General features: G+C 42.4%; 2 protein-coding genes across 2 annotated transcripts; one reads left to right on the top strand and one right to left on the bottom strand.

Annotated features, from left to right (window-relative positions):
- Positions 1–19,258: 19,258 nt before the first annotated feature.
- NUFIP2 (nuclear FMR1 interacting protein 2) lies at positions 19,259–46,511 on the top strand. Its single transcript, XM_007520447.2, has 4 exons — positions 19,259–19,730; positions 24,821–26,536; positions 37,150–37,182; positions 38,366–46,511. Exons 1-4 carry the CDS (start codon positions 19,460–19,462, stop codon positions 38,416–38,418), a joined length of 2,073 nt encoding a protein of 690 aa, XP_007520509.2. The 5' UTR covers positions 19,259–19,459; the 3' UTR covers positions 38,419–46,511.
- A 2,083-nt stretch (positions 46,512–48,594) lies between these two features.
- Positions 48,595–62,389, bottom strand: CRYBA1 (crystallin beta A1). The gene is made up of 6 exons (XM_007520448.2): positions 62,254–62,389; positions 58,670–58,734; positions 57,282–57,400; positions 55,742–55,883; positions 49,669–49,811; positions 48,595–48,879 (listed from the first exon to the last, which is right to left on the bottom strand). The coding sequence occupies exons 1-6, from the start codon at positions 62,282–62,284 to the stop codon at positions 48,732–48,734; spliced, it is 648 nt and encodes a 215-aa protein (XP_007520510.2). The 5' UTR covers positions 62,285–62,389; the 3' UTR covers positions 48,595–48,731.
- Between the last annotated feature and the right edge of the window lie 9,218 nt (positions 62,390–71,607).

Genomic DNA, 71,607 nt, shown 5'->3' with positions numbered 1-71,607 from the left:
AAACCTAGATATAGACCAGGTTCTGTGAGATAGAGCATATGCTCACACATATCCATAAATTAGGGCAAAATATATGCCTGAAGGCAGAAGTACACAAGAATCTGCAGTGAGTACCCCCCAACACTTCATCTGCACTATTCCAGCCTCTAGGTCCATAATTGTTCAACAATTTGTTTGGCTTTGTATGTTAACTCTCTTTTCAGCCACCAGGTTCTAGATGCCAGCATGATGCCAACCAGGCTTCCCTGGACTGAAGACCCCACCAATGTGTCCTGGAGCTGCGCTTCCCCAGAGACCCACCCTACTGGGGATAGAGAGAGGCAGTCTGGATCGACCAGTCAACGCTCATGTTCAGCGGGGAAGCAATTACAGAAGCCAGATCTTCCACATTCTGCAACCCACAATGACCCTGGGTCCATACTCCCAGAGGGACAGAGAATGAGAAAGCTATCAGGGGAGGGAATGGGATATGGAGACCTGGTGGTGGGAATTGTGTGGAGTTGTACCCCTCCTATCCTACGCTTTTGTCAATGTCTCCTTTCTTAAATTAAAAAAAAAAAGAGAGAGAGACGGAGAGGGAGTTAGGCGGTAGCGCAGTGGGTTAAGTGCAGGTGGCGCAAAGCACAAGGACTGGCTAAGAATCCCGGTTTGAGCCCTGGGCTCCCCACCTTCAGGGGCATCGCTTCATAGGCGGTGAAGCAGGTCTGCAGGTGTCTATCTTTCTCTCCTCCTCTCTGTCTTCCCCTCCTCTCTCCATTTCTCTCTGTCCTATCCAACAATGACAACAATAATAACTACAACAATAAAACAACTAGGGCAACAAAAGGGAATAAATATTTTTAAAAAATAGAGGGAGAGACACTTGCAATACTGCTTCAATGCTGAAGAAGCTTTCCTCTCTGCAGATGGGGATAGGAATTGCACCCTACTCCCTACTCCTTGCTCTTGGGAACATATGCGCTCTACCAGGTGCACCATCACCTGGCCCCAATTAAGTAAACATTGAAGGGGGATGAAGGAGGTGTTTAGTGGTAGAGCCTATACCTTGTATTCATGGTTAGATCCCTAGAAATGCATAACAACAACAAAAACAAAACAGAACATCCTAAGTGCTTGAATGGAGCTCTGAACTCTTTCCTAGCCCTCTCTCAATAAATAGGAAATATTGAAAAAAATTAAAAGGAATGTGTGGTTTGGAGAGGAAATTGAACATATGTATGGAACTTTGAATTCTTGTCATTTCTAGTGTCATACCTGGGCAAAATATATAGGCGTTCCATTTTTTTTAAAGAATTTATTTATTTATTCGTGAGAAAGATGGCCAGAGAAAGAAAGAACCAGACATCACTTTGGTACATGTGCTGCCAGGGATTGAACTCAGGACCTCATGCTTGAGAGTCCGATGCTTTATTCACTGCGCCACCTCTAGGACCACCCTATTATATATATTTCCAGGACCACCCTATTATATATTTTGCGTTGTCTTTTTATTATTATTATTATTGTATAGAGACAGCCAGAAATCGAGAGGGAAGGGGGGTGATAGTGAGGGAGAGAGACAGAGAGACACCTGCAGCCATGCTTCACCATTTGCAAAGCTTTCCCCCTGCAGGTGGGAACTTGGGGCTCAAACGTGGGTCCTTGCACATTGTAACATGTGCACTCAACCAGGTGCACCACCACCACCCAGCTCCCTATCTTTATTTACTGGATAGAGACAGAAATTAAGAGGAAAAGAGAGATAGGGAGAAAGACAGAATACTGCTTCACCCCTTGCAAAGCTTTCCCCCTACAGGTGGGAACTGGAGACTCAAACCCCAGTCCTTGAACATTGTAGCATGGGCTCAACCAGGTAAACCACCACCTGGGCCCCCTACTATACTATATATATAATCTAGTTTTAGAAATTGTGTGTGTGTGTGTGTGTGTGTGTGTGTATTTACAGGATAAAATATTCCTAATCATGCCTCCTTAGAGTTGGTTAGAGTTTGGAACCAGAGAAAACAAGTCTACTAAAATCCATGATACTACAGCTTTTTCTGAATTATAAAGATAAATGGTTTTCTATGTCACTAGTCTTAGACAAATGACTGTTTCTTTTGAGTAATGGACATCATTTGAAGAAAAAAAGAGTTTGTTCAGTGCTAAACAAATGCATCTTACTGGTAGCACACAAGTTAAGGAGCACTCAGGGATAATAAATAATATGTGGTGGTCTGGGAGGTGGCGCAGTGGATAAAGCACTGGATTCTCAAGCATGAGGTCCCGAGTTCAATCCCTGACAGCACATGTACCAGAGTGATGTCTGGTTCTTTCTCTCTCTCCTCTTATCTTTCTCATTAATAAATAAAATATTTTTTAAAAAAATACACATATATGGAGCATCTATCATATGCTAGGCATGATGCTAGGCTTTGGGGGGTTAACAGAAAAAGACAAAACTTGGCATGTACTGACCAATAAGAGAATAAGGGAAGAACAAACAAATAAACAAAACTAACCTACAAATAAAGTGATTGCAAGTTGTAGTAAGCACTGTGAAAGGAACAAATACAGGGAATAAATGGGGCTGGGAGGGGGATGGCACTTTTGAGTCTAGATAGGGTATTTAGAAAAAATTTCCAGGGGCCCGGTGGTGGCGCACCTGGTTGAGCGCACGTATTACAATGGGTAAGGACCCGGGTTTGAGCCTCCGGTCCCCACCTGCAGGGGGAAGCTTCATGAGTGGTGAAGCAGGGATGCAGGTGTCTCTCTGTCTCTCTCCTTCTCTGTTACCCCCTTTCTTCTTGATTTCTGGCTGTCTCTATCCAATTAAAGATAATTTAAAAAAAAAATGTCCTTGGTGGCAGGCTATAGCGCACTGGGTTAAGCGCACATGGTGCTAAGCACAAGAACCAGCTGGAAGTAGTCTCGGGGGGATAGTACAGTGGATAAAGCATTGGATTGTCAAGCATGAGGTCTTGAGTCCAATCCCCAGCAGCACATGTACCAGGGTGATATTTGTTTCTTTTTCTCGCTCCTCCTATCTTTCTCATTAATAAATAAATAAAATATTAAAAAAATAAAAGAACCAGCTCGAAGCTCTCCGGCTCCCCACCTTCAGGGGGTTGCCCCGTAAATGATGAAGCAGGTCTGCAGGTGTCTTCTCCCCCTCTCCGTCTTCCCTTCCTCCCTTGATTTCCTTCCATCTCATCCAACAACAAGTGTAACAAAAATGGGGAAATGGCCTCCAGGAGCAGTGGATTAGTAGTGCAGGCACCAAGCCCCCAGCGATAAATCTGTAGACAAAAAATATTTTTCTTTAGAAAAAAATTTTTCATTGAAAAGGTGACATTTACTCAATCTGATTCCTGAATGATGAGGAACCAGTCACGGCAAGATTAGGGGGGATATGGCTAAACACTGGTGAGCCACCAAATTGTTTTACAGTATTTGATTCCCCAAAATTAAGGCAGGCTGAATAGCTCAAATTTAGTAGCAACGCATTGCGAATGGTCTGCCCCCTTGAGGAGTATTTTATCACTGACTTAGTTTAAAGTTTTCTCACAGCCCATGGTGATAATGAAAAGTAGGCTGACACTTCCTTGTATTGCATAAAAAAAATTTTTACAGGGGTCAGGAGATAGCATAATGGTTATGCAAAAAGACTTTCCTGTATGAGGACTTAGAGGTCTTAGGTTCAGTCCCCAAATAGATGAGCTGTGCTCTGGTAAAAATAAATAAATAAATAAAATAAGAGTGTGGTTAGATAGCATAATGGCTATACAAAGAAACTCTCCTGCCGAGGCTCCAAAGTCCCATGTTCAATCCCATGCACCACCATAAGCCAGAGCTAAACAGTGCTCTGGTTAAAAATAAATAAATAAATAATAAAATAAAGTACAGTATTAACTATAAGAAGAGAGCTGTGGCATATCTGGTTGAGTGCACACAGTATAGTACAAAAGGACTCAGGTTCAAGCCTCTGCCCCCACCTGCCGGTGGGAAGCTTCAGGAGTGGTAAGGCAGTGCTGCAGGGGTCTCTCTCCTGCTGTATCTCTACCTTCTCTCTCAATTTCTCTTAGTCTCTATCAAAATAAATAAGTAAGTAAATAAAAAAATAAAAATAGTATATTATTACAAAATAAATGAAATTCTTTACAGACACGATGTCCCTTACATGGATTGAATACGGCCTTCAAAAAGACATGAACATATGCTAATCCCTGATGCCTGTGAATACTACCTTATATGGTAAGATAGTAAATACTACATGAAGTGAAAAGATGTGATTAAGAATTTGGTGTGGGGAATAGGGCGGTAGCACAGCAGGTGAAGCACAGGTGGCACAAAGGGCAAGGACCAGCGTAAGGATCCGGGTTCCAACCCCAGGCTCCCCACCTGCAGGGGAGTCCCTTTACAGACGGTGAAGCAGGTCTGCAGGCGTCTCTCTGTCTCTCTTCCTCTCTATCTCCCCCTTCTCTCTCAATTTCTCTCTGTCTCTATCCAATAACAAACTAAAAAAAAAGAATTTGGTGTGTATGCTTTTAGTTAGCTGAATGCAGATATTAAAATAAGAAAATGAGTCATTCAGCTCTTTAAAAAAAAGAAAAAGATTTATTTGTTTATGAGAAAGAAAGAGAATCAGAGCATCACTTTGACATGTGCATTACTAGGAGTTAGACTCAGGACCTCATACTTAAGGTTCAATACCTCCTGGGTTGCCAAGTCATTCAGTGCCTGCACTATGAATTCACTGCTCCTGGAGGCTATTTTCACCATTTTTGTTGCCTTTGTTTTTGTTATTATTGTTGTTGTTGGGTAGGACGGAGAGAAATCAAGAGAGGAGAGGAAGACAGAGGGGGAGAGAAAGATAGACAGCTACAGACCTGCTTCACCGCCTGTGAAGGGACTCCCCTGCAGGTGGGGAGCGGGGGCTCCTTACCCTGGAAAGGGATCCTTACACCAGTCCTTGGCGCTTTACACCAAGAGCATTTAATATGCTCCACTACCTCCTATCCCCTTAGTCACCCAGTTCCTAAGGTAAATACAATTATCATTGTAGAACTTGATGTGTTAGGAGGAATAGTTCTCACATTCAAGTATGTTTATACCTAAGTAACTTCACTTGAGGTAAGTTACTTGTGTGGCCCATGTAGGGACTTTAGATTGCTATTACTGGTGAAATAAAAGGTTCCTGGCATTGCAGGTGGACCTCTCAAGGCAGGCTCAAAATCCTGGGCCTGGTCACAAGTCTAGCTTTAGATATCAACCAATACTAATTCCTCAAATTAACACACACACTTTTTTTTTTTTTTTTTTTTACAAATGAGAAAGATAGGAGGAGAGAAAGAATGATACATCACTCTGGTACATGTGCTGCCAAGGATTGAACTCAGGACCTCATGTTTGAGAGTCCATTGCTTTATCCACTGAGCCATATCCTGGACCACCTCCTCAAATTACTGCAGCAAAATTCACAAATCTAATAAATGGCAAAATTCAAGTGTTTAAAATATTTACTAATTTAAAAAATGATGAGTTACTTACATGTTCTGAATAGTGTACTCCACCTCCTTATAGGCAAATCATATGTAAAGTGAGATTTTATTTAGAATATTACTAGGTACGAAGTTGGGTGGTAGCGCAGCACATTAAGGGCATGTGGCACAAAGCGCAAGGACCAGCTTAAGGATCCCGGTTCGATGCCCCGGTTCGAGGCCCCGACTCCCCACCTGCAGGGGAGTCACTTCACAGGCGGTGAAGCAGGTCTGCAGGTGTCTATCTTTCTCTCCCCCCCTCTCTCTTTCCCTCCTCTTTCCATTTCTCTCTGTCCTATCCAACAACGACATCATCAACAACAACAATAACTACAACAACAAAACAAAGGCAACAAAAGTAAATAAATATAAAAAAATAAAAAAGAATGTTACTAGGTAGTAATATCAGAGCAAGAAGAATGCTTTTTTAGTTTATTTATTTATTTATTTATTTTTTCCTCCAGGGTTATTGCTGGGCTCGGTGCCTGCACCATGAATCCACCGCTCCTGGAGGCCATTTTCCCCCTTTTGTTGCCCCTGTTGTAGACTCGTTGTGGTTATTATTATTACCATTATTGATGTTGTTCGTTGTTCTCTATCTAATAAAAAAGATAATAAATTAAAAGAAAATTTTAAAAAAGGAATGGCAATATAAAATGCCAACATCAGCCAGATAGCTTCAACCAAGTAATTTACTTCAAGTTAAAAATAATAAAAATTTGGCAGGGGAAATATCATAATGATTATACAAAAAAGACTTTCATGACTGAGGCTGTAAAGACCCAGGTTCAATTATTTTTTTATTATCTTTATTTATTTATTGGATAGAGACAGTCAGAAATTGAGCAGAAGGGAGAGACAGAGAGGGAAAGAAATAGAAAGACCCTGCTTTACCAGGGTAAAGAAATCAAGAGGGGAAGGGGAGATACAGAGGGAGGAAGATAGAGAGACACCTGTACCCCTGCTTCAACACTCTTAAAGCTTTCCCCCTGCAGGTGGGGACTGGGGGCTCAAACTCGGGTTCTTGTGTATTGTAACATGCGCTCAATCAAGTGCGCCACCATCAGGCCCCTATATTGCCATTCCTATTGTACAAAGAAATACTGCTCAGTTGTGGATTGTGACGGTGCTGGGGACTGAATTTAGGACCTCTGAGTCAGTCTTTTTTGCACAACCATTATGCTATCCCTCTGGCCCGAGATATATTTTTTGCCTCCAGGGTTATTGCTGGGGTTCAGTGCCTGCACCATGAATCCACTGCTCCTGGAGGCCATTTTTCCCCCTTTTGTTGACCTTGTTGTGGTTATTATTATTGTTGTTGATGTCGTTCGTTGTTGGTTGGATAGGACAGAGAGAAATGGAGAGAGGAGGGGAAGACAGAGAGGGGGAGAGAAAGACAGACACCTGCAGACTTGCTTCACCACCTGCGATGTGACTCCCCTGCAGGTGGGGAGTCGGGCTTGAACCGGATCCTTACGCCGGTCCTTGAGCTTTGCGCCACATGCGCTTAACTCACTGTGCTACCGTCTGACCCCCTGTACTTATGTATTAGTGAGAATGCGAGGGGAGAGAGAGAAAGCAGGGGCTCAAACCCAGGTCATCGTGCATGTCCTTGCACTTTGTACTATGTGTGCTTAACCGGGTGTGCCACTCCTCAGCCCCTTCCAATAAATAATAACGGTTAAAATAATAAATTCTCCTGTAGAATGTAGGCAGGTAATAGAAAACCTTTAAAGAAATTATTTAACTAGAGAGAGAGTATCACAGCACCACTTCAGTATATGAAGTATTGCGGATTCAAGTGAGAACTTCATGATGCAAGTGCTGTGCTCTACCACTGCATCATCTCCTGAGCCACTAATTTTCTAAAGAGAGATATAGAGGTGAGGAGAGAGAGACACCACAGCACAGAAACTTCCTTCAATGCATCCAGGGCCAAACTCAAACTTAGGCTTATATACATGGCAACACAGCACACTATTCAAGTGGGCTATTTTTCTGAACCGCAGCTGACTTTTTTTTTTTTTGCCTCCAAGGTTATCACTGGGGCTCCGGACTTGTACTATGAATCCACTGCTCCTGGAGGCCATTTTTTCCATTTTTGTTGCCCTTGTTACCCCTGTTGTTACTCTTTTTTTTTAAAAAAATTTTATTTATTCCCTTTTGTTGCCCTTGTTGTTTTATTGTTGTTGTTATTGGACTTAGAGAAATGGTGAGAGGAGGGGAAGACAGAGAGGGGAAGAGAAAGATAGACACCTGCAGACCTGCTTCACCGCCTGTGAAGTGACTCCCCTGCCGGTGGGGAGCCGGGGGTTCCAACCGAGATCCTTACATTGGTCCTTGCGCTTTGCACCACATGCGCTTAACCCGCTGTTCTACCGCCCGACTCCCCCTGTTGTTATTCTTATTGCTGTTGTTGTTGCTGGATAGGGCAAAGAGAAATAGAAAGAGGAGGGGAAGACAGAGAGGAGAAAGACAGCTGCAGACCTGCTTCACAACTTGTGAAGCGACCCAGCTGCAGGTAGGGAGGGGGGGGAGGCTGGAACCGGGATCCTTACACTGGTCCTTGGGCTTTGCGCCATATGCACTTAACCCGCTGTGCTACCACCCCGCCCCCACAACTGACATTTTTACACATACTGTAGGCAGCCTCTAAAATGAGCTTTGATGATTTCTTCAGTGAAGATATAATAGCCATACTTTTGTACTTGCCTTGAATGTATGTTGTACTCATTTCTAACCAATAGAAGTGATAGGGCAGCTCTTCCAAGATTTTGTTATAAAAAGACTGGCTTGAGAGTCAGGCTGTAGCAGCGGGTTAAGCGCTCGTGGCGCAAAGCGCAAGGACCGCCGTAAGGATCCCGGTTCTAAGCGCCCGGTTCCCCACCTGCAGGGGAGTCGCTTCACAGGCTGTGAAGCAGGTCTGCAGGTGTATGTCTTTCTCTCCCCCTCTCTGTCTTCCCCTCCTCTCTCCATTTCTCTTAGTCCTATCCAACAATGACGACATCAATAACAACAATAATAACTAAAACAATAAAATAAGAGCAACAAAAGGGATTAAATATTAAAAAAAAAAAAAAGACTGGCTTCATCTTGAATGCTTCCTTATGTTCTATTGCTCACTCTGAAGGAAGGCAATTGCTATGTTGTCAGCTATCTGTGGGGAGGTCTCTGGCCAACAGCCCAGGTCCTTAGTCCAGTACTTCTCCAGGAACTGAATCTTTCCAACATCCACATGAGTGAGCTTTGAAGCAGACTCCAGCAATCTCCTGAGAGACCTTGAGCCAGAGGTGCCTAGCTCAGCAGTGTCTGGATTCCTGACTTTCAGAAACTGTGAGATCATAAATGTTTATGGTTTTAAGGTACTAAGTTTGGGGATGAATTATGTTATGCAGCAATAAATAACACAATACTGTCATGTGACTTTTGGAATGTCAAAAATAGTGATTTCACCATTTTCAGCCCATCTTGAATGGAGCTTGAAGAAATCATGGTAAGTGAAATAAGTCAGAAACATAAAGATAAATATGGGATGATCTCTCTCTCTCAGGCAGAAGTTGAAAAACAAGATCAGCGGAGTCCCGAGGTAGCGCAGCAGGTTAAGCGCAAGTGGTGCAAAGCACAAGGACCGGCCTAAGGATCCTGGTTTGAGCCCGGCTCCCCACCTGCAGGGGAGTCGCTTCACAGGATGTGAAGCAGGTCTGCAGGTGTTTCTCTTTCTCTCCCCCTCTCTGTCTTCTCCTCCTCTCTCCATTTCTCTCTGTCCTTAAAAAAAAAAGGGGGGGGGGAGTCGGGCGTTAGCGCAGCGAGTTAAGTGCACGTGGCGCTTTGCAAGGACCGGCATAAGGATCCCATTTTGAGCCCCCCGCTCCCCACCTACAGGGGAGTCGGGGAGTCGCTTCACAAGTGGTGAAGCAGGTCTGCAGGTGATACCTTTCTCTCCCCCTCTCTGTCTTCCCCTCCTCTCTCCATTTCTCTCTGTCCTATCCAACAACAATGACATCAATAACTATAACAATGTTAAAACAACAAGGGCAACAAAAAGGGAAAATAAACAAATATAAAAAAAACTAAAATAATAATAATAAGGGAGTTGGGCGGTAGCACAGTGGTTAAGCGCAGGTGGCACAAAGCACAAGGACCGGCATAAGGATCCCGGTTCAAGCCCCTGGCTCCTCACCTGCAGGGAAATTGCTTCACAGGCAGTGAAGCAGGTTTGCAGGTGTCTATCTTTCTCTCCCATTCTCTGTATCCCCCTCCTCTCTCCATTTCTCTCTGTCCTATCCAACAACGAAGACATCAATAACAACAATAATAATAAGTACAACAATAAAACAAGGGCAACAAAAAGAGAAAATGAATAAATATTTAAATAATAATAATAATAAATTTTAAAAATAGAGAAAAAAAAGAAAAAGAAAAACAAGATCAAAAGAGCAAACACAAGTAGAACCTGAACTAGGGTTGGTGTATTGCACCAAAGTAAAAGACTCTGGGGTGTTTGGGGAGGTGGGGTGGAAAATACAGGTCCTGGAAAAGGATGACAGAGGACCTAGTGGGAGTTGTATTGTTATGTGGAAAACTGAGAAATGTTATGCATGTACAAACTATTGTATTTGCTGTCAACTGTAAAACATTAATCCTCCAATAAAGAAAGTAAAAAAAATGTCAATTTAAAGACACTAAAAAAGACTAGGGAGGAAAATAAAATTGATCTGTTGCAGAGCCCATGATTATATTACTTATTTGCTTACAGTTTCCTAGGCATTCTAGTCACACTGACTGGATTCCCTATCAGTGGCAAATTTCATTCAGTCTATGTCGGTTCATACAAGTTTTATATGTTCAAAGTGTCACTGATCATTAAGATGCATCTAATTATGCACTCCAACAATCTGAGTATACATGTTAACAACAACTTATTAATTCATACATAAAATCTTTTTGTTGGAGCCAGGTGGTGGCACACCTGGTTAAATGCACATGTTACAATGCATAAAGGCCCAGGTTCAACCCCCCCCCACTCCCCCACTCCCGTTCCCACCTACAGGGGGAAAGCTTTGCAAGTGGTGAAGCAGTGCTGTAGGTGTCTGTCTCTCTCCTTCTTTTTCTCCCCCTTCTCTCTTGATTTCTGGCTGTCTCTATCAATAAATAAATATTAAAAAGTTTCAAAAAATCTTTTGTCTACCAGAAATTCAAAAATAAGTTCACTAAGTCTTATCAATTCCCTTAGTCATTGTTTTGAATAAGTTCACAGGATAATTGTATTTGAACTTATTATTTTTTTCTTTTGTTGAGCTGTAACAGTTTATTTTATTTATTTATTTTAATGAGAAATACAGAGAGAGGGGAGAGAGACCAGAGACTCAGCTCTGACTTATGGTGATGCTGGGGATTGAACCTTAGACCTTAGTGACTCAGGCATGATTTTTTTTTTTTTTTTTTACCAGAGCACTACTCAGTTGTGGCTTATAGTGATGTGAGGGATTGAACCTGGGACTTTGGAGCCTCAGACATGAGAGTCTCTTTACATAACCATTATACTATCTACCTCCACCAGAACTTATTCTTTTTTTTTTTTTTTTTTTTTTTTTTAGAACTTATTCTTTATTTTTTGCCTCCAGGGTTATGGCTGGGGCTCAGTACCTGCACTACGAATCCACTGCTCTTGGATGCTATTTTTTTCCCCTTTTGTTGCCCTTGTTGTTTATCTTTGTTGTTGTTATTGCTGTTGTTGTTGGATAGGACAGAGAGAAATGGAGAGAGGAGGGGAGTATGTGGGGGAGAAAGATAGACACCTGTAGACCTGCTTCACTGTGAAGTGACCCCTCCTGCAAGTGGGGAGCTGGGGGCTGGAACTGGGATCATTATGCTGGTCCTTGTGGCCTGCTGCACCACTGCCCAGCCCCCACTTATTCATTTTTAAAAAATAAATCTTTATTTTTATTTAGTTTAAAGAGAGAGACAAAGGAAGACCAGAGCACTGATCAACTCTGGCTTATGGTGGTGCTGGGGTTAAATCTGGGACTTTGGAGCCACAGGCTTAAAAGTCTTTTGAATAAACACTGTGTTGTCTCCCCAACCCTGAACTAATTTATATATTTTTTAAAAGATTTTATTTATTTATTCATGAGAAAGATAGGAGGAGGAGAGAGAAAGAACCAGACAACACACAGATACATGTGCTGCCAAGGATTGAACTCTACACCTCATGCTTGAGAGTCCAATGCTTTATCCACTAGGCCACCTCCAGGATCACCTTATTTATATTAAAAAAAAATTTTTTTTCTGGGCAGGAGTAGATAGCATAATGGTCATGCAAAAAGACTCTCATTCCTGAGGCTCCAAAATTTCAGGTTCAGTTCCCCACACCACCATATGCCAGAGCTGATCAGTGCTCTGGTAAATTAAAATTTTTTTATTATTATCATCTTTTTTTAAATTTAATTTTTTATTTATAAAAAGGAAACATTGACTAAACCATAGGATAAGAGGGGTACAACTTCACACAATTCCCACCACCAGATCTCTGTATCCCATCTCCTCCCCTGATAACTTTCCTATTCTTCAACCCTCTAGGAGTATGGACACAAGGTCATTGTGGGATGCAGAAGGTGGAAGGTCTGGTTTCTGTAATTGCTTCCCTGCTGAACATGGGCATTGGCAGGTCGATCCATACTTCCATCCTGTCTTTCTTTTTCCCTAGTGGGAATGGCTCTGAGGAAGCAGAGCTCCAGGACATAGTGGTGGGGTTGTCTGTCCAGGGAAGTCTGGTCGGCATCATGCTAGCATATGGAACTTGGTGGTTGAAAATAGAGTTACCATACAAAGCCAAACAAATTGTTGACCAATCATGGACCTAAAGGCTGGAATAGTGCAGGTGAAGAGTTGGGGGGCCCTCCATTTTGTAGATAGCTAGTAGGCATATTTTAGCTATATTCCAAAGGGCCTGTGGCTATACTAATGGGTTTGTTTGTTTGTTTTTGCCTGAGCCTGAAATCTGATATGCTGGTGGATCCTAATTATTATCTGGGGAGATGATGTCATGGCTGGCAGAAGGACCAGAAAGCTGGATCAGGGAAGAGAGTAGCTCCCAAATATGGGAAAGGTGTAAAAATACTGTTGACTGTAAACCCCACCGAAATGATGTGATCACATTCAGCTTAGGAGCCTATGTGACCTCTGCATCCCTGTAGATCTGAGCTCACATTCTGTGGTCATAAGCTTGGAACATTCCAAGCTGCCCCAATATCAGGACCCATCTTCCTCAGGTGTAGCATAGAGTATATTGTCCATCCTCTCTTCGGAGGATGGAACATTCTCTACCATTGTTGATCCAAGTTGAGGGCAAGATCCTATGGGGGTCCACAAAGGGGTCTATTGTTCCTGATAGGAATGACCCGATAACAAGGGAGAGAGATCCACCATATGCCAGAGCTGAGCAGTGCTCTGGTAAAAAAACAAACAAAAACGTTGGGGTAGGGAGTCAGGCGGTAGCGCAGTGGGTTAAGCGCACCTGGCGCAAAGCACAAGGACCAGCAGAAGGATCCGGGTTCGAGCCCCTGGTTCCCCACCTGCAGGGGAGTCCCTTTACAAGTGGTGAAGCAGGTCTGCAGGTGTCTATTTTTCTCTCCCCTCTCTGTCTTCCCCTCCTCTCTACATTTCTCTCTCCTAACAACAACGACATCAATAACAACAATAAAAAACAAGGGTGACAAAAAGGGAAAATAAATAAATATTTTAAAATTTTTTTTAAAGGGTTGGGGTATAGCATAATGATTATGTAAAGAGACTTTCATGCCTGAGGCTCTCAAGTCCCAGGTTCAATCCCCCCCACACTGCCATAAGCCAGAACTGAGCAGTGATCTGGTAAAAAAAAAAGAAAGAAAGAAAAAATAAAAAAGCAAGGGCAACAAAAGGGAAATAAATAAATAGATAAATAAATAAAGTAAAAATAAATAAATGTCATATCGGGAGTTTTAGTTTTATAAATCTAGTAATTTATAAATTTATATGTTATACATAACTTAAATAAGATAAAGCTACTTTCAGTGATGACAGACAGAAATCGAGATGGAAGGGGTAGATAGAAAGGGAGACAAACAGGGAGTCGGGCTAGGTAGCGCAGCGGGTTAAGCGCAGGCGGTGCAAAAGCACAAGGACCGGCGTAAGGATCCGGGTTCCAGCCCCTGGCTCCCCACCTGCAGGGGAGTCCCTTCATAGGTGGTGAAGCAGGTCTGCAGGTGTCTCTCCTTTATCTCCTTCTCTCTGTCTTCCCCTCCTCTCTCCACTTCTCTCTGTCCTATCCAACAACAGTGACATCAATAATAACTACAACAATAAAACAACAAGGGCAATAAAAGGGAATAAATAAATATATATAAAAAATTTAAAAAAAAAGAAAGGGAGACTAAGAGTTACCTGCAACACTGCTTCACCGCTCAGAAAGCTCCCCCTGCAGGTGAACCCCGTCCTTGAGCATTGTGGAATGTGCACTTAACCAGGGCAACCACCACCGGCCCCCTTATTATTATTATTTTATTTTTTCTACCTGAGCACTGTTCAACTCTGGTTTATGGTGGTGCAGGGGATTGAACCTGGGATTTCAATCCCAGCCTCACACATGAAAGTCTCTTTGCACAACCATTATGCTATCTACCCCTAGCCAGCACTTATTTGTTATGATGTTATTACTGTGTTTTGTTTTGTTTTTATTAAAGATAGAATATTTATTTATTTTTTTTACCAGAGCACTGCTTAGTACTAGCTTATGTTGGCACGTGGGACTGAAGGTGGGACCATCGAGCTTCAGGCAAAATTGTCTGTTTGCATAACCATTATGCTACCTACCCCCACCACTAGTTTAAGTATTTTATTTATTTTATTTTTGAGATATGCAGAGAGAGAAAGACACAGAGAGAAACACCAGAGCATTGCACAGCTCTGGCTTATTGTGGTGTGAGGGTGGGGGAGGACTGAACCTGGGATTTTGGAGCCTCAAGCATGAGTCTCTTTGCATAACCATTATGCTATCTACTCCCGCCCTCTTTTTTTTTTTTTTTTTTTTTTTTACCAGAGCACTGTTCAGCTTTGGCTTAGGGTGGTACGGGGGACTGAATCTGGGATTTTGGAGCCTCAGAGAGAGTTTATTTCGTTATTTCTTTATTTATTTTTGTGATTCGGGTTCAAGCTCAACCTCCACCCACCACAGTGAAGGAAGCTCAGTGTGGTTTCTTTCTTACTTTTTTTTTCACCTCCCGGTTACCGCTGGAGCTGGATGCCTGCACCTTGAATCCACTACTCTTGGCGGCCATCCCACCCCCCACTCCCCGTTGCTGTTATTGTTTTGTTGTTGGATAGGACAGAGAAAAATTGAGAGAGGAGGGGAATATAGGGAAGGAAAGACAGACACCTGCAGACCTTCTTCACCGCCCGTGAAGCAACCCCCCCTGCAAGTGGGAAGCAAGGGCCTCGAACTGGGATCTCTGCACCAGTCCTTGCGCTTCAAGCCACGTGCGCTCAACCCACTGCACCACCGCTCGACCCACTTTAATTTTTTTTTTCTTTTTGCCTTCAGCTATGGCTGGGGTTCGATGCCTGCACTATGAATCCACTGTTCCTGGAGGCTCCCCCCCTTTTGTTTATCACTGTTTTTATTATTGCTGTCCTTGTTGTTGGATGAGTCAGAGAGAAATCGAGAGAGGAGAGGAAGATAGAGGAGAGAAAGACAGACACCTGCAGACCTGCTTCACCGCTTATGGGGAGTTGGGGGGGCTGGAACCAGGATTCTTATGCAGGTTTTTGAGCTTTGTGCCATGTGCACGCTGCAACCTGGAGCCCCCTTTAATTTCTTTATTAAGAAAATTCATGGTTTATAGTTAATATAGCTGTTGGCACATGTGGCCATAATTAATTGTTAATTAATTTTTTGCCTCCAGGGTTATCACTGGGACTCGGTGCCTGCACTACAAATCCACTGCTCCTGGAGGCCATTTTTCCCCTTTTGTTGCCCTTGTTGTTTATCATTGTTGTTATTATTATTGTTGTTATTGCTGCCGTTGTTGTTAGATAGGGTAGAGAGAAATCGAGAGAGGAGGGGAAGACAGAGAGGGGGAGAGAAGATACTTGCAGACCTTTTTCACCGCCTGTGAAGCACCCCCTGCAGGTGGGGAGCCGGGGCTCTAACAGAGATCCTTTTTTTTTTTTTTTTTTTAGTATCTTTATTTATTTATTGTATAGAGACAGCCAGAAATTGAGAGGGAAGCGGGTGATAGAGAGGGACAGAGACCGAGAGACACCTGCAACACTGCTTCACCACTTGCAAAGCTTTGGTCCTTGTGCATTATAACATGTGTGTTCAACTAGGTGCCCCACCACCTGGTCCTGTTTTTTTAAGTGTTTAAAATTAGTATATGAACAGCTGGGAAGTGGTGCAGAGGGTAAAGTACTGGACTCTCAAGTATGGGGTTCTGAGTTCAATTCCTGGCGGCTTATGTCCCATACTGATGTCTGGTTCACTTTTTTTCTCTCTCCTACCTCTCTTATAAATAAACAAATTGTTCTTAAAATAACTTATTTAATGATTTATTGGCTAGAACAGAAATCGAGAGGGGTGGGGAAGATGGAGAGAAAAAGAGAGACATCTATAGAACCTGCAGCAGTTCTTCACCGCTTCCCCCTGCAAGTGGGAATCACAGGCTTGAATCTGAGTCCTTTGTGCATTGCAACATGTCTGCTCTACCAAGTGTGCCACTGCCTGGCCCCTAAAATAAAATCTTTAAAGAAAGTGTGTGTGTGTGTGTGTGTGTGTGTGTGTGTGTGTGTGTGTGTCCAGCACACAATGCACAAGGACCCAAGGGCCCGTCCCTGCCTGCAGTTGGGGAAGCTTCGTGAGCAGTGAAGCGGTGCTACAGGTATCTCCCTTTCTCTGTCTCTATTTCCTTTCTCCTCTCGATTTCTCTCTGTACTTACCCAATGAATAAGTAAATGAATAATATATATATTTTTTAATTGGGCCTGGGGAGACAGCATGATTATGCTTGAGAGTCCAGGCTTTATCCACTGCACCACCTCCCAGACCACACAGCATAATGATTATATGCAAAAAAACTTTTATGCCTGAGGCTTTGAGGCCCCAGGTTCAATCCCCAGCTCTACCATAACCAGAGATAGGCAGTGGTCTGGTAAAAACAAACAAGTAAACAAAACTAACTCAAGAAGTTAACTCACTGAAGATAAATTTTAAAAGTAATGTCATATTGCTTTTTTAAATTAAATTCAATTAATTTATTTGATAGGATAGGGAGAAATTTAGAGGTGAAGGGAGATAAAGAGAGACACCTATAGGACTGCTTCACTAGCAAAGCTTCACCCCTTCAGACGCAGGCTGGGGGTTTGAACCTTGGTCCTTCCCCATTGTAGTATGTGTACTCAACTATGCCACTGCCTAGCCCCCTATGTCATATTAAAAAATATAACATACATAGGAAATAATCTTTATGTCTACTGTCAGATGAATAGGCAAATAAAATGTGGCATATACATACAGTGGCCTATCATTCAGTCCTAAGAAACAAGGACTAGAAAAACAGCTCACTCAGAAAGTGTGTTGCTGGGCAGGGGTAGATAGCAAAATGGTTATGCAAAGAGACTCTCAAGCCAGAGGCTCCAAAGTCCCAGGTTCAATCCCCTACACCACCATATATCAGAGCTGAGCAGTGCTCTGGTAAAAAAAAAAAAAAAAAAAAAAAGTGTGCTGCTTTGCCATCTGTTCAACACAAGCTCAAGCCCAGTGACCACTGCATTGAAGGAAACTTCAGTGTTGTGGTCTCCTTTGTTATTTCTGCCTCTTTGTCTCTGCCTATATATGAAAAAGTTTTCTCAGAGCAGTGAAATACTGGTGATGACAATAAACAAATAATAATTAACAAAAAACCCAAAGAAATTCTGATACATAGACACCATGAACTTTTTCTTCTTCTTCTAGCGTTTGCCCTTCTTCCGTAGCCAGTCAACAGCGTCAGGTCGAAAGCTGTCAGGAGCTGCTTGTTGCTGGCTTTGAAAGTGACTGGGATCCATGTGGATGGGTACTCACGGGATGCACCACGAGAAGGTCGATCCAATGCATCCCATGAACTTTGAAAATATGCTAAATAAAAAAAAAGACATCAAAGGACAAATATTGTAAAAGGTGAAAGATTTATGCGATCTGAAGAGAAACCAGAGTATCAAAGGACAAATATTGTATGGCTTCATTTGTATGAGACAGAAAATCAAATACTTGCAGGGGTAGATAGCATAATGGTTATGCAAAGATACTCTTATTCCAGGGTGGAGGGTAGATAGTATAATGGTTATGCAAACAGATTCTCATGCCTGAGGCTCCAAAGTCCCAGGTTCAATCCCCCACACCACCACAAACCAGAGCTGAACAGTGCTCTGGTAAGAAAAAACAAACAAACAAAAAAAGGGTCCAATAAAAAAAAAAGATACTAATATTCCTGAGGCTGCAAAGTCTTGGGTTCAGTTCTCCCACACCACCCTACCATCAGCCAGAGCTGCCTAGTGTTCTGATAAAAAAAGAAAGAAAAGAAAGTGAAAAAAATAAAATGAAAGAGTGGAATACCAGGAGTCAAGGGAATTTATTTTGTGATAGATACAGGGTTCCAGTTTGGGATGATGAAAAAATTCTTTAGTGGACAGTGGTGATGTTTGCACCATAAAAATGGTTAAAGTGGTGACTTTTTGTTTTATGGTTAACTAACATCCGATGTAACATACATTGCGAAATGTGTACTGCACATACATTATCAGTTTAGAAATAACCATCATCTAGAAAAAAAAAGAAGTAAAATATTATCGGGTGGTACCTGTGTGCCTCTCTCCCCAGGGCAGATCAGTACTACTCTGACTCTTAACATTTGCTTTTAAAAAATCAGACTATGATGTGGTAATATAGGATAACTTAAATTAACACAACAAACAAGAGAGTATTTCTTTAATTTCCAATATTTTCCAAATACAAACAACTTTTAAAAACTTTTGCTCTTTTCCTCTTTCTCTCTGGAAAGTCTTCACATTCTGAAACCTATCTTGTTTCTGCAGTTGACCTTACCTGCAAAGATTAAAAATTCTTCATAGTGGAATTTTAGATTTTTATTCCTCCCGCTCTCCCTTGCCTCCAACTACAAAGAAACAATGGTTTAAACCCTTTGTGCCCTTTTAGAAAATTACACAGATACCCCATTGTAGAACCCCTATAATCCCTTCGTGGAAAGGAAGAGATTAGCATATGAATACAAAGCAAAATGAATCCAGAATACAAAATGATCTACTGGATTGTTAAACTCTTGTATCCTTAAAAATATTTATTTCCTCTTTTTGTATTGCCCCTCCAGTGGTCTCAGGGTTAAGGAAATTTGAGCTTCCCCCCCCTCAGGTTACCCGGAAAAGGATTTAAAAAAAAAAAGCCAACAGTTTCTAGGAGGTGCAAAACCAACAGATGGCTCCCAGAGCCAGTGGAATTGCCAGTAAGCTGGCTAGTGGAATCTGCTACGCTCGAGAAGAGCTTGCTTGCCGGCAAGGAATGTAGAAAGTGCTGTTCGCGGACTGCGCGGTGAAGAAGAGAAAGCGAGAGCAGAGAGCAGAGAGCCATAGTGCTGACGTTGAAGGCCCGCCCCTGTGAGGTTGCTCAGGGTAAGTGGCGTTGGCCGGGAGGCAGCGCGGAGGGGCAGGAAAGAGGATTTGGGCTGGGGGCGGGGCCTGCGGCGCAGCGTGCCTGCTGATTGCCCGAGCGCCGCTGCCAATCTCGCAGTATCGCCCGGTTAACCAGTGCGCTGGCGAGACGCGCTCAGATATACTGAGTGAGCCCGGAGCAGCAGCCTCAGACCCTGACGGTGCAGCAGCCCGCAGCCTCAGTCCGGGAGTCCCAGCCGCTTTCAATGGAGGAGAAGTCCGGCCAGCCACAGCCTCAGCACCATCACAGCCACCACCATCCGCACCATCATCCCCAGCAGCAGCCGCCGCAGCACCACCACCATTATTATTTCTACAACCACAGTCACAACCACCATCACCACCACCATCACCAGCAACCTCACCAGTACCTGCAGCATGGAGCCGAGGGCAGCCCCAAGGCCCAACCAAAGCCGCTGAAACATGAGCAGAAACACGCCCTCCAGCAGCACCAGGAAACGCCAAAGAAGAAAACAGGTCTGGGAGGGAGGACGAGTGGGGGCAGGGGAATGGGGGTGGGGGGCGAGGAGGTGGGGGGTGGGGCTGGATCGGGGTGTGCGTGTCTGGGTCCTGCGGGTCGGGGTGGGGGTGGGGGTCGGGGTGGGGGTGGCGGGCTCGCCCCCGTTCTCGCCGAGCTGGGGCCGGGGCGCGGGCTTTGCAGCGCCCGGTGCCTCCCCTCGGCATGGGAGAGGCCCAGCCAGGCCGGTGTGACCTTCCCGGCCCCCGCCCGGGCTGGAGGGAGACCCCGCGCGGCGTCCTCGGAAGTCGGAGCCCTCTTCCCTCCTGGCGGCCTGGGAGGAACCTTAACCTGGGGGTGGGAGGCGCAGGGAGGGGTCGAGGAGCGGGCTGAGCCTGGGCCCCCCAAGCCCTTCGGGGTGTAACTCGGCGAGGCCTCGTGAATTCCCACATGGGTGGCGTCGCGAGGCCCGCCGGCCGGCCGGCGGCGAGAAGCGGGAGGGGGAGAGTTGAGGAAGTGTCCTCCCGCCCGCCACCCCGAGTCCACCTGTGGCCCGGGGTTCCCTGCCTGAGGTGAGGGGGGCCGGGACCCCTCGTCTCTCGAGGCGTCTCCACCGCCCCCCTCAGGCGCCCCTCTTTGGGGTGCGGGGCGCCGTAGCCTGTGCCCGCGGCTCCCGCCGAGGCCCGCGCCCCGTCCCGCTCCCCCCCTGAGCCGGCGCGGCTGGAATGTTCTCTCCTCGCGGGCCCGCTTCCTGTCCGCCATGTTGGAAGCCGATTCCTGTCACCGACTCCGGCCGGCGCAGGAGCGGAGGGGGAAGGGTGTCGAGGGGCGCTCGGCGCGGCGGGGCCCGGCCGCCCGGGGTGCCCCCCAGCCGCCGCCTCGCTCCCCTGCGCCGCGAGGGCTCCTCGGCCCGCGCCCGCCCCTCCCCCCGCCGCCGGCCGGCCGGGTTGTGTAACCCGGCGGCGGCCGCGCGGCCCCGGGCGGCTCCCTCGGGTGAGGGGCGGGGGCGGTTGGGGTGGGGGAGGGAAGCGGCCACGAGGGGAGCGGCCTGCGCCCGGCCCGGCGCGCCGGCGGCCCCGTTTCCCGCTCCCGGGTGCGGCGGGAGGCGCGGGCGTTCGGGGCGGTGGAGGGAGGTGGAGGAGGACGAGGACGAGGAGGGCGCGGTGCTCCCCGGGGCCCGCGGGCCGGCGGTGGGGGCTGGGGGCCACATTTTCGGTGGAGGCGGTGCCTCAGGGCCGGGTGGGGTACCCAGCGGGAACCAGGCTTCGCGGTCACGAGTTTCTCTGCCACAGGAACCTCGTCTTCTGCCAGGTTCGCTCACGACTCCGCCTCTTAGGCTTTCACTTGGACCCTTTCCTTCTAGTGGCTTTTAGCAAAGAGGAAAATAAAAAGGAACACAAACACCCAACCTCTGTTCATCTCCATCCAAACTGGGTAGTGTTTTCAGAGGAGAGGGATTAAAAATGTGTTTGAATGGGAAAGGACGAGGGTTTTTTTTTTTTTTTTTTTTTTTTAATGACCCTTCTTTCACATCTGTAGGGTGATCCGGGGTGGCTCATCCTCCGTGGTCAGTTCATTACTACTTGGTCTCAGGTTTTTTTTTTTTTTTTTTAATTTTTTTAAAGGAAAAAAGTTTTGTTTTTTTTTTTTTTACATTTTAAAACTTAGAGAGCTCCCCAAACTTGTCTTTAATACGTTTGAGTGTTGAAGTGTGAAGTTACTTGAGAAGAAATGAAATGAAAAGTTTATAAGCATGCTGATAAATTTTTCTTAATGAGAGTTCTTGAAAATTTTGAGAACAGATCAAGGAAACGATATGAAAGTGAATCAACATGTCACATACCAATCAGTTGTTGAAAACTGTAGAGACGGCTTTTCTATTACACAATAAAATCTGAAGACCGAAATCATCAGATTTTCCATTCTGGGAGTAGTGGGGATCGATAGTGTGCAGCCACGAGGCATGTAGAATTGTGCCAGGATGTTTACAAAAATATTAAGCCTAATCTAAGAATTTGTAGCAGTTTCAAAACTAACTTTACAGCTGTAGATCTCTTTAATAACCAGTCTTCAACTTCTCACCTTGATTGGAATATCGGGCAATATTGTTGAAATTGTATTTTATTGGTTAGAAATCATTAATATATTTACAGAACTGGGAAATAGGTCACTTGGATAGTGTACTGCTTGGCATGTATGCTACCCAGGCTTGAGCTCCAGGAGCCCACTACATTGAAGGAAGGTTAGGTGCCGGGGTCCCCTTCACTGCTCTTTGCCTTTGTCACTATATTTTTAAAAGGATATGTGTGTGTGTGTGTGTGTACACACACACACAATTTGCAGGACTTTTTAAAATTTTATTCCCTTTTGCTGCCCTTGTTTTATTGTCGTTGTTGTTGGATAGGACAGAGAGAAATGGAGAGAGGAGGGGGAAGACAGAGGGGAAGAGAAAGATAGACACTTGCAGACCTGTTTCACCACCTGTGAAGCGACTCTCCTGCAGGTGGGGAGCCGGGGCTCGAACTGGGATCCTTACACCACCGGTCCTTGCGCTTTGCACCCTGTGCGCTTTACCCGCTGTGCTGCCACCTGCCCCCAATTTGCAGGACTTCTAGGTAGAGAAACAGCCCTTGAACCATTTAAGTGTAAGGTGTTTTTCTTCAAATGAATGTTAGCCAAGAAGAGAGAAAATAGAAACTTAGAACAATTTTGAGGATGTTAACAATTTTAGGTGAGCAGTTTACGATGTATGACTTGATCACACACAGTTCTGTTTAAATATGTGCATAAAGCTAATTCAATAAATTAGGATTTTTGAAATGTGTATTATGTTTAGGTGGGTTTTGTAATCTCTTTACCCACAAACCTAAAAAACTAGAGTGGCGTTTCTTTATCCAGAAGAGGGCGCAAGTTAAGTATTTTCAGTTTCTAATTAAAAAAAGCTAGATTTACCAGTACCGTAAGAAGTTTTATTGAATCTGTTTGGAAAGTACGATTAGATGATTTTGAATGGCAACCCTTGGGTTTCAGTAATTCCTTAGGTATTTTCAAGTAGAAATATCTGTAGCAGACTACCAACAGAGTTGCTGTGAGAAAACATAGGCAAATGAGAAATGTCATTTACCACTTAGGGATGGCAGTATAGTGGACTCTGAACTTCTTATACAGTGATTTCTGATAATGAGGTAATTAAATTTTAATAATGGGTAATTCATTCCAGTTACTTTTAGATCTTAGCTTTGGTCCAACGTAGTTTGTAATGCTGTGTGTGTGTTTTAATAAAAATACTTTATAGTTATAGGTATAATAGAGTATATAGCTTCATACTAAAAAATAAAAACACTTCTTTCTGCTTTTCTAAAGAACCTCTTAGAAAATAATCTAAATAGTGGTCATCACTTCCTTAATGTTTAATAGTTAAAATTTTCCACCAAATTTTTGATGCAGTTGATTTTTCTCAATAAGTAGAAGTCAAACTGGATTTTAAGAATTTATACAAAATATATTCCCTATCAGTACAAATTTTGTGCTAGTCTGGTATGATTTTTTGATAGAAACTATTGTGCTTTATTAAGTTATTTCTTTGTTTTATTTTATTATTTTTTTGCCTCCAGGGTTATTGCTGGGGCTCAGTGCCTGCACTACAAATCCACTGCTTCTGGAGGCTATTTTTTTCCCCTTTTGTTGCCCTTGTTTTATTGTAGTTGTGGTTATTATTATTGCTATTGATGTCATTGTTGTTAGATAGGACAGAGAGAAATGGAGAGAGGAGGGGAAGACAGAGGGAGAAAGATAGACACCTGCAGACCTGCTTTACTGGTTGTGAAGCGACTCTCCAGAAGGTGGGAAGCCGGGAATTGGACCCAGGATCCTTATGCTACCCTGTGCTACCACCCGATCCCCTATTTTATTAATTTTTTTACACCAGACAACTGCTCAACTCTAGCTTGTGATGTGGCAGATTGAACCTGGAGGCCTCAGGCTTTAAGTAGCCTTATTCTGTCTCCCTCACCCAACTAGGTTATTTCCTCAATGTTAGTTCAGTTGAAAAAAAAAAAAATGTCTGTTTTTTAGTGTTCAGAACCTTTATTCTCTGATAGAGAATGAGTAACTTGAATTTACAGTGAGGTCTTGCTAATTTTTCTAGATTATGTTCTAACGTCACGTTCCTTTATAGCAGTGGCTATGAAGCTTGAAGATCTTAGTATCCTTTATACTGTTAAAATGTACAAAGAACTATTGATGCTGGTAATGCTTATTGGTATTTACCAGATTGAAAACTTAAGCAGCATTTCAAAACAAGAGCATACAAGTACATCAGTCTTTCAGTCTTTTAGTCTTCACAGGCTAAATCCCCCTAAAAAATTGAATGAAAGTGACAAAGGCAAATTGGTATTTCCATTTACACCTCCACTTTTAAATTATTTATTCCCTTTTGTTTCTTTTTAACAAAAAAAGAGCGCTGCTTAGCTCTTATGGTGATGTGGGGGATTGAATCTGGGACTTTGGAGCCTCAGGCATGAGAGTATCTTTGCATATCCATTATGCTATCTACCCACCACTATTTATTCCCTTTTATTGCCCTTGTTTTATTGTTGTAGTTATTATTCTTGTCATTTTTGTTGGATAGAACAGAGAGAAATGGAGGGGGGGAGGCAGAGGGGAGGAGAGGACACCTGCAGACCTGCTTCACCGCTTGACTCCCACCTCCACTCTTTTTTTTTAATATATATTTATTTTAATGAGAGAGACCAGAGCACTGCTCAACTCTGGCTTACGGTGGTGCTGGGGACTGACCTGAGAACTTACTGCCTTAGCATGAAAGTCTGTTTGCATAACCATTATACTGTCTTCCCCAGCCCCACCTTCACTCTCAGTGCTGGAAAAGGGTCTAAATGAATGTGTGTCCCCTTTTGTCTGTTTTTCTAATGACTTGACCTTAAGTGCTTTGGAGAACATTTCAAAGAAAGATAGGTAACATGTCCATCATTATTTTATAGGAATTTACAGAGTTGTGAAATAGATAAAACTAAAATTCACACAGTAAATAGTTCTGAACTGTTGGGTGTCTCTAATTATTGTAATAATATATATATTTTTTCTTTCATAGGCTATAGTGAACTAAATGGTAATGCTGGAGAAAGAGAGCTATCTTTAAAGAGCCTGGGCTCTGATGAAGCTACCAATCCGATTTCCAGGGTCCTCAATGGCAACCAACAAGCTGTAGACACTAATCTGAAACAGACTGTAAAGGCCAGCACCTTTGGGAAGGCAGGAATTAAGACCAGGAATTTCATTCAAAAAAACAATATGGACAAAAAGAATGGAAAATCCTACGAAAATAAGTCTGGAGAGACCCTATCTATAGACAAGACCGATACAGTAGTTATTCCAAACGGTGTTGTAACAAATAATTCTGGCTATATTACTAATGGTTATATTGGCAAAGGAGCAGATAATGATGGTAGTGGATCTGAAAGTGGATATACCACTCCTAAAAAAAGGAAAGCTAGGCGCAATAGTGCCAAGGGTTGTGAAAACCTTAATTTAGTACAGGACAAAATAATGCAAGAGACCAGCATCCCAGCTTTGAAACAGGGACTTGAAACTTTCAAGCCTGACTGTAATGAACAAAAGGGAAACCGAGTAGATGGTTCAAAGCCCATTTGGAAGTATGAAACTGGGCCTGGTGGAACAAGTCGAGGGAAACCTGCTGCGGGTGATATGCTACGGAAGAGCTCTGATATGAAACCTGGTATGAGCAGCAAAAAATTTGATGATCGACCCAAAGGAAAGCATGCTTCTGCTGTTTCCTCCAAAGAGGACTCTTGGACCTTGTTTAAACCACCCCCAGTTTTTCCAGTGGACAACAGCAGTGCTAAAATAGTTCCTAAAATAAGTTATGCAAGCAAAGTTAAGGAGAACCTCAACAAAACTGTACAAAACTCTTCTGTGTCACCATCTTCATCTTCATCATCTTCATCATCTGGAGAACCTCAGACTCAGTCTTCAAATCGGTTATCCCAGGTCCCTATGTCAGCACTGAAATCTGTTACTTCAGCCAGCTTTTCTAATGGGCCTGTTTTAGCAGGGACTGATGCAAGTGTGTATTCTCCAGGGGGTCAGCCACTGTTAACTACTGCTGCTAATAATCTAACACCCATCTCTTCTGGGACTGATTCAGTTCTTCAGGACATGAGTTTGACTTCAGCAGCTGTTGATCAAATTAAGTCTAGCCTTTTTATCTACCCTTCAAATATGCAAACTGTGTTGTTGAGCACATCACAAGTGGATCTACCCTCTCAGACAGATCAACAAAACCTGGGGGACATCTTCCAGAATCAGTGGGGTTTATCATTTATAAATGAACCCAGTGCTGGCCCTGAGACTGTTACTGGAAAGTCATCAGATCATAAAGTAATGGAGGTGACATTTCAAGGGGAATATCCTGCCACTTTGGTTTCACAGGGTACTGAACTAATCCCCTCAGGAACTGAGCATCCTGTGTTTCCCAAGGCTTATGAGCTGGAAAAACGGACTAGTCCTCAAGTAATCAGTAACATTCTAAAACCTGGGACTAGTGAGAGTGGAGCCTTATCCTTGGAATCCAGTCATTTAGGTGACCTGCAAAAAGCAGACACCAGTAGTCAAGGTGCTTTAGTGTTTCTCTCCAAGGACTATGATACAGAAAATCAAAGTCCTCTGGCCTCCCCTACGAACACTTTGTTAGGCTCTGCCAAAGAACAAAGATATCAGAGAGGCCTAGAAAGGAATGATAGCTGGGGTTCTTTTGACCTGAGGGCTGCTATTGTATATCACACTAAAGGTAACTCTTTTATTTCCTATATGATGATTTTATATACATTTGTTAATTAAATTTATTACAGGCGAATTTTAGTCCTTACTATGAGTTGAGAAATGAGCAGTTACAGTTGAGAATAACAGTGTAGTTAAGCTGCTGATATTAATCCCCAAGGTCTTTGGGGGGAATTTAGGAGTGTTCACTTTCCCAACTTGAAAACATTTCTTTTGCCCCCACACCTATGGACAGCTAATCTTTGACAAAGGGGCTCAGATTATTAAATGGGGAAAACATTTCTTTTTACATAGACAAGTCTAGTTAACCTGTGTGGTGGAAAGAATTGAGATAGACAGGCTCACATGGGTAGTACACTGTTGTGATGTTGATGAAAGAGTTGGTGCTGTGGTCTTGGCCTCTCTCCCTTTCTCTCTGCCTCTGTTTTGGTCCACTAGAGGAGAAAGGAGGGAGAAGTAGCTCAGTGACTAGAATGCCTGCCCTGCCATATGTAAGATCCAGATTGAAGCCCAGTGCCATCCATGCTTTGGGTGCCATCAGCACCACTGCAGTGCTATGGTGTCTCCTTTTCTGCCTTGGTTTCTCTGAATAAAAAAGTTGACCTAGGGTGATAAATCACACATGTAATATCAAAATGAGTAGAAAGTAAAAGATGGAGGCATTGCTGGAGGATATAGATTCAGTGAATAGCTCACATTGCTGTTTTGCCATTTGTTTGACCCGGGTTTCAGCCTCTCTCTCCATTGAAGGAAGCTTCAGTGCTGTTTTTTCCTCTGGCTTATAGTTGTGCAGAGGATTGACCCTCATACCTGGAGCCTCAGGTATGAGGGTCTCTTTGCATAACAATTTATGTTATCTACCCTCCACCCTGCTGTGGTCTTTTTCAATGCTCCTTCCCCTCCCCTCTTCTCCCTGTCCTCTACTAGGGTTATCACTGGGTCTTTGCCATCAGTAGGAGTCTACTCCCACTCCCGGTGGGTTTTTTTTTTTTTTTCCTTCTCCCTCCATGGTTATTGTTTGGCTTGGTTGCCTGTACTGCACGAATCCATTGCTCCTGAGACTTTTTTTTTTATAGGACAGAAATTGAGAGAGGTTGAAAGAAAGACACCTGCAGACCTGCTTCACTGCTTGTGAGGTGACCCCTCTGCAGGTGGGCAGCTGTGGGCTTGAACTGGGATCCTTGTGCTTCATACTGTGTGCACTTAACCCAGTGTTTCTTTGCCCCACCCTGATCCTCCCCCTGCCACAGCCATTTTATTTAGTGTTATTAGAGAAATTGAGAAGGAAAGGAGAGATGGAGAAAGAGACACACCTGCAGCCCTACTTCACCACTCAGGAAGCTTCCCCCTTTGAACTCAGGTCCTTGTACACTGGAATGTGAGCACCACCACCTACTCCCTTCCGCGCCCCCCCCCCCTTTGTTAGGACAGGGAAATTGAGGGAAGGTGGGGGAAATACAGGTTTATTTCTGTAGTCCTTCCTGTAGGTGGGGAGCAGGAGCTTGTGCTTGTTCATACTAATGTGAGTGCTTAACCAGGTATGCCACTGCCCAGCCCCTTCTGTCTTTTTTCTACCTTAAAAAATTAGACACATTACCATGCACAAGGGCATAGGTTTGAGCCCCCACTACCCTCCTACTGGAGGGAAACTTCATAAGTGGTGAAACAAGTCTGCAAGTGTTTTTCTCCCCATCCCTTCTTAGTTTCTCTCTGTCCTCTCAAAATAGAAAAAAATAAAGGGGAAAAAATGGCCACTTTGACTCGTGGGTTTGTAGTGTAGGCACTGAGCTCCAGTGATAACTGATGGGTATTAAAGTTATGTTAAGATAGCCTCCTTAGGGAGTAGCGCAGCAAGTTAAGTGCACCTGGCGCAAAGCTCAAGGAGCGATACAAGGATCCCGGTTTGAGCTCCCAGTTCCCCACCTGCAGGGGGGGTTGTCTCTTCACAGGTGGTGAAGCAGGTCTGCAGGTGTCTTTGTCTTCCCCTCCTCTCCATTTTTCTCTGTCCTATCCAGTGACATCAGCAACAATAATTACAACAATAAAAACAGGGCAACAAAAGGGAAAGTAAATGTTTAAAAAATATATATTATAAGAAAAAAAGGGGTAGTTGGCGGTAATGCAGTGGGATAAGCGCCACGCAAGGACTGGTGGAAGGATCCTGGTTCGAGCCTCCGGCTGGCTCCCCACCTACAGGGGAGTCGCTTCACAGGCGGTGAAGCAGGTCTGCAGGTGTCTGTCTTTCTCTCCCTCTCAGTCTCCCCATCTCTCTTCATTTATCTTTGTTCTATCCAAGGGCAACAAAAGGAAATAAATGTTAAAAAAAAAAAAAGACAGCCTCCTTAGAGCAGTAGGCAGTGTGTCAGTCTCAACAAAGTTATGTGGGAGGGGAGTTGGGCGGTAGTGCAGTGGGTTAAGCCAGGTGGCACAAAGCCCAAGGACCTAAGTAAGGATCCCAGTATCTGGCTTCCCACCTGCAGGGGGATCGCTTTACAGGCGGTGAGTCAGGTCTGCAGGTGTCTGTCTCTCCTCTCTGTCTTCCCCTCCTTTCTCCATTTCTCTGTCCTATCCAACAATGACAATAATAACTATAATAATAAAAACAAGGGCAGCAAAAAAGGAATAAATATTTTAAAAAAGATATATATGCCAGGTGGTGGCTCACCTGGTTGAGTGCATGTTACAGTGCGCAAGGACCTGGGTTCAAGCCTCTGGTCCCCACCTGCAGGGAGAAAGCTTTGCAAGTGGTGAAGCAGGGCTGCAGGTGTCTCTATCATTCCCTTTCCTCTTGATTTCTGGCTGTCTGTATCCAGTAAATAAACATAAAAAGTTATGTAGGGGGGATTTGGGCAGTAGCGCAGTGGGTTAAGCACATGTGGCGCAAAGTACAAGGACCGGCGTAAGGATCCTGGTTCAAAGTTATGTAGGAGAGGTTCCTATGTTAGGAGAATGTGTATTAGGAAAATATATAAAAGCTCCAAAATTCTTAAGTATATATGTGTGTGCACACTTAAGTATAAAGTGTGTGTGTGTGTGTGTGTGTATATATATATATATATATATATATATATATATATATATATATACTTTTAAAAAATATTATTGGATAAAAACAAATTGAGAAGGTAGGGGGAAGTAGGGAGACACAGAGACACCTGCAGCCCTGCTTCACCACTCCTGAATCTTCCCCCCCTGCAGTGTGTACACTTAACCAGGTGCACCACCACCTGGCATATATATTCTTTAAAAGACAGGCAGAGAAAGTGTGTGAGAGAGATAGACACTACAGCACTAAAGCTTCCTTAAGTGCACTGGTAGCCAGGATTGCTGATGTTCTTGAAAAGTTGGTTGAAGGAGGACATTGGGGTGGGGGTGACCAAGTGGTGGCCCACCTAGTACAGGACACCACAGGTTACCTTGCACAGTGACCTGGATTCAAATCCCCCACCCCCACTTGCAGATTGTAGCCTCGAACCAGGATCCTTATAGCTTCACCTGCTGCGCTACCGCCGACTCCCTTTATTTTTTTTAAATTTATTTATTTTCCCTTTTGTTGCCCTTGTTTTTCATCATTGTTGTTATTGATGTTGTTGTTGAATAGGACAGAGAGGAAATGGAGAGAGGAGGGGGAAAGACAGACACCTGCAGACCTGCTTCACCACCTGTAAAATGACTTCCCTGCAGGTGGGGGGCTGGGGGCTTGAACCGGGATCCTTATGCCAGTCCTTGCGCTTTGGCGCCATGTGTGCTTAACCCACTGCGTTACCGCCTGACTCCCAACCTTTATTTTTTAATTAATGAGAAAGAGAATCAGAGTTCACTCTGCCAGGCTCAAACTTTGGACCTCATGCTTGAAGGTACAATGCTTAATCCATTGGACTGCTCCGAGCTGCACATTTTTAATCTGAATTTTCAGTATAGCTGGGGATAGGAAATAATGATACAGTAAGGCATAACATGAGATTGATGGGATCTCTGATCTCTAGTTCTTGGGATAGTGCGTGTGTGTGTGTTGCCAGGGATTGGACTGATCTTGTTTAAGAAAAGTATCTGCTTTCTTTACCTACCACTTAGCTCTATCTTCAAACTTTTAAAAGTTTGTTGCTTGTTTGAGAGGCAGAAAGAGTGAGAGACCACAGCACTGAAGCTTCCTTCAGTACAATGGGGTGTAGGGCTTGAAACCTGTATCATGTACATGGGAAAGCAACTTGCTTTCCAAGTGTGCTGTTTCACTAACCCTCTCATTTTGATAGAGACCATGCTCAACTTTTCATAAGAAATAAAACTGTTAACCTGGGGGAATATTGTAGCTTTAAATAGTAGTACCAGTATTTAAGGTAAATCCTCTTGTTTATCTTAGCACTGTGAGACAGTAATGAAAACACTTAACACAAAAATGGAACTAAAGCATAATGACTCCCCAGTGTACCCATTGGTCTTATGTGATGCTAGGGCCTCATGTATGTGTGGTACTGCTGAAATACCTCCCAGGCCCAGATTTTATTTTTCAGTATTTTAAAGAATTATTTTCCCATCAGGGTTATTGCTGGGTTCTATTTTTTATTTGACAGGAAGGACAGAAATTGAGAGGGGTGCGGGAGGTGATTAAGCTTTGGACTCTCAAGCATGAGGTCCCAAGTTCGATCTCCAGCAGCACATGTGCCAGAGTGATGTCTGGTTCTTTCTCTCTCCTATCTTTCTCATAAATAAGTAAAATCTTTAAAAAAAAGAGAGAAAGGAAAAAGAAACTAAGAGGGGTGGGGAGATAGGGAGAGAGAAAGTTGGGGGCCTGGTGGTGGCTCACCTGGTTAAGTGCTCATGTTACAGTGTTAAAGGACCCAGGTTGAGTCTCTGGTCTCCACCTGCAGGGAAAAAACTTCATGAATGGTGAAGCAGGGCTGCAGGTGTCTCTCTGTTTCTTTTCCTCTCTCTCTATCTCTCCCTCTTTCAGTTTATCTCTGTCTCCAATAATAAAAATAAGTAAATAAATTTTAATATAAGAGGGTGAGAGATAGACACCTGTAAACCTGCTTTGCAGCTTGTGAAGTGTCCCCCCTGCAGGTCTGGAGCAGGTGCTCAAACCTGAATTCTTTGCACTTGGTGATAGGTGTGCTTAACTGGGTGCACCACTGCACGGCCTCCAAGGTGGTTTTTTATGTTTGTTTTACCACAGCACTGCTCAGCTCTAGCTTATGGTGTTGTGGGAGATTGAACTTGGGACTTTGGAGACATAATCATGAGTCTCTCTGCATATGCTATTCCTGGCCCAATTCATTGTTTTGAGAGAGGAAGATAACAGTGAAGCAGGTCTGCAGGTGTCTTTCCCCCTCTCTGTCTTCCCCTCCTCTCTCCATTTCTCTCTGTCCTATCCAACAACGATGACATCAATAACTACAACAGTAAAAACAAGGGCAACAAAAGGGAAATAAATATTTTTTTTAAATATTAAAAAGAGAGAAAGAATTCCTTAGTCATTCTGTGTTTTTAGAGACAGGGAAGGAGAGGCACCAAAGCACTAGTAAATCGTTCATGAAGCCTCACCCATTTTACTAACTGGTACTTGGCATATGTTAGAATGATGCTCACATTCTGGACATTGTATTGCCTCTTGCGTAGTAGTTACTCAGATGGGATCAAGCTCAGTGTTAGAGTATATGTTCCACATGTATGAGATTCTAGGTTTGATACTTAACCCTCAAAAAATCCCAGTGTAGTTATTCAGAATGGTAGTTGAATTTTTCCAAATATTTTATTAATGAGAGGGATAGAGGGGATTGAACCGGGATCCTTAATGGTGGTCCTTGTGTTTCATGCCATATATGCTTAACCCGCTGTACTACTGCCCAGCCCCTGCATGAATTTTTTTAAAATTATTTCTCCATAGTAGAGGTTAGAGGCAGAGAATTTGAGTATAGGGAGATACAGAGACCCCTGCAGCACTGCTTCACATGAAGCCCCCCCCCATCCCCGCAGGTTGAGCCATAATGATGTACTTAGCCACAATCTGGCCACCATAGGGTCTTTGTTGGTGGTGTTACTTTGCTATGCCTTGTACAGAAAAGTAGCACTATCTAAAATCTATAGTGGATGTTGTCTCTTTATTTGCAAAAAACAAATTTTGTAGAAACCCAGTTTGCTAACCAACCCTTGCTCTGGTTAGTATACCTTGATCATGTTGATGCTGCTACCTAGAACCCACCCGTCAAAACCTGCCTACTCTGTCAGGCTCGTGGAAGATGGTGACTTTGTTTTTGTATCTATTGACATCCCTAATCCATAGATAACATTAAAAATTATACAGAGGGGAGTCGGGCTGTAGCGCAGCGGGTTAAGCGCAGGTGGCGCAAAGCACAAGGATCGGCATAAGGATCCCGGTTCGAGCCCCGGCTCCCCACCTGCAGGGGAGTCGCTTCACAGACGGTGAAGCAGGTCTGCAGGTGTCTATCTTTCTCTCCTCCTCTCTGTCTTCCCCTCCTCTCTCCATTTCTCTCTGTCCTATCCAACAACGACAACAACAATAATAACTACAACAATAAAAAAAAACAGCAAGGGCAACAAAAGGGAATAAAAAAAAAAAATTATACAGAGGTAGGAGAGACTCATTCCTGAGGCTCCAAAGTCCCAGGTTCAAGCCCCCATACCACTATAAGCCAGAGCTGAACAGTGCTCTGGTTAAATTTAAAAAAAAAATTCTTATAGAAGTGCTCTGGATTACAGGATTTTAATGAAACTGCCGCACACGCGCTTGTGTGTGTCTGTCTATACACACACACACACACACACACACACACACACACACACACAATCTATTGGATAGAGATAGCCAGAAACCAAAAGGGTAGGGGGAGACGGGGAGAGAGAGAGAGACCTGTAGCCCTGCTTCATGACTTGCAAGGCTTTCTCCCTGCAGGTGGGGACCGGGAACTCTGAACCAGGGTCCTTGTGCACTGTAACATGTGTGATATCACCTGCCCCTATATGATAAAGGCCCAGACATCACTCTGGTACATGTGCTTCCCGGGATTGCACTTATTAGGACCTCATGCTTGAGAGTCCAATGCCTTAAGCACTGCACCACCTCCAGGCCCACGATTTCTTTTTATTATATTTTATTTTATTTATTCCCTTCCCCCCCCCTTTTTTTTTTAATTGTTGTAGTTGTTGTTAGGACAGATAAATGCAGAGAAGGGGAGAGAAAGATAGACACCTGCAGACCTGCTTCACCACCTAAGAAGCGACTCCCTTGCAGGTGGGGAGCTGGGAGCTCGAACCGGGATCCTTAAGCCAGTCCTTGCGCTTTGCACCACCCGCGCTTAACCTGCTGGGCTACCACCCAACTCCCTTTTTTGTTTTTTTAAATATTTATTTTTTTGACTCAGGTTATCATTGTGCCTGCACTATGAATCTACTGCTCTTGAAGACTTTTTTTCCCCTTTTGTTGTCCTTGTTTGTCATTGTTGTTATTGCTGTTGTTGCTGTTGGCTAGGACAGAGGGAAATTGAAAGAGATGGGGAGACGGGGTGAGAAAGATACAGACACCTACAGACCTGCTTCTCTGCCCGTGAAGCAACCATTCTGCAGGTGGGGAACCTGGGGGCTTGAACTGTCATCCTCACACTAGTCTTTGCGCTACATGCCATGTGCACTTAACTCCTGCACCACCGACCAGCCCTCTCCCCATATATATTTCTTTAAAATAAAAAATGTATTTCATGAGAGATAAATAATCCAGAATATCTATCACTCCAGTACATGGCTTGCCAAGGGTCAAATTGAGAATCTCAGGTATGAAAGTCCTATGCTCTACCAACTTTGTTTTTCAGGCCACTACTTAGGTGTATGTTAAAGAGAGCAGAATGGGGGGTGGCGGGGAGTTGGGCGGTTAAGCGCAGGGACCACCGGCATAAGGATCCCAGTTCAAGTCCCTGGCTCCCCACCTGCAGGGGAGTCGCTTCACAGGCAGTAAAGCAGGTCTGCAGGTGTCTTATCTTTCTCTCCCCCTCTCTGTCTTCTCTCTCCATTTCTCTCTGTCCTATCCAACAACAAACGACATCAACAACAACAATGGCTACAATAGCAAGGGCAACAAAGCGGGGGTGGCCTCCAGGAGCAGTGGATTCATGGTGCAGGCACTGAGCCCCAGCATTAACCCTGGAGGCCAAAAAAAAAGAGAGCAGAATCTTTTTAGTTAGATTGCCAAGTTTGATCTTATGGTCATTTTAGTTACTTTGCATAATTGGATGTTGTGGTATCAGTAACTGAAAAGTTGAGGACTAGGGGGCCAGGCACACCGGGTTAAGTGTATCTTTCAACCCCCCTCTGCCTTCCTCTCCGCTCTCAATTTCTCTGTCCTATCTAGCAACAATAGGGGAAAAGTGAGGACTAAGGGATACTCACACTGTAGAGTGTGAGCTGCTCAAGGACCCAGATTTGAGCTCGTAGCCACCAAGTGGAGGTGCAGTGCAAAGGATAAGTTTCGTGAAGGGTGGGGCAGTGTGGCGCTCTCTCCTTGTTTATTGTTAGTAAGAGAGTACTCCAGAGCATTACTCTGGTATATGTGATGCTGTGGATCAAAACTGCAAGGGAGGTTGAGGTTTATAATGGCAAAGTAAAAGGAAACGTAATAGGGTGAGTGAACTAAAGTGAAAACTTAATTTTTTAAAAAGATTTTATTTATTTGAAAGATAGGAGGAGAGAGAAAGAGCCAGACATCACTCTGGCACATGGGCTGCCGGAGATCGAACTCAGGACCTCATGCTTGAGAGTCCAAAGCTTTACTGCACCACCTCCCGGACCACGAAAACTTTTATTTATTTATTTTTTTCAAAAAATTCAACATACAGTTAAATGTAGATTTGTCTTTGCATTAAACAAAAATAATTTGTTTATACAAAACCCAGGTACTATTGGGAAATGTATTTCACTAGAAAATATGCTGACCTATGGATTTTTTGTAGTTAGAGCAAACCATTTGAGATCCAGAAAACTGCAGGATAGCAGTTCTGGTGACTGAGCTATTCTGATTTAGAGATGAGATTGGAGTAATAGATGATTGTCATGACTAATTTTAATGACAGAAAGAGACACACAGCCACCAGCACTGCTCAGCTCTGGCTTATGATGGTACAAAGGATTGAACCTGGGACTTTGGAGCTTCAGGCATGAGAGTCTCTTTGCATAACCATTATGCTGTCTCCCCAGTCCTGCACTGAACTTTTTTTTTTTTTTTTTAATCTTTATCTGTTGGATAGAGACAGTCAGAAATTGAGAGGGAAGGGGGTGGTAAGAGACAGACACCTGCAGGTATGGATCAGGGGCTCAAACCTGGGTCCTTGTGCACTGTAACGTATGCTCAACCAGGTGTGCCACCACCTCCACCCCCCCCCTTTTTAAAGAATGTATTTATTTATGAGAAAGATAGGCAGAGAAGCAGATATCACTCTGATACATTTGCTGCTAGGGATTGAACTCAGGGTTGAGAACCCAATGCTTTATCCTCTGTGCCACCTCCCAGACACCCCTGCACTTACTTTTTCAACCCTGCCTTGTTATTTTTGTCATCCATGGGCAAGCAGATCATATCCTATTTTAGTGAGCTCATTTTATTTTTCTTTAATTATAATTAGTTGCTGCTAAATATATGTAGAATGTACCGTTTTTGTTTACCAGTTCTTAGGTTCTTATGCTATAATAATTGTTTTACTTGTCAAGACAATTTGAATAGAATTGAAACAATGGGTATTGTGTCTTGCTAATAAATGTGTATTGATTGCCATTTTGACCTTGAAGAATAGATGTGATTAATAGGTCAAAACCTCCTAGTAAAGAGTTAAATAAAATTTTAGCTCAGTAAGACTTTTTTTTACTATTTATTTATTCCCTTTTGTTGCCCTTGTTTTATTGTTGTAGTTCTTGTTCTTTTTAAAAATATATATTCCCTTTTGTTGTCCTTGTTGTTTTATTGTTGTAGTTATTATTGATGTCGTTGTTGTTGGATAGGACAGAGAAATAGAAGAGGGGAAGACAGAGGGAGAAAGACAGACACCTGCAGACCTGCTTCATTGCCTGTGAAGTGACTCCCCTGCAGGTGGGGAGCCGGGGGCTCGAACCCGGATCCTTATGCCAGTCCTTATTGTTGTTCTTAATGTCATCGTTGTTGGATAGGACAGAGAGAAATGAAGAGAAGAGGGGAAGACGGGGAGAGAAAGATAAGACACCTGCAGACCTGCTTCACCACCTGTGAAGCAACTCCCCTGCAGGTGGGGGCTGGGGGCTCAAACCAGGATCCTTACACCGGTCCTTGTGCTTTGCGCCACGTGTGTTTAATAAATTTTTACTTATGTATTGGATAGAATGGTAAGAAATTTAGAGGGAAGGAGAGAGACACTTGCAGCACTACTTCACTCCCCTTGCAGGTGGGGTCTGTAGGCTCAAACCCGGGTATTTGTGCATTGTAACGTGCACTCAACCAGGTGTGCAACCACCCGGCCCCCATATGATATTCTATAAGGAAAAGTAGGAATGTGTTTTAAGACTCTTGGGATAGTTCTATTATCAGCCCTACCTTTAGCCCCTGTGCAAAACTTAGTGTATAGGATGATTCTCTCTTTTTTTCCTTTGCAGAAATGGAATCTGTTTGGAATTTGCAGAAGCAAGGTAAGAATGGTTGGGTTACATTATTTTGGATGGAAATAACAAATTTGAATAACTGCAATCAAAAGGCACTAGTTATAACTGCTAACTATGGGGTGACATTGTAAGTCAAAATAATATCCGATAGTACTTTTAAAATTCATTTTATTTTATTAATTTGCATTTATAAAATGTGAATAGAGTAAGAGGGGTACATTTCCACACAGTTCTTGAGAGCTTTTTTTGTTTGTTTTCTTTTTGTTTTTTACCAGAGCACTGCTCAGCTCTGTTTTATGATGGTATGGGGGATTGAACCTGGGACTTGAAAGCCTCAGACATGAAGGTCTCTTTGCATAACCATTATGCTATACCCCCACCCACAAGAGCTTCCCTATTCTTTATCCCTCTGGGAGTATGGACTCGGGAACATTATGGGGTGCAGAAGGTGGCAGGTCTGGCTTCTGTAATTGCTTCTCCGCTGAACATGGCATTGACAGATCAATCCATACTTCCAGCCTGTCTTTTTCCATAGTGAAACAGGGATTTGGGGAGATGGGGCTCCAGGACACATGGTAGGGTTGTCTGCCCAGGGAAGTCAGGTTGTCAATCATGGTATCATCTGGAACCTGGTGGCTAGAAAAGAGTTAAGATATAAAGCAGAGAAAATTGTTTGACTAACCATGAACCTAAAGGCAAGAATATTACAGATGAAGATTTGGAGTCTCTGTTTTGAAAAAAGCTAGGAAGTCTATTTAAAGGGGCCTATGACTTTACTAGTTTTTTGCCTGAGCCTCACAGTTAATGCTGGTGGGTTATTGTCTGGGGAGATGATGCTATAGTTGGAAAAAGGGCTAGAAAGCTGGATCAGGGAAGAGAGTAGCTCCCAAATGTGGGCAAGGTATATAAATATTGTTAAAAGTTTTGTGGGGGTGGTCCGGGAGTTGGTGTAGTGGATAAAGCATTGGACTCTCAAGCATGAGGTCTTGAGTTGAATCCCCAGCAGCACATGTACCAGAGTGATGTCTGGTTCTTTCTCTCTCCTCCTATCTTTCTCACTGATAAATAAAAGCTTTTTTAAAAATGAAAAAAAAAAGTTTCGTGGGAGAGGGTATTAAATGATGGCTATTTGGATTTTTGTTGGAAAATGGACACTTTGGGATTCCAGACTTTATTATTGATATGTTTATTTTTCAACCTTCTTTTTCAGATCCTGAAAGGATAATCACTTACAATGAAGCCATGGATAGTCCAGATCAGTGAAGGACCAGACTGCCTATTTGTAACCTTTATGCAGCATTAGAGCCACCACCGTTCATGGGGGACTCAAGGCTTTTATGCTCCTAGATCTTCAATGCAGCAGAGGAACCATAAGTAGAATCACAGGATAATATATACAAATATATATATATACATACATATATATATATATATATAGTTATTTAAAGAAAAGGCAACTGAAAGTAATTAGACTTCTTAAGGAATCAAATTTATTTCAAGAGACTACACATGGTTATTTAATCTCCGGTACTGAATAGTTTGTGTCCCCCCCCCCCCTTCTTTTTTGTTAGTTTTTGTTTTTAAGTGTGAATGCAACTGATTAATGAATACAGACTTAATAAGTGTGGTTCTAAGTTCCTGCTGTCATCAATTTGGGCAACAATGATCCACTAGAAAGGCAAATCCACTCTATCTTGTTCTGTGACTAAAGTGATACACTAATCACTGGGAACCCAGAATGATTCAGCATTTCCCCTACTCTTCTCTTGATCTTTTGGTTTTACTTTGAGTCCTACAAGAATGCTGGATAATTGCCTTGAAGTTTGCAGGGGTGTATTCTTTTTTTAAGCAAATATAATTTGCATGTCTTGCCAGGAGTTAAGTAGCCTCTGTAGGGTGAGGGGAAATAACTTCTTTCATTTTAATTTTTTTGTGGGGTGGGCACGGGAGGGCTAAAGTTCTACAGTTCTGAAACAGTTGGCATATAGTTCACTTAGCTTTGGTTACATGTTGGAATTTGACAAGTGAAAAATCCATGGATGTCAAAGAAAAGTTACAGAACAAAATTGGCTTTAGATATTTAATATGGAAAAATACGCTGTGCCCATATTATAATCTATTTGTATAAGTGGGAGCAAAAATATATTCTGCTTTTCAACTGTAGGTGCTCCAGACTTGCTCTGTCACTAACACTAAATGTGCTGTTTTCCTTGTTTTTTCACCACACAACTAAAGTCAAAACTTCTGTACCTTTCTGTAAATTCTTTGTTTTCCATATATAAAAGGGGATGATAAAAGTTCATGAAAGCTATGAAACTTCATGGTTTTAGCCAGTGAGGAGGTAATGAACCCTGCCTATAGAAGGTGTTTTTCATGCAAACTATACTTCTGAGCTTATTAGCTTATTATATCTTAATAAATATATTTTATTACTAGAGCAAAATGGATTTTTAAAGAAAAATAATGTGAAATTCTGGAAATTTTCATTTGGGCAGAGAAGAGCATTAGCCCTGTCTTATTTACCATCCTGTTGCACTGCAGCTTGTATATAGCATGCTAAAATAAAGTGTGTGTAGAAAATGAGGGTCCAATTTAAGATTGGGTGATGTTAGTGGCATAAAAACAAGTTCTCTGGCCTGGCATTGCATCACATCACACACACACACACACACACAGAAATTAGTATATCCATGTATGTCAAATACAGGTTAAGACAGCAGGGCAAATATATATAGAGATTTATAGTCTTCTGATAAATGTAGACTCTTCTGGGGTTAGTTAGGGGAGAAAGTAACTACTTTTGGCTCTACCCCTTTGCTTAAGCAATGTCCAGTTTTGAGCGACTGTAGTATGGATGAGTTACCTTGTTTTGATTATTTGAGGCTTTTAATAAGAGGTTTGTGAAAGAAGCTGTTGGACTCAGCTTAGAGTAGAAAATATCTTTATAGTTTGGATTTTTGCCCTGCTTAGATTTTAAAAGTATGAGCATGGATTGCCAATTCCACTTGATGTAAACAAAACTTTTTATACATAATATATATATATATATATAATAACTTATTGTATCAGTCCAGGTTCAGAAACTTGTGGTAGGCCAGTTCCAGATAGTTTCATTTCACCTGTAAACTGTATCACTTTTACTGATATTGTAATTTTCAAATGTATAATATGTTTACAGATGTGCCCTGCATTTAGTCCGCCTTGTTCCTATTTTGATTTTTGTTGAGTCTCCTGCCTGCTTGCCAAAAGCTAGGATGCTTCAGGCCCATGTACAACTGAAAGCAGAGGCATCCTTGAGCTTTAAAGCATTGAACAAACTGGAAAATGCAACATACCATATCCTGAAGTGAAACCAGTGTGGTTTTTTTTTGTGTGTGTGTTTTTTTTTTTTTTTTAATAAAAATTTTCAAAAAGTTAAAAAAAAGATAAAAGGTTGATTAAAGGGAAAAAAAGACTCCAGTTTGTTTTAGAGGTTTTAAAGTTCGGCTGTGTGTTCAATTGCCTTGTGTAACCACTTGTCGCCTTAGGGCCAGATACCCCTATCCATCCTCACACTTCCTCCCACTTCTCTTTTTTTTTTTTTTTTTTTTAATGTCCATTTTGCTTGCCTGAAAATTTAAGCTCTTCTGTCTCACAACTCACATGAAACTTTATGGGTTTGTGATATACAGAGGCTAAATAAATATATACTTAAGAGGAAACCCTCCCCCCATTGGACTTTTTAATTTAAAAATAACGTGAGAGCTGTCATGACTTTCCCACTTCCCTTTCATATCCCTCAGGCCTCCCATGTTTAGAGAAGCCAAAAAGAAGAATGTATTTCCTTCTCTGTTTGTCCAAAGGTTTTTGAGAGTCTCACTAAATGAAACAATGCAACATTTCACTTCTGATTTCTTACTGAAATTCCCTTGATTATATGATTAGAGGTATATATAGTTAGGGTTGTCTCAACCTTCTAGGAACTCTAGTGCTCCATCAACTGTCAGTATTTTTTTTTTTTTTTTTTTTTTTTTTTTGGCATTGGGTTAATGAACTTAATTGCCTAGGAACAAGCAGGACAATTTTCCTTTGTGCTGTTTGGTAACAACTCTTGTTTCAATCTTTCTCCTTAGGTCCTTACACAATTCCTTACAGAGCACTTATTAAAAACAAATCTTAAGAGCTCATCTGTTTTCTGATTATTTCTGTGTAAACACCTAAACAGCTGTGATTAATTTAGCACATTTTAGTAACAATGTGTTATTGTTTGGTATAAGAATTTTTCTTCAACTCAGAGTATTAGTACTGTAGCATAAACCAAATACAGTCTAGAGGGCAGTTTTAATATCCCTCCATTACAAAGACTGAAAAACGTGTGCATGTGTGTGTATGCATTGAGTGCTTGTGTGAGAAGGAAAGGAAATATAAAAATTACTAAGTGGGTGTGTGTAAGACATTAGTATTCAGAGAATGAATTTTTATTTATTTTGTGCCATTTGTTTTCATTACACAGAATAAAGTCAGGTGGTTTTAACCCTTAAAAATAGTAGTATTTGAAAAGTGGCACTAAGAATGAAACCATGACCTATTTTTTTAATAGCTATGAAGATACTAATTATGAGTGAAGATTTCTTTTTAAAGCTGTCTTATTTGTAGGCTTCTGTGTCACATGCTACTCTTTTAGATACTCTGAATAATTCCCCTCCCTACAAAAGACAGGGTGCATTTATCTTTCCTTTATTCACCCTTCACTTTGCTGAACTGAAGTTAATTGCATAGCCTTTCCACTGATGACCATAGTGAGCTTTCACAAAAATTAAGTGTATTTACGGCATTTATAGTATTTCTATACCATTAGGAGGAAATAGACAACTAGGGATTTGATAATGCCAGCTTATTTTTTTTCTTGAGATAAGTGGAGAATTTCTCCCATTTTGGAATTTACTGTTCAGTCATCTGCTTTTACCAGTCATTACTGAGAATCTGCAAAATCTTAATAAGGAGGCAATGTTGCATTTTCCAAATAACAGCTTCTAGTAAAAATATGGTAAACCCTAGTATGAATGTTGTCCACAATACAAGTTTTTTTTTTTTTTTTTTTTAACAAGACATTATAATAGCAGCAGTAGTTTCATACTTGGTCATTAGGCTTCTTGCTTAGCCCAATCAGATACTTGATGGTTTGTGTAAACCCTTTTAAACACAAAGCTAGTACGTGTGAAATTGTATGTCATATACCAAATGGCCACAGGCAAGGAAATCTAGAAGAGGACTTAATTTTAAATGACACAGAAAGTGGTGGGAGGCATTTTTTAAGACTTCACTTTGAATTAAAAGCCCAGTTTCCAAGGATTATGGCTAGCTTTCCTTTGAGTCATATCCTGAAATAACATCCTTGTATACTTATGCTAATTGCAAAACTAGTGGGACAAATACTAGTGGGACAAGTTCTTATGACCAGGTCTTTTGATGGTTATACCAGTTGAGATTGATTCTGAAAGGTCAGTGTCTTTTAATAGTTTACATTGATTTTGAGAAGCAGGATTTGCACACACACACACCCCGCCCCCTACACTCACCATACCCTCTGCCCAAAAGTATTGGTGTTTGTTTAATAGCAAGAGTATAAGATTAGCAATATAATAGGTGGTCTAAATTTGCAGACCTAGGTTATTCTTAGTGTTGATTTTTTTAAATTCTAATTAATAGCACCAGGATTATGCTGAAAAAAGATAAGTTTCTGCTTTGAGTACCATAAAAATTGTTTTCATACATGTTAAACTGTTCAAGTGTGAGAGAATCAGGACCACCCTAAGCTGGTTTAAGGAATCATTCATTCAAACACTGCTGTACTGAATTTTAAATTTCATATCCTTGCCACTAAAGAAATATCACCCATTGAAGTGTGAATAATGGTATATTGCTTTTACATTTCTGGGAGTGTCAAATAGCAGTTATGGGCTAGAAACTTATGGAACAGTTCATCCTCATGTGATGCGGTTGCTGATTCAGACTCCCCTGTTTTATAACACTTATGTCCAGAGTTCTAAAGCCATTTTATAGTATTGCAGTATCCCTTTTTCTACTGCCTTATTAAAAAAAAAAAAGCTACAAATATTATTTTCTAGTTCAGTTTTGCTTTTATTTATATATCAAAGTTTTACTCTGTAGGTCACCAAACTAACTTGAGGTAAATTATATCTAGCTTTCCATGTACCCTTTTTTCCTCAGGTGCTAAAAAAGGCTCCAAAAATGGATACTGCTTATCTGCTTTATTCTTAAATATTCTTTTGCTAGATGTAAAGATTTGGTGTTAACAAAAATGGTTTTAATATGTAAATATGAATGAATGCCTTTGCCTTTGTTTTATTTGTCCTCTGTGAAGGAGGATCCTTTCATGATCTTGAATACATTTCATTAGGTATTGCATTTTTAGAGTGATTATACAACTTTTGTTCTGTCTTGGATTAATCCTGCTGCTGCTATGAGAAACTGAAAATCAAGAATGTGATGCACTTTTTACATTACTATATTCCATACTTTATAGGTTGCTTTGATATCTTTCCTATAGCACAGCCACTAATAAAAATGAATTAAATTTTCTTTGGGAGGGAATCAGTAAAAATAACTACTTAGGTCTTTAGCCTATGAAGGCTAACTTGAGAAATAATTTTTTTTGTTAATATTATGCTTTCAGGCCTTAAATGTCTTCTACTACTGAATATCTTAGTTTTGTTTCTATTATTTCCTCTCTGCATCAAAACGGGGAATTGGGAAGAATGGCTTAAAGTATTGATGGTTTGTTGCTGATCTATCTTTTTTAGAAGGTAAACATTTAACCTACAGTATAAACTGGGGGCTTTGTATACAGAGAAGAAACATGTTGCCCTGAGCATTTAGATTTAATCAAAATTCTGATCATTCTGCTTCTCTTTTTACTTAGCAAAGTTAAGTAGGAATACCACTTGACAAGAGGAAAAGTCATTTATCAAGCCCATACCCAAACTTGAAGGAAATTGAACCCAAAATGGAAGACAACACCAAATGGGGTGGAGGAATATGAGAAAGATGTGGTCCAAAGCTATCTGGTTATATTTTGATGTTGCCAGTGTTGCAAAGCCAAAACTTTGATTTGCTTATTTAATGCTTGTTGGCCAGAAATCTATTTTTATATTAATGTGCCTTGCATGTATATTAAAAAAAAAAAAAAAAAAGGAAAGGCCATGTAGTAATGCCTGAGATAGTTGATGGTTCTTACCACCTCACTAACTTTTATGCAGTATGAAATGCTCATTCTATCGCCAACTGGTGCTCTCTGTTTAAAGTTATAGATCTTGTCACAAACTGGAACTATTTTATAAACTGGGAGTGTTACTTTATTTTTTGGATGTTGACTTTTTTGTTACTCTGTTAGTGGCTGTTCTTTAGTGGGAAGTAGTAATAAACGGATTCTTCATTCCCTTTTCCTCTTTTTCAGCACCTTTTTCAAGTAATGTGATGACACCATTTCTTGTGTGCTCTGAAAAAAGTTTCAGCTTGCTGTCTCCTTTAGTTTTTTGTCTTTTTTTTTTAAGTGTTATAAGATGCATTGTTTGCAAAATTTAGGGAGGTAATGGAGTCTGATTTGGAATTCTGTGTGAGCTATATGATCCAAGTTATTGGCTCTTTCCAATTAAAATTTTTTTATTGTTAAAGCACCTTGCTTAGAAAGTTTTAAATATTTATGTCTGCAACAATTTATGTTTGCAACAATTGTCTAAAATAATGAATTGTGCAATTTTTGTCATTAAAAGAATCTGAACTCTCCCTAATGTGACTTGTTAGTTTTCTCTGTATTTCCTGCCAGTGTAAATGTGAAAAGCTTTGCTTGCATTACGTTTTAGAAATGCATTTTGCACACTCAATTTTGCTGAAGCTCCATGAAAAGGTTAGGTTAAAGTAGATGAATAAAGCTATGCATATATTTTGAAAATTTAATTTGTGTGTCATTACCAAAAGTGACTTATTACTTTACTATTTCTGTACCATCTTTTGAAACATGGCTCAAAACTTACTGTTCTGGACTATAGCTCATCAGTGCAACTAAAAACTGGTACCAATAAATTTAGTTTAAAGGAAAAAAATTGTATCTCTTAAAGGGCTTTTCTTGAAATAGGGCAGTTTTACAGCTTTACAGACCATTGGATGCTCTTCCTCAATGAAATTTTGATTATAAATAGAAATGTGAGGGAAATAATTCAAACAAATGAACCTTTGCCACATGGAGTTCTGTGACATTTTTTTAACTAGGACTAGAGGTAGGGTAACCTTTTTACTTTAGCATAAATCTGGTTTACTGAATGACTTCAGACTAGAATCACTCAGTTTAAATAAAGATCAAAGCACAGGTTGTTTTAAAGATAGTGTATGTCTTATAGCCCAAGGTAATTAGAGCAAGTTTAGAGATAGGACATATTTTGATTAAATTGCTGCATTCTGCATGTACTAAAAATTTTATTTCATTTGTGTGTGTACTTAAAAGATTGTGTAGAAGTACTAGCCAGATTTTGTCAAGTCATCCTTTAAAAGATTATTTTGTAATGTCTTCAGGACCTTTGTAAAAGAGGCTAATAAGTTTTAAGTAGACAGTTAATGCCAATGGTATTTTCCCCTGCTTTTAGGTTTTTTTAACTTTCTGTTTTATATTGATTGGCTGTACTCTTCTAGTGTACAGAAGAGGGTTACTTTTCTGTCATCAAGTGTGCGCTTGATGTACGTTGAATTTGAGGGTAGTAAAACCCTCCTAATATTTTCACTGAAAGTAACAGTTAAAAATCAAGTCTATTAGTCATGATTTGGAAAGAGGCCCATGACTGTAAATGGCATAAATGCAGGAATGTAGCATCATAGGTGACTAGCAAGCACCTCAGCATCTTTTTGCTTATATGTTCAATATTAGAACATATTGGAGGAACAAGGTAATTTTTGTCTTATGCACATTGGCATCTAGCAACTAAATTACCTAATGGGGTGCAGGTGTGATAAATTAGTGGACTACACATGTGAGAGAATGTTTCTCTCACACTCAAATACTTTTCAGTATTTTGCCCCATCAAAAATGCCTTCACTAGAGTAAGAACCAGTGGCCAGACATTTACCCTTTTGCTAACTGCTTAGGTGTTTGTCATAGTTCTGATGTCATGGATTTTTAGGAAGTGTCAGTTATGAGATGATCTTCCTTTAAAGATGTCTTCATGTTCAGTGTTTTAAAAATATAAGTTACGGACACCCTACATCCATACTCAGATAAACTTATTTTATCAGAAAAAAAAGAGAAATTTGTAGATCAAATTAAGAGACGATAAGTGTACATTGTTGAATAAAAAAATTTTAAAGTCTCTGAGGTGTTTGTGTTTTCTGTGCTTTAAAAAACTGAAAATTAAGATTAATCTTATATGGTTTAATATGCAAGTTTTATCTCAAATGAACCATGGTCACCTATCACAACCTGTTTAATCACAAGTTACTACAGTGCTTAGAATTGACTTGTTATAAATTGAAAAATAGGACTGGGAAGATGGCATAATGGTTATGCAAAAGACTCATGCCTTAGGCTCCAAAGTCCCAGGTTCATTCCCCAGTCCCCCCATATGCCAATGCTGAGTAGTGCATATTTTTTAGAATGGGAGTAGTTCTGCTTCTTTACATGACATTGAACTTAGTGATTCTCCCATTGAACTAAGAATTTAAACAAGGAGGGCCTGGAAGATGGTAGGGCAGGAGACTTAATACTTAAGGTGTCAGAAACCCCAGGTTCAGTCCCTGGCATCACCGTAAGCCAGAGCTGAGCACTGGATAAAATAACCTTTTTTTATTAGAACATTACAAGGAGGGGGTGCCAACTGTAGCGCAGCGGGTTAAGCGCACATGGCAGCACAAGGACCCGCGGAAGGATCTTGGCTCCCCATCTGCAGGGGAGTTGCTTCACAAGCAGTCAACAGGTCTGCAGGTGTCTGTCTTTTCCTCTGCCTCTTTGTCTTCCCCTCTCTCAGTTTCTCTGTCCCCTCCAACAACAGTGACAATGATAAAACAAGGGCAACAAAATGGAAAAAACAAGCCTCCAGGAGGGGAGAGAGAACCAGACATCACTGGTGTATGTGCTGCTGGGGATCAAACCCAAGATCTCATGCTTGAGAGTCCAAAGCTTTATCCACTGCACCACACCTTGGATAAGATATTTAAGCAACTAGGATAAATTTCTATTTGTAACTTTATGTAGAAAATACATGGTGACGTGGTCCGGGAGGTGCCACAGTGGATAAAGCATTGGACTCTCAAGCATGAGGTCCCGAGTTCAATTCCTGATATCACATGTACCCAGAGTGATGTCTGGTCCTTTCTCTCCTGTCTTTCTCATTGATAAATATTTTTAGCATTGTTATATCACATTGAAAAAACTGAATGGCCCAGGAGGTGGTGCAGTGGATAAGAGCACTGGACTCTCAAGCATGAGGTCCAGAGTTCAGTCCCTGGCACCACCAGAGATATCTGGCTCTTTCCTTTCTCATGAATAAAAGGGGGCCAGTCGGTGGTGTACCTGGTTAAGTGCACACATTACAGTGCTCAAGGACCTAGGTTCCAGCCCCTGTTCCCTAACTGCTGAGGGAAAGCTTCACAAGTGGTGAAGCAAGGCTGCAGAGACTGTCTGTCTCCATCTCTATGTCTCCCCTCTCAAATTCCCTCTGTCTCTGTCCAATAATTATATAATCAAAATTAGAGGATGTGGAGAGAAAATGCAGAAATACCAAAAGTGTTTTTCCCCCTTTTGTTGCCCTTGTATTATTATTGTCATTAATGTTATCATTGTTGGATAGGACAGAGAGAAATGGAGAGAGGAGAGGAAGACAAAGGGGGAGAGAAAGACACCCGCAGACCTGCTTTGCCGCCTGTGAAGCAACGCCCCTGCAGGTGGGGAGCCAGGGCTTAGGTGGGGAACCAGGATCCTTAGGTCAGTCCTTGTGCTTGGTGCCATGTGCGCTTAACCTGCTGCGCTACTGCCCAACCCCCAAAAGTGTGTCTTTCTACAATAATGACAGGTGTGATATGTTTGGGTTAAATGTCTGAGATATGAAAAGATTAAAAGGAAACTTGGGATTTATTTCCTTTTTTTGTTGTTGCCTTTGTTTTCATTGTTGTTGATGTCATCATTGCTGGATAGGACAGAGAAATGGAGAGAGGAGGGGAAGACAGAGATGGGGAGAGAAACAGACACCTGCAGACCTGCTTCACTGCCTGTGAAGAGACTCCCCTGCAGGTGGGGAGCCGGGGTCTCAACTGGGATCCTCACTCTGGTCATTGCTTTTGCGCCACATGCACTACTGCCCGACTCCTGAAACTTGGGATTTACTGAGACTTGTATTTAAAAATTTTCACCCGTATAGTGTGATTATATAAATCATGAGTTAGTTCAGTCTACAACGGTTTTCTTTTTAAAATGACATTTATTATGGTTTTCAGCAGCTAACATTTGAAAGCAATGTCTGAGCAGAACATAATACTCATTCTAGATTGCTTAGCTAGGTCTCATGTATGAGGAATTCTCTGGAATTTTTCATCCACTATTGTTGGATACGGCGAATAGACTGAATCTGGGAAGTCTGCGCATGAGAACCCCACTCTCTCCAGTGCTTATAGTCTCCTCCATGATGGTCACATTCCAATATGAACTGATATCCACGGTATCCAGGATACTGGTAGCAAACCCAACTATAAAATGCAAAGAACACTGCTATTAAAGCCACTTAGGAACCTGGTCCACACCCCCAAACCTGAGCCTCTTTCCTCAACACAATAGTATAGAGTGCTTTTTAGGCTTAGAAAGCAATAATAACCATTCTATTACATGTGCCAAGCATTGTTTATAAACACCACATGACTATAATTAATTGGGAGTTAGCCCTTTTCATGAGTTAAGAGCAAACATAAATATTTCTCTTTTTTTAAAAGAATTTATTTTATTTTTAAAAATATTTTATTTATTATTAGAGAGGTAGGAGAGAGAGAGAAAGAACCAGACATCACTCTGGTACATGTGCTGCCGGGGATTGAACTCAGGACCTCATGCTTGAGAGTCTAGTGCCTTAACCACTGTGCCACTTCCTGGACCACAAGAATTTTTTTATTAATGAGAAAGGAGAGAGAGAAAGAACCAGACATCACTCTGGTACATGTGCTGCCTGGGATTGAACTCAAGACTTCATTCTTGAGAGTCTAGTGCTTTAGCCACTGTGCCACCTCCTGGACCACTAAACATAAATATTTCCATAGAGGGATTGCTGGGGTGGGGAGTGGGGCTGGCTGGAAATTTGTGACCTTAAGTGGTACTTGACACCAATAACTTCAGATTTAAAATTACTTAAAACTAGAATGTAATGGCCATACAAATATCTGAATGTATGAAATCTGATAAGACTCAATTATTATGCATTAATATTTAGAAAGCTTGCACCCATGAGAGTTATTTTGTAATGCAATCCAGCCATGTTTTATACTTACGCTCCACATTGTATCTTCATGGAACCAACTTCATTGTTGAACCAACCCATGGCTTGCAAGGAGGGGTAGTCATCACAGATCTCCCACTGGCGTCCAATAAAATTTTCTTTCTCAAAGATGGTAATCTTAGACTCCTTGTGATTCTTTAATCCAGAAATTTAAAAAATATATCAGTGTTGATTATTGTCATGTTAATTTTCTCCCAGGTTGATTTTCTTCCTTTCTTCCTTCCTTTCTCTCTCTCTCTTTCTTTCTTTTACCAGAGCACTACTCAGCTCTGGTTTATGGTAGTGCAGGGGATTGAACCTGGGACTTTGGAGCCTCAGGCATAAGAGTCTCTTTGCATAACCATGATGCTATCTACCCCCACTCTCCCTTTTTTTTTTTTGCCTCCAGGGTTATTATTGCTGGGGCTTGGTATTTGCACTACAAATCCACTGCTCCTGGAGGCCATTTCCCCCCCATTTTTTGTTGTCCTTGTCATTATTGTTATTGTTGTCATTGATATTGTTGTTGGATAGGACAGAGAAATTGAGAGGGAAGGGGAGGCAGAGTGGGGGAGAGAAAGCACCTGCAGACCAGCTTCACTGCTTGTGAAGGTGGAGAGCTGGGGGCTTGAACTGGGATCCTTGTGTCGGTCCTTGCGCTTCACACCACGTGCGGTTAACCCGCTAAGCTACCGCTCCCCCCTTTTTAAAATATATATTTTTTTCTATTTCAGATAGAGGGGAAAGACACAGTCCTGGAGCTTCCCCTGCTGTTATGGAATGCCCATGTAGCAATGGGCTTTGAACTCTGGCACCTACTCCCTGTCCACAGGAAAGACACTTCACAAGCTGTATAGGTGTCTATCTTCCTCTTTGCCTCCCCTTTCAATTTCTCTCTGTCCTGTCCGATAATAAGAGAAAAAAGAAAAAGAAGAGGGGAAAAAAATGGGTGAGGTGGATTTGTATTTCCCACATAGAGCCCCAGCGGCCTAACCCTGGTGGCAAATGAAAAATGAAAGTAAGACAACAGGAAAATATACCCTGACAAATAACCAAGGAATCGAATAATATTTATTCTGTGGCAAAAGATCTCACAAAACAACAAAGAAAGACTGTCTTTGTGTCTGTGAGGGGGGAGTGGCGAGCGGTGGGGTGGACCTAATATCTGCAGGAAAAATTTGTGTTGTTGCAAACTACCTAAATCGGAGTATGTGGTATTATAAACACTATGTGTACAGTAGGGGACTTGAGTGTTACACACGAATTAGGAAGGCAGAGATTAATCTTATGAAGTTTACAAACAGGCAAAATTAGCTGTGGCAATAGAAAATGGGGAGGAGCAATTGCGTGGAAAGAGAACTATGGGATGAGAGACTTGTTCTGTATCTGATTAGGCTGTTTGTTACATGGGTGTATATATTTTTAAAAATTAATGGGGGAGTCGGGCGGTAGGTAGCGCAGTGGGTTAAAGTGCAGGTGGTGCAAAGCGCAAGGACTGGCATAAGGATCCAGTTTGAGCCCCCAGCGCCCCACCTGCAGGGGAGTCGCTTTACAGGCAGTGAAGCAGGTCTGCAGGTGTCTATCTTTCTCTCCCCCCCTCTGCCTTCCCATCCTCTCTCCATTTCTCTCAGTCCTATCCAACAATGACAACATCAACAACAATAGTAACTACAACAATAAAAACAAGGGCAACAAAAGGGAATAACTAAATATTAAAAAATAAAAAAAATAATGGGGCTAGGTGGTGGTGCATCTGGCTGAGTGAACATGTTACAGTGCACAAGGACCTGGGTTCAAGCCTCCAGTTCCCACCTGCATGGGGAAAGCTTTGTGAGTGATGAAGCAGTGCTGCAGATGTCTCTCGCAGATGTCTCTCTGTTTCTCTTCCTCTCTCTGTTTCCCTTCCCTCTCAATTCCTGTCTGTTTATATCCAATAAATAAAGACAATTTAAAAATTAATGAGGGGAGTCAGGCGGTAGCAGTGGGTTAAGTGCATGTGGAGCAAAGCTGCAAGGACTGGAATAAGGATCTCGGTTCAAGCCCCCTGCTCCCCACCTGCAGGGAGTCGCTTCACAGGCGGTGAAGCAGGTCTGCAGGTGTCTATCTTTCTCTCCCCTCTCTGTCTTCCCCTCATCTCTCCATTTTTCTCTGTCCTATCCAACAACGACGACATCAATAACAACAATAACTACAACAACAATAAAACGAGGGCAACAAAAAGGAAATAAATAATTCTTTTTTTAAAAAAAAAACCTTAAAAAATTAATGAGGAAGTATGGGGAGACAGTATAATGGTTATACAAAAAGATTTTCATGGCTGAGGCTCCAAGCTCCCATGTTCAATCCCCAGCACCACCATAAACCAGAGCTGAACAGTGTTCTGGCCTCTCTCTCTCTTTCCATCTGTACCTCTCCCTCTCATTGAAAAAGTACAATATTTGTAAAAAACAAATGAGAATGCATACCTAATATCTATATTTTACTGTGTATAAATTAAACTGGGGGGTGGAAGGTGAAAACACATCTAGATTGGCAGTATTTTTAGATCTTAAGTACTTTGGGTTTCCTTCAATTCTTGAATTTTGGTAGAATTTTACAATGAGAAAGCTAAACTAAAATTAAGAGAAACACACACCTGTGTGTGAATTCTTGGGAAGGATCTAGTTCAGCCTCATTCTCAAAGCAGTGGTCATTTTAAACACAACCCTGAAGGTCATCCTGCTTCTGCTTGAATTTCTTTTTTTCTTTTTTCTTTTTATTTCTTTTTGCCTTTAAGGTTATTGCTGGGGCTCAGTGCCTGCACCATGAATCCACTGCTCCTGGAAGCCACTATTTTCCCCTTTTGTTGCCCTTGTTGTGGTTATTATTGTTGCTGTTAATGTCATTCGTTATTGGATAGGACAGAGAGAAATGGAGAGAGGAGGGGAAGACAGAGGGGGAGAGAAAGACAGACACCTGCAGACCTGCTTCGCCGCCTGTGAAGCGACTCCCCTGCAGGTGGGGATCCGGGGTCTTGAACCGGGATCCTTACGCTGATCCTTGAGCTTTGCGCCACCTGCGCTTAACCCACTGCTACCGCCCGACCCCCTTCTGTTTGAATTTCAACACACCACAGAACTATATTCTGCTTCTGTCTGAATAATTCTTTTTACTTTATTTTTTTAATTCTTTTTTTTTCCCCTCTAGGGTTGGGGCTCGGTGCCTGCACTATGAATCTTTTTTTTTTTTTTTAAGATTTTATTTATTTATGAGAAAGATAGGAGGAGAGAGAAAGAACCAGACATCACTCTGGCACATGTGCTGCCGGGGATCGAACTCGGGACCTTACACTCGAGAGTCCAAAGCTTTATCACTGCGCCACCTCCCGGACCACTGGAGGCTTCCCCCCTCCTTTTGTTGTCCTTGTTGTTTATCGTTGTTGTTATTATTGTTGTTGCTGTCTTTTCGAGAGAGGAGGGGAGGCAGAGAAAGGGAGAGAAAGATACCAGCAGACCTGTTCTACCACTTGTGAAGCGACCCCTCTGCAGGTGGAGATCCAGGGGCTCAAACTGGGATCCTTAAGCCAGTCCTTGTGCTTTGCGCCATGTGTGCTTAACCTGCTGTGCTACCACCTGGCCTCCTGTTTGAATAATTCTTTTAAGACTTTAGAAGCATCCTAGGCTGATACATACTTGAATAATTCTTAGTGTTGGGAGCAAGGTTATTATGTGTTAAAAATAGATATACTGAGAGACTTGCTTATAAGTCATCCTTATTTATTTATTTACTTATTTATTGTCACTGGGGTTATTGCTGGGGCTTGGTGCCTACACACAAATCCATGACTCTTGATAGCCATCTCCCCTCCCTTTTTATTTGACAAGACAGAAATTGAGAGGGGAGGAGGGGGGGGGGGATAAGCAGCACTGCTCCACTGCTTATGAAGCTTACCACCTGAAGCCGGGGATCTGCAACTTGAATTTGGGTCCTTGCCCATGATAGCATAGCACTCAACCAGGTGCCCCAGATATTTAAGTATCACCCTGTTTCAAGGCAAAGAGCACGAAATTTAACTGGCCTAGGACTTGCTTTTTTTTTTTTTTTTTTTTTTACTCCATGCTAAGCATGCACACTCATTAGTCCACTGAACTTTTCAAGATCTGTGCTCTTGCTTATTTATTAACTACCACCTACAAGAAGACTCTGAACTGGGAAATTGCACAGCAAGAGGGTGTATACCTTAAATGCATAGGTCCCATCTCTGACACCACATGAATGAGCAAAGAAGAAAAAAGAGGTGGACCTCCATGGATGGACTGGTGCTCTGGTGCTTTGATCTCTTTTGCAAATAAAGTAAAAATTAGTCCAGAGAGGTAACTCAGCAACAGAATGCATGTTAGCTCTGTCCAGACAAGAAAAAAAAAAAAAAAAAGATGTTCCTTTTAGCTTTGGGGAAATATTGTCTAGTATAAGAAAAAAATCAGAGGGCTGGGCAGTGGCACACCTGTTTAAGAGTACAAGTCACGGGAGTCAGGCGGTAGCACAGCGGGTTAAGCAGAGGTGGCGCAAAGCCAAAGGACCAGCATAAGGATCCCGGTTCAAGCCTCCGGCTCTTCACCTGCAGGGACGTTGCTTCACAGGCAGTGTCTATCTTTCTCTCCCTCTCTGTCTTCCCCTCCTCTCTCCATTTCTCTCTGTCCTATCCAACAACGACGACATCAATAACTACAACAACAATAAGAAAACAACAAGGGCAACAAAAGGGAATAAATAAATAAACATAAAAAAAATCTTTAAAAAAAAAAAAAGACTACATGTAAGGACTGGGGTTTGAATTCCCGATCCTTACCTGCAGGAGTGAGTTTCATGAGTGGTGTGGCAAATACTGCACTTATCTCTCTCCTTCTCTATTACCCCCCCCCCCCTAATGTCTTTCCGTCTTTTCAAATAAAGAAAAAAGGAGGGGGAGAAAGGCTACTGGAACAGTGGATTCATCTTGCAGGCACCAAGCCCCAGCAATAACACTGGGGGAGGGAGGGATCAAACAGTAGTCTAAGGAACAGAAGTGTGGTTTTCTTTTCTTTTTAAAACTTTTAGCCTTGGGAGGCAGGCGGTAGCACAGCGGGTTAAGCGCAGGTGGCGCTAAGCACAAGGACCAGTGTAAGGATCCCGGTTTGTGCCCCCGGCTCCCCACCTGCACAGGAATCGCTTCACAAGCGGTGAAACAGGACTGCAGGTGTCTATCTTTCTCTCCCCTTCTTTGTCTTCCCCTCCTCTCTCCATTTCTCTCTGTCCTATCCAACAACAACGAGATCAACAACAACTACAACAATAAAACAACAAGGGCAACAAAAGGGAATAAATAATAAAAAAAAAAGATAAAACAACAACAACAACAAAAAACTTTTAGCCTTTCTGTTGCATTTCAGAATAACTGATAAAATAACATAAATGTCCACGCATCTGAGCCCTTTATTGTCCCATCCCTCACTTGCACAGAAATTAAATTTAGGGAGTCGGGCGGTAGCGCAGCGGGTTAAGGGCATGTGGCGCAAAGTGCAAGGACCTGCGGGCCTGAGGATCCCAGTTCGAGTCCCTGGCTCCCCACCTGCAGGGGAGTCACTTCACAGGTGGTGAAGCAGGTCTGCAAGTATCTGTCTTTCTCTCCCCCTCTCTGTCTCCCCTCATCTCTCCATTTCTCTCTGTCCTATCCAACAACGACGACATCAACAACAACAATAACTACAACAATAAAAACAACAAGGCAGCAAAAAGGAAATGAATAAATAAATATTTTTTAAAATCTTTAAAAAAAATTAAATTTAGAGGGAGTCGGGTGGTAGTGCAGTGGGCTAAGCACAGGTGGCGCCAAACTCAAGGACCAACGTAAGGATCCCGGTTGGAGTCCCTGGCTCCCCACCTGCAGGGGAGTCCTTTCATAAGTGGTGAAGCAGGTCTGCAGGTGTCTTTCTCTCCGCCTCTCTGTCTTTCCCTCCTCTTTCCATTTCTCTCTGTCCTATCCAACAACAACAACATCAATAATAACTACAACAATAAAACAACAAGGGCAACAAAAAGGAATTAATTAATTAAATTTAGAGACTCACGGCAGAACAGATGGGGCGGAAGGACATGAGGCGCTCAATGTGGTAGGCATTACTCCCGCTCCAGGCATCCCAACGAGGGTATTCTCCTCTCTCCAGAATAAACTGTTGGCCACAGAAGCTGGTGTGTTCGTAACCAATCCAGCTGTCAAAGACAAGTAGAGGCAATTGTTCACAGTGTTAAGAGACTACATGACCTCTGGGAGATGGAATTTTCTGTTTTAAATGTTACTAATGGAGTAGAATACCAAGTCAATTCCAGCACAGCCATATAAAGTAATACTTCTATCGCAAGAGGTAGGGAGTCATCTGGCAGTTGCACTAAGCAGGTTTGTAGATGTGATATTTAGTTTGGGATTATCCACTGAAACAGTCTGCATCACTGGCCTGAACTATGCATGTTAAAAGTCAGCCTAAAGTTATATTTTCTTTCTCTCCGAGTTACCTCACACTCTACTTGGACCTGTAGGTTCAGGATCAAGTGACTGACTGTTGTTTTAGCCCCAGTCAAACTGATTGGTTTGTTCCAAAGGAAGCAAAGGGGTGAAGAGGCAACTCTACCTAGTCTCTTTCTTGTTTTCTTACCACTATGGGCGCTCTTTGTCCACCTGCTGCAGAACTATGCTTTATTTACTAAACCACTTCAGATCAGTTTTTCACAACCAGGTCACAGTTACTGACTCCACCTTGAGGTATTACACCTTTTAAAGGATCAAAGAGCTCAGTTTTAGTGGTGAGCAACTGTGGATCTTTCCATGTGTAAAGCCAGTTCTACCTAAGCTAGTGGAGAGTCCCATCCCTACATGTTTGCAGTCTAATAGTAAAAGTATGAATAGTCAGTCAAGAGTCAAAAGACAAAATAAGAGGTCTTCCTCACCAAGGAGTTAAATCATCAACAGGAATCTCTAAGAAGACTAACTAGGAACTAACATGGCTCTTGAGACTTGATGTTGTTGAGTTTCTTTTAACATAGAGAAATTAGCTAGCAGAGTCTACACTCAAACAGGAAAGAGGGACAATAATTATAGAGGCTACAGCTTGACAGCTGCCTATTTTCTGCCAGCAAGAAAACTCACACATCCTTTGGCTATTTTGAGGATATCCTAGGTAGAAGATTTAATTACTGTCATTGTCCTGCCCCATGTGTATATGTCTTCTTAAATTTTTATACCTATTTTAATGAGAGAGAAACACAGAAAGTCCAGAGCATTGCTCAGCTCTGGCTAAAGGTGGTGATGGGGATTGAAACTGGGACCTCTGAGCCTCAGTTATGAAAGTCTTTTGCAGACCATTATGCTGTCTCCCCACCCCTGTATATGTCTTTGATCATCCCCCAAATCACTAAGAACCTCATGTTCCTTCTATCTTTGGGCTACTAAATCACACATGTAGTGATTTATTTATAAGATGAGATCTGAATTTCAGAAATAAAACATTTTTCTTTTCAAATCTCCACTTTTATGGTATCACATGTGAAGGAAACAGGAGAGAGAGAGAGAGAAAAAAAAAAAAGGCCAGAGCTTCTGCAGAGCTCCATACTCACGCGCCACATTCCACCTTGAGAGAACGGACATTATCAAAACTACGCTCAAAGACATTTGGGCACGAACTGGTAAACTCCATTCTTTTGCCCTGAAAGTTCTCTTGGTCATAGATGGTTATCTAAAATGAGATTGAATGGGAAAAGAGTTAAACGGTAATATTTCTGGAAGAACAGAGGTCGAGTTCAACAAATTAACTTGTGTCTGTTCTATGTGTTTCATCACTAGCTACAGCTCCAGATACATGAGTTTGTCTCTTTTAGTGTAGACAAGATAGGATGAAGAGGTTTGAATTATTACTACTAGGTTGATGGTGTTCACACTGCCAGGCAAGGAGTAACTGTGGAAAATGTGTTTATGATAAGAATGGTTTTCCAGGGATTCTAGCTCACAAAGTAGACAGACTCTTATTCCACAGTGTGTTATGTACAATGTCTAGCCCAGATCCCAAGGTTCTGGGAGTTCCAGGAACTTTCTGGGAATTATTATTTTAAAAATTTTATTTATTTATTTATCCCCTTTTGTTGCCCTTGTTGTTTTATTGTTGTAGTTATTATTGTTACTGATGTCACTGTTGTTGGATAGGACAGAGAGAAATGGAGAGAGAAGTGGAAGAAAGAGAGAGGGAGAGAAAGATAGACACCTGCAGACCTGCTTCACCTCTTCAGAAGCGACCACCCTGCAGGTGGGGAGTCAGGGGCTCAAACTGGGATCCTTACGCCTGTCCTTGCACTTCACGCCACCTGCGCTTAACCCGCTGCACTTCCACCTGACTCCCTGGGAATTCTTTTAGCTTCTTCAGCCACACCTGCTATATAAGCCTGAAGTGTAAAGGAGGATTTGTGATAAACCTTCATTGTGCCTTAAACTAGAACCTGCATCTTGAACCTGGCTAGAGGACAACTCCTAAAGTTAAGAACCAGGCTCAGAGTGACCCAATACAGAGGGTGGGGGTGATGGGGAAAGTAATGAAAGCCCAAGGACTGGTTACACCAAGCATAACCAACCAGTCCAGGCTAGCACTCAGGAGTCTTGGGTCCTATCACTTCTATTGGGATCTAGTGGCAGATCTCTTTTCTGGGTCTCCAGCTTTCTCTGTGGGCATAATCTACCCTGGGTTGTTCTATATTAAAATGATTTTAGCAGTGTAGAAGACAGTTGAACTGGAAAATTATCTAACCCCCATCATGAACTTTCAGGCTCATCATCTTCCTGTCCAAATGAATCCTGAGATAGCATCTGAACCTGGAGTGAACCTTTCTCTTACAAACCAGTGATTTTTCAGTAAACCAGACTGTCCCAAGGGAAGGATAACCCTTGGGCTGCTTTAACAGCATCTTACTTCCTACCATGTAGGATTCCTCAGTTTTGTGTGTGAAGGGAGACTTACCTTCCATGGCCCCAGGGACCCTTGCATAGGGTTGGTTTGAGCCATCTTGGTGGTTGGAAGAGTTTCTGGAAGACAGAACACACACCACTGACATATCCTTTGAGATGTAGGATGACATGAAAGAGTACAGGGGAAGTAACAGAGGTTTGAAGCCCAATACACATCTTTGGTTAGAAACCTAGTTCTGCCTCTTTGCTCATTGAGCCTCAAGTTGTTTTTCCATTGGTAAAGCTTCTGTGTGAAGAGTTCAGGGCTAGAAGCAATAATGCAAATAAGCTGAGTACAAGACATCATGACTTGATAATTGCACATCTGGGTCTCTTGCCTGCCTCCAGCCACCCCCTACAGGTGGCAGCAACGCTTCAGTCTCAGATAGCCCCAGTGTAAATCCCTTGGCAACATTTATTTATTTATTTATTGAATTAGAAAGAAGAGGGGGAGAGGGAGAGAAGAACACCAAAGCTTCCTTAAATACAGTGGGGAACAGACTGGAACCTAGGTCACACACATGACAAAGCAGTGCACTATCCAAGTAAGCTGTTTTGCCAGCACTACTGGCAATAGTACAGAACTTTTTTTTTTTTTTTTTCCCTCCAGGGTTATTGCTGGGGCTTGGTGCCTGCACCATGAATCCACTGCTCCTGGAGGCTATTTCTTTTCCCTTTTGTTGCCCTTGTTTTATCATTGTGGTTATTATTATTGTTGTCATTGATATCACTGAGGGATAGGACAGAGGGAAATGGAGAGAGGAGGGAAAGACAGAGATGGGGAGAAAAAGACACCTGTAGATCTACTTCACCATTTGTGAAGCGACCCCCTGCAGGTGGGGAGCCAAGGGCTCGAACCAGGATCCTTGAGCAGGTCCTTGCGCTAGCGCCGTATGTGCGTAATCTGCTGTGTTACCGCCCAACCCCCGGCCTTCCCCCTTCCCCCCCCCCCCAACATCTTGTTGCCCTTGTAATTATTGCCATTGTTTTTGTTGTTGGATAGGACAGAGAGAAATAGAGAGAGGAGGTGAAGACAGAGGGGGGGAGAGAAAGATGCAGACCTGCTTCACTGCTTGTGAAGCGACCCCCCTGCAGGTGGGAAGCCGGGGGCTTGAACCGGGATCCTTGAGCTGATCATTGTGCTTGGCGCCATGTGCGTTTAACCCTCTGTGCTACCGCCCGGCCCCCAGTACAGAACTTCAGCTCTGGCTTATGGTGGTGAGGGGGATTGAACCTGGGACTTTGGCGCCTCAGGCGTGAGAGTCCCTTTGCATAACCATTATGCTATCTACCCTCCGCCCCAGTACAGAACTTTTATATGACCTCATCTGACTTTCTCAAACTGACCAACGGTGCATGAGAGTGCTACCATTCCCTTCCTACTTATCTCTCTTCTAGATGAAACTGGTCTTGACTTTGCCTCCTCAAGGGCTGAACCTAGGACCTTTGGTGCCTCAGGAATGAAAGTCCTTTTACATGGCCATTGTATTATCTCAGTTGATAAGGCCCTGTTCTAAGCAGTGCCAGGGAATGAACCCAGGGCCTCAAACTTGAGTGATGTCACTGAGCCACCTTCTAGGCCTGACTTTTTTTTTCCCTAGATAGAGGCAGAGAGAAAAAATGGAAGAGACCACAGCACCAAAGCTTTCTACAATGCAGTGAGGGCTGGATTAGACCCTGGGTTGTGCTCCGTCCAAAAAGATCTGTGTATACCTATGTTCATAATAGCACAATTTGTAATAGCCCAAACCTGGAAGCAACCCAGGTGTTCAACAACAGATGAGTGGCTGAGCAAGTTGTTACAATGGAATACTACTCAGCTATTAAAAATAGTGATTTCAGTGTTTTCAGCCCATCCTGGATAGAGCTTGAAGAAATAATGTTAAGTGAAATAAGTCAGAAACAGAAGGATGAATATGAGATGATCTCACTCTCAGGCAGAAGTTGAAAAACGAGATCAGAAGAGCAAACACGAGTAGAACCTGAACTGGAGTTGGTGTATTGCACCAAAGTAAAAGACTCTGGGGTGGGTGAGGGGGAGAGTACAAGTCCTGGAAAAAGATGACAGAGGACCTGGTGGGGGCTGTATTGTTATGTGGAAAACTGAAAAATGTTATGCATGTACAAACTATTGTATTTACTTTCGACTGTAAAATATTAATCCCCCAATAAAGAAATTAAAAAAAAAAAGAACCTGGGTTCTGCATATGACAAGCCAGTACACTATGCAAGTGAGTTATTTCACTGACTCTGACCTGATTTTTAAAATTCTATTGAAAATGGGGTGGGGTGGGGAGAACATTGTTTCATCACCTACAGAGTTCCTTCAGTGCTGTCTCTGGTGCAACCATGTGCTACCAGGGATGGTACCCAGGGCTCCATGCATGGTAAGACATGTATTTTATCTGCCAAGTTGACTCTTGGTACCAGTCTCTGTTCTAAATGCTTTTCATACATCACTGCATTTAATATTCACAACCTATGAAAGGGACCTGGGTGGTAGTATATCCAGATTAGCTCACATTACCGTGCTCAAGAATCTGGGTTTGAACCCCAGCTCCACACCTGCAGGGGGGAAACTTCAAGAGTGGTGAAGCAGGTCTGCAGGTGTCTATCTTTTTCTCTCTTTCTCTATCCCCCCCCCCCGCCCCTCTCAATTTTTCTGTTGTAATAGCAAATAAAATAGAAAGGCAAAAAATGGCTGCCAAGGCAGTGGTTTCATAGTGCAGGCACTGAGCCTCAGCAATAACCCTAGTGACAAAAAGAGAAAGCCTAGGCAATAAGTACTATCATTGTTTCCATTTTACAAACAGGGATACTGAAGCAGACAGTAAAGTGGCAAGAAGAAGGCAGAGGAAAGAAAGAAGACAGGCACTAGGGGTGTGTAGCGCAATGGTTATGCAAAAAGACTCATACTTGGGGCTCCAAAGTTCCAGACTCAATCCCCCATATTACCATAAGCCAGAAATGACCAGAGCTCTGGTAAAACATAAATAAAATAGAATTTTGTATATATATATATATATATATATATATATATATATATATATGTATGTATATGAGAGAAATAGAGAGACTGAAGTTAGAGGACCACTCTGGCGAGTGCAGTGCAGCTCCAGGGATGGAGGGAGAAAATCTGATACCCCCACAATCTAAGTCCTGCCCTCTACCATTGTACCACGTCTCAGCTTTTGCCTCAGTTTTTTTTTTTACTCAGAACAGCCATTCTTTTTCTCTGACAATTAATTGAACTCAGGAATTAACTTTAAGCTCCAGTAGACCTTTTCATTCTGAACCTTTGAGTAGTATTTCCCAATTCCTCCAACCCCATCCCTTCTTCTTACGTGCCGGGAGCCTGTTCCTTCCTTCCTTTCTTGGGGTCCTAGACCATGACCATCATGGGTAGGGAGGTGGTTGTTGGCCTTTGCTGACCCCAGTGGGGTGGTGAGAGAAGGATGCCTCGCCTAGAGTTCCTCACTCCTTTCCTGCCATCCTAGCAGGCTCATAATTACAAGACATGAAAATTGGTCCATCGAGGTATCTCTTCAGTGGGGGTGGGGGTGGAAGGGCCAGGGCACCCCTCAGGGCTTTACTCACCCAGTTCCCGCTGCACAGTCTGGGTCTCCATCTGGTGCCACTTCCTCTGTGGCCCTGCCCTTTATAGTCCTATAGTCCATGGTCTCTGGCCCTGTCAGCACTCTTCTTTTGTTCCCTTTTGATCCCCAGAGCTTTGGTGGCTCGGGCTGCTGGGCAGGCATTCCTCAGGCCTTTGTTTAAAGGAGGGATACAGAAATGCAAAGAGGCCCCACTGCTATGATCTCAGCTCTCAGAACAGGGGGAATGCTTGTCCTCTGCCTTCTCCAGGTTCCTCCTGCCACCCCAGGACCTTCCTAAGACTCCAAATCATGTCAACCATCAAAAAATACATCTCACATCTCAGACAGGAGATTTGGACAGAACTTTCTATACAGACGTAACTTTTTTTTTAAAGTTTCTTTCTTTTTTTAAGTTATATTTATTTATTTATTGCATAGGGACAGCCAGAAATTGAGAGGAGGAAGGGACATAGGGAGGGAGAAAGACAGAGAGATACCTGCAGATCCGCTTCACCACTTGCAAGGCTTTCTCTCTGTAGGTGGGGACCGGAGGCTCAAACCTGGGTCCTTGTGCACTGTAATATGTGTGCTCAGTCAGGTGCACCACCACCCGGCCCCCAGACATGACTTTTTAAAAAATATTTATTTATTTAATTACTTTTGTGATTGCCACCTGGGTATTGGTGGGGCTCGGTACCTGAACAACAAATCCTCTGCTCCTCGTGGCCTACTTATTTATTTTTTAAATAGAGAAAGAGAAACTGAGAGGGAAGTGGGAGATAGAGAGAGAGAGAGAGAGAGAACAAGAGCTGTAGCACTGCTTTACCACTTGTGAAGCTCTCCCTTTGCAGGTGGGGACTAGGGGTCCTTGTACCTAGTAGCATGTGCACTTTACAGGATGCCACCACCTGGTCCCTAACACATAAAGGCCTGATGCTAAGGATGGTGTGCCACCCCAGGATATCTGTTATTTAATTAATTTGTGGTCTGGATCAATAATTGGCAAGGGGCTCAAGACAGGCTCTAGCCCCTAGATATTGTGCAAGGGTTACAGAGACCAGCTATCCTTAGTTGGTGCTCTTCTTCCCCTTCCTTTCGTTTCCTCCCCAGAACCAAGGTCTTATTCAGCTGTTCGTTCATTTGTTCATTCATTCATTCATTCCTTTTTCTCTACCTTCTGGACTGGGTTAGCTGCCCCTGTAGTGTGCTCTTTGCATCCTGTAGTTTCCCACTATTGTATTGATGATGCCATAGACATTTTAGCATGTTCACTAGTTTTTTTTAATCTTTATTTACTTGTTGAATAGAGACAGCCAGAAATTGAGAGGAAAGGGGCTGATAGAGAGCGACAGAGATACACCTAAAGCCCTGTTTCACCACTTACAAAGCTGTCCCCCTTAAACTGGGCGGCTTGGACCTGGTCCTTGAGCATTGTAACATGTGCATTCAACTAGGTGCGCCACCACCTGGCCCCGCATAGACATGTTAGAAAGCAGAAATATTGAACTCCAAGGAGAACTAAGGTACTTGGGGCTCAGATATAAGAATACTTCAAATTTTTTTTCTTTTAGTATCTTTATTTATGTATTGGATAGAGACAAGTCAGAAATCGAGAGAGAAGTGGGTGGTGGGAAAGGAAAGACATAGAAAGACACCTGCAACACTGCTTCATCATTCATAAAGCTTTTACCCCTGCAGGTGGGAACTGGGGGTTTGAACCCAAGTCCTTGCTCATTATAGTATATGTGTTCTACAGGTGTGCACCACCCAGCTCCAACAAGACTTTCTTTTTCTTTTTTTTTTTTTTTTGCCTTCAGGATTATCTCCGTGTTTTAGTGCCAGCACTGAAGCTTCCAGGGACTATTCTTTCCTTTTTTTCTATTTTATTGGATAGGAAAGAGAGAAATTGAGAGAGGAAGGGAATATAGAAAGGGAAAGAGAAAGACAGACACTGGCAGACCTGCGTCACCACTTGTGAAGCATCCCCATCTCTGATGGGGAGCAAGGGCTTGAACCCTGGTCATTGCACATAGTACTATGTGTGCTTAACCAGGTGTACCTCCATCCAGCCCCCCTTAATACATTTTTCTGTATTTTTTGTTTTGAACAGTGTGAACAAATTTTCTCTATCAAAATGATTAAAGATATTTTGAGAGTTCTGGGGAGAGAGCATAATGGTTAGGCAAAAAAAAAAAAAAAAAGAGGGAGTCGAGCTGTAGCGCAGCGGGTTAAGCGCAGGTGGCGCAAAGCACAAGGACCGGCATAAGAATCCCGGTTCCAATCCCGGCTCCCCACCTGCAGGGGAGTCGCTTCACAGGCAGTGAAGCAGGTCTGCAGGTGTCTATCTTTCTCTCCTCCTCTCTCCATTTCTCTCTGTCCTATCCAACAGCGACAACAACAATAATAACTACAACAATAAAACAACAAGGGCAACAAAAGGGAATAAATAAATAAAATAAATATTAAAAAAAAAAGACTTCCATGCCTGAGGCTCCAAGGTCTCAGGTTCAGTCCTCAGCACCACCATAAGCCAGAGCTGAGCAGTGCTCTGATAAAAGGGGTGGGAGAAGGAGGGGAGAGGAAGGTACTTTAAGAAATAAATTGTTCGGTTTGAGTCCCTGCTCCCCACCCAAAGGCGGTGAAGCAGGTCTGCAGGTGTCTGTCTTTCTCTCCCCCTCTCTGTCTTCCCCTCCTCTCTCCAATTCTCTCTGTCCTATCCAACAACAATGACATCAACAACAACAATAATTACAGCAACAATAAAACTACAAGGGCAACAAAAGAGAAAATAAATTAAAAAAATATATATATATATATAAAAAGAAATAAATTGTTTAATCATCTGCTTATTTATTCTATTAGATTTTATGCTCTGTGGAGACAGGGACTTTGTCTTGTTCATCGTTCTATTTTCAGTTTTTGTCATCCTCCTAATTCAATAATTTTTTAAATAAATGGTTTATTTATTTATTTATTTACCAGAGCACTGCTCAGCTTATGGTGGTACAGGGAATTGAACCTGGGACTTTGGAGCCTCAGGTATGACAGTCTCCTTGCAAAGCCATTATGCTATCTTTCCCTGCCCGAATGGTTTATTTTTTAAAAAAATATTTTATTATCTATTTATTGAAAGAGACAGCTAGAGGGTAGAGAGAGATAGAAAGGAGAGAGACAGAGAGAACTGCAGCCCTGCTTCACCACTGAAAAGCTTTCCCCCTACAAGTGGGGAACAGGGGCTTGAACCTGGGTCCTTGCACACTGTAATGTGTGTACTCAACCAGGTGTGCCACCACCCAGCCCCCTGTTTGTATTGTTTTTCCAGTGTACTGCTCAGCTCATGGTAGTGTTGGGGATTAAACCTGGGACCTTTGGTGTCTCAGTCATAAAAGTCTTTTTGCATAATCATGCTATCTTCTGAGTCCCTTCTTAAACATTTTTCATGAATGAATAATAGTCTGTGTTGAATTTGGTGAGCTTAAGAGCACATTGGTAGCTGTGATATATTAATTACTTAGCTTAGCACAGCTGACCTTCTACATTGTGTTTGTGCTCAACATCTTTATTTGGGAGATTTATATCCTACTGAAATATAGCAGGTCCTCCAGAAAAGTCTTCTCATTCAACTTGCAGGTGAAGGGAGATAAAAATGTTTGCAGCAGTGTTAGGTAGCCAGAGCTTAGTAAATGACTGTACATTATTGATTGTGCCAAATCAGACACCATTCTGTGCCAGATTCTCAGAGAGAGAAGCTGGAGCAAACAAAGACTTAAGAAAAAATATCTAGGGGGCTGGTCAGTGGCACAGCAGGTTAAGTGAACATGGTGTGAAGCACAAGGACAAGCGTAAGGATCCTGGTTTGAGCCCCCAGCTTCCCACCTGCAGGAAGGTCACTTCACATGCACAAGTCTATAGGTGTCTATCTTTCTCTCTCCCTCTTTGTCTTCCCCTCTTCGCTCGATTTCTCTCTGTCCTATCCAACAATAACAACAACAACAATGATAAACAAGGGCAACAAAAGGGAAAAAATAGCCTCCAGAAGTAGTGGTTCATACTGCAAGCACCAAGTTCCAGTGATAACCCTGGAGGCAAAAAAATAAAAATAAAGAGAAAAGTCCCACCTGCAGGGGAGTCGCTTCACAAGCGGTGAAGCAGGTCTGCAGGTGTCTGTCTTTCTCTCCCCCTCTCTGTCTTTCCCTCCTCTCTCCAGTTCTCACTGTCCTAGCCAACAACAATGAAATCAATAACAATAAAAAACTACAATAAAACAAGGGCAACAAAAGGGAATAAGTAAATCAATAGAAAAAAAAAAGAGAAAAGAAAAAAAGAAAAAGTGTCTGATAAAATGCTGGAGACCTACAAAATAGCCATGGGTTTTCTGGAATTCAAATGTAACTAGTTGTCCTATACTTAAATTTGCTAGTTCTAACCACCATAGATAAGACACCACTGGACTGCTCAGTTGTAGTGGACAGAGTGGGCTGAGACTCACTTAGAGTGTATCTCATCTAGATAACTGTTTTTCCTATCTGTTCCATAGGGTTCCAGTTGAAATGAGATGATTTAAGTTGCAGTTTCAAGAGATTGAGTTAGACCGAACCGAGTTGAAGTGTCCTTAAGCCAGTCACATGCAGAGGAATCAAGCAGGTAGCCTGGGCCTGAGCACACAGCACTGTGGAGCAGGTAGGCACCCCTGAATGCTGGGAGCAGAGGAATGGACAGCTGCAGAATGTGTTCAGAAAGAGTGAGGGGCTGCAGGTATACTCCAGGTTTTCTCCCAGTGCTTACCTTGTAAAATAAAATAAAATAAAACAATCAGGCCTTGTTTCTCTTGTTTGTTTACAGGTGTCACAAGAGACATGGCGAAGAGATCCCTCGAGGCATCTCCTCGTTGGAGAGCTGGCTGAATGCTGCTGACCAGGCCTTTTGCTTTGTATCCATCCTGCTTATCCTTAGACAACAAAAGTGCTGCTCAACCGCCTGGTCAGCCCCATTATGCTCTTGCCACAAAGTGCTGAGTGTAGTGATTGCCCTGTCCTCATGATTTCATGCTTCCCACACTGGGCCCCCTGGACCCTCAGGCAAGGCCAGAGGATCCAAGTTATCCTTTAAGTTCTGAGCATCTACCATGCTTGGCATGCAGCTCTGTGGTGGATGACCCCAAGATTCAAACTGACCGTGCCACATGCCACATTTTTTTTCGTCGGGGGGAGAGTAGTCACATTTCCCTTGATGTCAGTCATAATCTCTAAATCCATAGCTATATTTGCTCCAGTTACTTATGTAATGAATGGGCAGAGAACACAGTTCACAATCCTGTCCCCAAGACGCTGGTGCCCTTCAGATATCTTGACTAGCAGAATGCAGTGCTAAAACTGAATAGAGAGAAAAACTGGGGGAAAGGGAGTCAGGCGGTGGTGCAGAGGGTTAAGTGCATGTGGCACAAAGTGCAAGGACAGGCATAAGGATCCCAGTTTGAGCCCCCAGATCCCCACCTGCAGGGGAGTCGCTTCACAAGCAGTGAAGCAGGTCTGCAGGTGTCTATCTTTCTCTCCCCCTCTCTGTCTTCCCCTCCTCTCTCCATTTCTATCTGTCCTATCCAATAACAATGACATAAATAACCACAACAATGTTAAACAACAAGGACAACAAAAGGAAAAATAAATAAATAAGTATAAAAAATAATTATTATCCCCACACCTATGGACATCTAATCTTTGACAAAGGGGCCCAGACTATTAAATGGGGAAACCAGAGTCTCTTCAACAAATGGTATTGGAAACAATGGGTTGAAACATGCAAAAGAATGAAACTGAACCACTGTATTTCACCAAATACAAAAGTAAATTCCAAGTGGATCAAGGACTTGGATTGTAGACCACAAACTATCAGATACTTAGAGGAAACTATTGGCAGAACTCTTTTCCGCATAAACTTTAAAGACATCTTCAATGAAATGAATCCAATTACAAATAAGACTAAGGCAAGTATAAACCTATGGGACTACATCAATTTAAAAAGCTTCTTCATAGCAAAAGAAACCAAGAGACCCCTCACAGAATGGGAGAAGATCTTTACATGCCATACATCAGACAAGAGGCTAATAACCAAAATATATAAAGAGCTTGCCAAACTCAACAAAAAGGCAACAAATAACCCCATCCAAAAATGGGGGGAGGACTTGGACAGAATATTCACCACAGAAGAGATCCAAAAGGCTGAGAAACACATGAAAAAATGCTCCAAGTCTCTGACTGTCAGAGAAATGCAAATAAAGACAACAATGAGATACCACTTCACTCCTGTGAGAATGTCATACATCAGAAAAGGTAACAGCAGCAAATGCTAGAGAGGGTGTGGGGTCAAAGGAACCCTCCTACACTGCTGGTGGGAATGTCAATTGGTCCAACCTCTGTGGAGAACAGTCTGGAGAACTCTCAGAAAGCTAGAAATGGACCTGCCCTATGACCCTGCAATTCCCCTCCTGGGGATATATCCTAGGGAACCCAACACATCCATCCAAAAAGACCTGTGTACACATATGTTCTTGGCAGCACAATTTGTAATAGCCAAAACCTGGAAGCAACCCAGGTGTCCAACAATAGATGAGTGGCTGAGCAAGTTGTGGTATATACACAATGGAATACTATTCAGCTATAAAAAATGATGACTTTACCGTTTTCAGCTGATCTTGGATGGACCTTGAAAAAATCATGTTGAGTGAAATAAGTCAGAAACAGAAGGATGAATATAGGATGATCTCACTCTCAGGCAGAAAATGAAAAACAAGATCAGAAAAGAAAACAGAAGTAGAACCTGAAATGGAATTGGCGTATTGCACCAAAGTAAAAGACTCTGGGGTGGGTGGGTGAGGAGAATACAGGTGCAAGAAGGATGACAGAGGACCTAGTGGGGGTTGTATTGTTAAATGGGAAACTGGGGAATGTTATGCATGTACAAACTATTGTACTTACTGTTGAATGTAAAACATTAATTCCCCAATAAAGAAATTAAAAATAAAATAAAATGGAAACACTGACAAGACCATAGGATAAGATAGGTACAATTCCTATTACCAGAGCTCTGTATCCCAACCCCTCCACTGGAAACTTCCCTATTCTTTATCCCTCTGGGAGTATGGACCCAGGATCATTGTGGGATGCAGAAGTTAGAAGGTCTGGCTTCTGTAATTGCTTCCCCACTGAACATGGGTGTTGGCAGGTTGATCCATACTCCCAGCCTGTCTCTCTCTTTCCCTAGTGGGGCAGGTCTCTGGGGAAGCGGGGTTCGGGGACACATTGGTGGGGTCGTCTGCCCAGGGAAGTCTGGCTGGTATAATGTTAGCATCTGGAACATAGTGGCTAAAAAAAAGAGTTAACATATAGAGCCAAACAAATTATTGACTAATCATGAACCTAAAGGCTGGAATAGTTCAGATGAAGAGTTTGGGGGGTCCTCTGTTTTTTATATAGTTAGTAATCCTAGTTTATTTATATTCCAAAGGGCCAATGACTTTATTAGTTTTTGCCTGAGCCTGACATCTGATATGCAGGTGGACCCAGGTTATTGTCTGAGAAAAAAAGATTTATTTCTTAGTGATAAAGAGATGGAGAGCATTATTCTAGCACATATGTTGCTAAGGGCTTGAACTCAGGACCTCGTGATTGAGGGTCCAACACTTTATTTAATTTACCACCTCCTAGGCTGCCCTATCAGGCTGCCTGCCTTTCTTCATCACGTGCTTCTCTGCTCTGGGTCAGGCTTTTTCAGGTACAGAGACAAGACAGAGAGTTAGAGAGAGAAGAGAGAAGGAATAAAAGCACAGCCCTGTAGCTTCCTCCAATGTGGTGAGGGTTGGATCCAATCTGGGTAGCAAGCATGGCAAAGCAACCAGGGCACAGCTCATCTCTGACTGAGTACTAAGGTAGTAACTTGTTAACTGATTTCTCTAAACCTCAGAGCTGTCTATCTCTCTATCTCTAGCTCAATTTCAGTATCTGTTTCTGTCTCTTTCTAGCACTATTCAAAGATGACTTAGGGTGGTGCTGGAGCTTGAATCTGGGATTTCAGAATAAACTCAGGACCTTACCTTGACAATCCGACACTTTAATCCATTGAGCCACCTTCCAGGCCTCACAGTCTTACCTTTGTTTATGTGGTGTCTGGGAGTGAACCCATGTGCAATACTTCTTTTTTTTTTTATGCTTGTTTAACTTAAAAAAAAAATTTTTTTTTTATTTATTCCCTTTTGTTGCCCTTGTTGTTTTATTATTGTTGTAGTTATTATTGTTGTTGTCGTTGTTGGATAGGACAGAGAGAAATGGAGAGAGGAGGAGAAGACAGAGAGGAGGAAAGAAAGACCCCTGCAGACCTGCTTCACCGCCTGTGAAGCGACTCCCCTGCAGGTGGGGAGCCGGGGTTGGAACCGGGATTCTTATGCCGGTCCTTGTGCTTTGCGCCACCTGCGCTTAACCCGCTGCACTACAGCCCGACTCCGGTACAATACTTCTGAGATGCCTCACAGACTCTACAATCTTTTTTTATTCTTTTATTTATCATGTTTTCTGTGCCTCTCCCTCTCTGCTCTTTCCTTCTGATTGATTTTTTTTTTTTTTTGAGTTATCGTTTCCCTCCTGCACTGGTTTGAAAAGGATGCATTTAGGGGGCCGGGCGGTAGTGCAGCAGGTTAAGCGCACATGGCACAAAGCACAAGGACTGGAGTTCGAACCCCACCTGCAGGCAGGGGTGGTCACTTTACAAGCAGTGAAGCAGGTCTGCAGATGTCTGTCTGTCTTTCTCTCCCGCCTCTGTCTTCCTCTCCTCTCTCTATTTCTCTCTGTCCTATCCAACAGCAATGACAGCAATAACAACAAAAAGGATAAACAGCAAGGGCAACAAAAGGGAGAAAAATAGCCTCCAGGAGCAGTGGATTCATTCGTAGTGCAGGCAAGGCACCAAGCCCCCCTGGAGGCAAAAAAAAAAAAAAAAAAAAAGAGAGAGAAAAGAAAAGAAAAAGAAAAGAAAAGCATGCATTCTATTTCAAACATTTTAATAATTATACTCCCATATTAAATTAAATCAATCTCTCTAGTTTTCAGAATAAGACAAAGATTTTAATTCTGAACTTTGCATTTCCATTTTTTTGTTACTATTTGGTTCTATTTCTAAGTAACAAATTCTTGTTTATTTATATTTATCAATTTATTTATTTTAAATATTTAATTATTATTATCAGATAGAAACAGAGAAAAATTGAGAAGAGAGGGAAGATAGAAAAAGAGACAGGGCCAGGCAGTGACACACTGGTTGATTACAGTGAGCAAGGGTCTGGGTTTGAGTTCCCATCCCCACCTGTAGG

The sequence above is a fragment of the Erinaceus europaeus genome, chromosome 12 (genome assembly GCF_950295315.1).
Source record: "Erinaceus europaeus chromosome 12, mEriEur2.1, whole genome shotgun sequence".
Classification (NCBI taxonomy): Eukaryota; Metazoa; Chordata; class Mammalia; order Eulipotyphla; family Erinaceidae; genus Erinaceus; species Erinaceus europaeus.
Note: the sequence above shows the minus strand (reverse complement) of the source record. Positions and strands in the feature narration are given on the sequence as shown.

What these genes read in the sequence shown, in the direction of transcription:
- NUFIP2 (XM_007520447.2), top strand. Translation starts at nt 19,460, where the DNA reads ATGGAGGAGAAGTCCGGCCAGCCACAGCCTCAGCACCATCACAGCCAC. An exon ending in AACGCCAAAGAAGAAAACAG is followed by an intron (nt 19,731 to 24,820) that starts GTCTGGGAGGGA and finishes TTTCTTTCATAG; the next exon opens with GCTATAGTGAACTAAATGGT. An exon ending in TATTGTATATCACACTAAAG is followed by an intron (nt 26,537 to 37,149) that starts GTAACTCTTTTA and finishes TTTCCTTTGCAG; the next exon opens with AAATGGAATCTGTTTGGAAT.
- CRYBA1 (XM_007520448.2), bottom strand. Translation starts at nt 62,284, where the DNA reads ATGGAGACCCAGACTGTGCAGCGGGAACTGG. An exon ending in TCCGCCCCATCTGTTCTGCC is followed by an intron (nt 49,812 to 55,741) that starts GTGAGTCTCTAA and finishes TCTGGATTAAAG; the next exon opens with AATCACAAGGAGTCTAAGAT. An exon ending in ATGAAGATACAATGTGGAGC is followed by an intron (nt 48,880 to 49,668) that starts GTAAGTATAAAA and finishes TGCATTTTATAG; the next exon opens with TTGGGTTTGCTACCAGTATC.